The 72,089-nt window shown below is 39.4% G+C and overlaps 1 protein-coding gene across 1 annotated transcript; it reads right to left on the bottom strand.

Annotated features, from left to right (window-relative positions):
- Positions 1-16,314: 16,314 nt before the first annotated feature.
- Positions 16,315-68,236, bottom strand: LOC118821752 (neurexophilin-2). The gene is made up of 3 exons (XM_036590481.1): positions 68,181-68,236; positions 65,061-65,387; positions 16,315-19,509 (listed from the first exon to the last, which is right to left on the bottom strand). The coding sequence occupies exons 1-3, from the start codon at positions 68,234-68,236 to the stop codon at positions 18,549-18,551; spliced, it is 1,344 nt and encodes a 447-aa protein (XP_036446374.1). The 3' UTR covers positions 16,315-18,548.
- Positions 68,237-72,089: the final 3,853 nt, after the last annotated feature.

Here is a 72,089-nt window from a genome sequence, read left to right as displayed (position 1 = left end):
ACTTTGGGTGTTCTATATGTGAGGAAGAGCCAGGACTGTCAGCTCTGCTGACACTTTTTCTGGCACACTGTCCTCATAGGATAGAATTAATGGCTACAGGTGCAAATGAAATCAAACGGGACAGTTAAAATGTATGCTGCGCCCTGATTTGTGGGCTTTGATATTGGATCATATACTGTACGTGATGTGAAAAATAAGTACACAGTAAATCATGTTGAATATAACAGTGGCAAACTGTGAATATCAGAGATATGGCTTTGGGTCATAATTGTCAAAGCTAGTTGTATATTAGTACACTAAAGGTGGCTCATATAAATATATTTGACTGTTCTAGATGAAAAAGCCATTCCATGTGTTTTTTTTTTAATTTTGCAACAGTCACATACGTTTTACCTTGTGTGTTGCAGTTTTACAGTGACTCTTTCAGTAGAGAATGTTGCCACATAGCTGCTGTTGATTTCTATTAATAAAAACTAGCTAAAACACACTGGTTTGACTACTGCTCATACTCACAGTGAAGTATCGGAGACTTCCAGAAATTCCAGAATTTTTTTCTCATTAACATTAGTCTCACCCACTGTAAATCAAAACACACTTCCTATTTATGTTGAAAGTTAGCTCTGTTAAACCAAACATCTCACCGACAATCCATTCAGCATGTAGAGCAGCTTTCAGCATGCTTAGCTTTCTCTGTGCTACCATGTTCTCTATCACTATATAAAAGAAGCAACAATCTGACCTGCAAAGCCTTCAGTCCAGCTGCTGCAGGCATAACCAATGGGAGAGCTCCCTTGGCTCAATCTACCTAGATACTATGGAGGGACAAATTCTGATTGGGCAATTCTCCCTTAGGTGTTTCAAGATCTTAACCTTAACCAAAACTCAACACTAACACTGTGTATTAATCCCATAAATCCCAGGCTTATTACACACTAAGCCTTATTATTCAGTAACTACAGGGACTTCAATGCAAACTGGTTGAGCTATTCTTAGGTTACAGAAGTGTGTAATAAAACTGTGTGGGCCCTGGTCATTTAAGTGGTTAAGAATATTATTACAATACTTGCAGAGTTTAAATACAACAAACATAATGATCATCTCAAATAAAAATACACTAAATTTACAGACATTTTTAGTTCCCAGAAATTATTAGGGCTTCTCTAGATGCCCAGAAGGCTCTGTGGGACTGAAATATAATAATATTCACTTAAATGTAGTGCAGTGAAAGTAAACAGTTTTCCTGAGTTCAATAATGGAAGTACGCCTTTATTGTCTTTCTAAAATGTCTAAGAGAAGAGCAGTTTAGAAAAATGCACACTGGTTGTATATGATGTGTATGATGTATATGGTATATATGGTGGTATGTGGTTCTTCACTGATTATAATATCAGAATCCATACTGGAGTTGTGGGCCTATTGTTTGACTTGTCATATTTGAGTGTAGAGACAATACAGAGCCATGGCCCCACCAGGTTTCATAGTGGTGTCTGGAAACAGGACATACTTAAAGTAGAAGTCAGTGGAGCAGAATGTGACTACTTCCACCCAAGCTGTTGAGCAGGAGGAGACTGACAGTGATATGGCCTAATGTTTGTTCATTGATTTTGGTTCATGTCTGTGCTCTTGTGTGACATGCTAGAAGAAAATGTCAAACCAGAACTGAGAAGATCCTTCCATTTCCCCCAAAGGACAGAAACTTGGGGTGGGGGAGGGGGTGCAGGCTGAGAAGGATGACATGAGTCTGTTACCTCCTTCAGGTTCTCTCTCTATATCAGGAACTTCTCAGTCCAGAACTGGTTTGCTGTGACACTGCTTTTAGCTTTTAACTCTGTGCAAGTCTGACTTTTATTGTGCTGAAGCATGTAAATGTAATTATGTATTCAATTACATCATTTGTTATTTAGTGAATTTACTCTGTAGTTCAACAAATATCTCCTCTTCCACTCACAAACTCAAAAGAATTTGATTGAAAGTTTACAATCTGTACAATCTGTACAATCTCAGAATTTCTCTGCTACGTGAGAAATAATTTATACCAAAATACGACGTACTTTTTTATAGCTGCGTGCACACAGTAGGTGATGAAAGCTCCAAAGCAGCCAGTAGTCATTAGATTTCAATAAAACACAGTAAAGCTATGCAGCTAGCAGTGTAGCGACTGTTAATGCACGTGATCAGTGATGCAGGAGTTCTTACATCTCATAGAACATGTTCTACTGATGTTGGTTTTTGTTGAAGACTTGTTTCATTGCATTTATATGAAAATGGACAGAAAGCTGATCACAGCCACAGTGTCTGAGTTTACCCTGCGATATGGAGTCTTTTTTTATGTCCTGGGACAATGTACAGTCAGGTTCATAAATATTTGGGCATCAACAACGTCCTTGTTATTGTAGCTGTCTAGCACAGTATATTAGAACTGAAGTTAACCCCTTAAAATCCCAGGCTTATTACATACTAAGGCTCATAATTCTTTAACTACATGGACTTCAATGCAAACTAATGGAGCTTTTCTTAAGTTATAGAAGTGTGTAATAAAACTTTGGCCCCACCGGTATGGTAATGATTTAAATAATGAATATGATGTCAAAGTGCAGACTTTCAGCTTTAATTTCATTGTAGTTACATCCAAATCGATTGAACAGTGTAGGAATTACAACCATGTTCATACATAGTGCCCCATTTATAGGGGCTCAAAAGTGATTGAACAATTGGCTGTTCTTTGGCCAGATGTGTCTATTCCTTCATTATTTCACTATAAAGAAAGCATACAAAAGGTCTACAGTTGATTTCAAGTGTTGCATTTGTAATCTGCTACTGTTAACTCGCAATATGTCGAGTCAAACAGACAGTGACCTGAAGCAAACTGTCTATTTTTAAAAATCTGTAAAAATCTGGTGCACACCAGATACTGTTAGGAGAGCACCCAATACTATGAGGTGAACACCAGATGCCTTGTAGTGCGCACTAAGACTGCTGCTTGTGTACATTGGAGCTCCGGTGCTTGGCTTTAACCCACTATGCTGGCCTCACTGCCATGCCCCATGCCCCATGTCCCACCATTGGGCCTTCCTGCACCAGCTCCAGCCCTCAGACCTGCCACACCGGCATGCTTCCTCCTGCCAGCTGCCATCCGGGCGTCTTCGCTGGCAGGTTTTCACAGCTGGCTGCTGTCCTTGAGCCGGGCTCAGCTGTCGAGCCACTTGGCCCCGCCTTGACCATCATCTCTTTGCCGACCATCTTCGCTGCACTGGTCCTCCTTGCAGTTTTTGGCTAGACTAAGTGTTCTACACCATTTCGCTGTAGGTCTAGCTATTGCCCACACTTCTGACACCACTGTGGCATCAGTGTAGATTAAGATAATCTAAATTTGGGTCAATAAAGCTTTTGTTAGTCAGAATCGAATCTGTTCTGTGGTGAGCAGCACTGACAGCATGCTAGCTAAGCTAACACTAACCAGCTACTCTCTTCTAGCTGGTTACGCAGCACCGTTTAACATTTAGACATTGGTTTTAGATTGAAGTTTTGATGTTAACTGAATGATGGATTTAAAATTGTGCACTGCTTTCACTTATTTGAGCAAACTGAATTTATTTGAATGCTTTCAAGTTTGAAATAGCACAGCAGGATGCTGTGGCACAATACCGAAATAAAAATATAACCAATCAGTGATCAGCTACGTCGTTACATCATCCTACCGAACGGTTCTGTGGCCCCGAGTACGGTTAGCTAACCATGCCAAAAAAGAACGGACTGAGCCCGGTTTTTAAGCATTCCGTGTTGAACTGTGTCCATGTGGAAATGCTACTGGAATGGTTCCCCTCTGTGCTCAGGATCATAAGACCCTGTAGTGGAAAAGAGGCCATAGAGATTCAAAAGAGTGCTCTTTCACTAACACAACAGCAGGGAAACACGCCGCTCAATGCTGTCTTAATGGCTGGGATGCAGGGTAGGTCACCATATATTTCACATATAATAGTCATCCCACCAACCAGCCACTACCCAGCACACTACCACAACTACAAGACATTTACATATCTCCAAGCCCACAACAACATATTTACATGTGTTTAAGTCTCTCATTACTGCCACGGCGGTACCCGTACTGCTCCACGCTTGCCGCTCCGCATGGCCACACCTCCTGCGTATCCACGGCTGAAGAGCCAGTCGTGGGATGCTACAATACATGGTCTTTATACTGTTTTCGATTAAATATAGGGTTTAAATGATTTTGATCATTGCATTGTTTTTATTTACATTTTGCACAGTGTACCAACTTTTTTTGTTAATGGGGTTGTACGATATTCCCCCGAATTGGATGTTAATACTCTCAAAGCTGAAAGTCTGCACTTTGAGCTCATGTTCACTATTCGTTATATATTTTCAGAACTCCAATATGTGGTAGACAGCTAAAATAATTGTGCTGACCTAATATTTATGGACCTGGGGGTATATTAGAAAAAAGTGTCCTCTAATTTTTCAATGATCATAAAACTTTAAGGAAGTGGTAGCTTATTATAGCCTCGTTGTGAACTAAGCAATTGGCTAAGTGGCTCGTTTAATAACAAAGTTCATGTAGAATATGCTTTCCTAGGACAAATTAAGGCCACCCATGATCAAGTGAATGAAGTTGTTCAGCCTACAAAGCATTTCTGGTCAGTTGGAGTCAGTAGCAGTCCCTGGACTGTTGTTTTGAATGTCCATGACAAATTTGCAAACAGGGCAAATTTGAACGGCACTCCTGTAGGCCAGCCTTCAAAAAACCTTCAAGTATAACCACAGCTGAGGTGTTTGCTAAGCATTGTTTAAACAATGAAGACAAGGGGGAGCTGATTCGCTAGTTGACCAGAACACACATAAAACTCACAGCTCATAATACCAACTTGTATCTCTTGTTTTGCAAACAGGAACTTTAATAACCAACATCACCTGATTATGCCGGCAATGTCTGTCATTTGTGTCTGCAATCTTAATGAGGGGCTTAATGACTGTGTCGAGCTGGATACCCGTTTATGATTACTGTATTAGTTTAATGCTGTATGGTGTGATCAGCTGCTTTCACGCTTAAAACAAGTCGTGTTCATGAGCTTCCAGTCCTTAAATCCACATAACAGTGCTCCATACATCTATCTCCAAAACACTGACAGTATCACTGCTGTCTCACTGCTGTCTCCATTAAATCTAGAAGAAGCTTCTAGAATCAATGCTGCGAACTGTAGCTGGATGTTTGAGACTGTGTTGGTGGCTCAGGAGGGATTGACATCTAGAAAACACCTCAGTTATGCTCACTGGTTTAACTGGGATTTTGAGTTGGAAACAGAAGTTTTGTGAAGAATTTAGTGAATACGTTTTTATTTGTGTTTCAGTTTATTTACTCAAAAAAGTGAAAGTAAATTTAAGTCGTCATTCTGGGTGAAACGGTGGTGAAAATGAGAGAAATCTTACTTCCTTCCTTCAATTCCTCCTTCTTTCCTTCCTCCCTTTCTTTCTTTTTGCTCATCCTCAAATCTTCTTTCTTTCTTTTCTTTCTTCCTGCTTGTTCTCATATTTTTGTTCCCTCTTTCTTATTTTCTTCCCTTCTTTCTTTCTTTCTTTCTTTCTTTCTTATTTTCCTTCTTTCATTCTTTCTTTCGTTCTTATTTTCCTTCCTTTTTTCTGCTTGTCCTCATATTTTCTTTCTTTCTTTCTGCTTGTCCTCATTTTCTTTCTTTTCTTTCTTTCTACTTGTCCTCATTTTCTTTCTTTCTTTCTTTCTTTCTTTCTTTCTTTCTTGTCATTTAGTGTGGGACAGTGCTAATAATAGGTGGGCCTAGGCTGGATCCAGTCACAGTGCCCCACTTGTTGGAGATACTTTGGAAGAAAAAATGCTGAGTAGTTCAGTTTTATGAATTCACTCTTTTCTTTTGATTTCCTTATCCACAGTTCATATCTAGCCTCTGTCGGCTAAACCCTGGTTTATAATTGCTCCCATTCTTTTAAAAATGTAGTTTGAATGACCGCACAATCCAGCCTAACCTGCTGCTGCCTACTCCAGACTCAAAACACACACTAGCGGCCAGTCACCATGAGCGGTTTAACACCAGGTAAGAGTTAAAACCCTTGGCCAAATCATCTAACAAAATCAGCTCTTTTTTATTTTCAATATTAAAAACAAATCAGAATTTTGTATATTCCTTTGTTCTGTAGTGTTCTTGTGAAAAGTTTGAAGGTCATCACACATAAACCTTCACATCGCTTGCTTTCCTGTGTGAATCTACAATGAGACATCCAACCATGGAGAGTGTTGGGTCACTGATTTTGTTGCCATCACAAGGAAACCATTTCTACTTCTTTTATTTTTGTACACCGTATGAAAACACCAGCTGCTCTGTTCACTGTGTGAACTCTCAGAATGAACGGCAAATAGAAATTGACCAATATTACTTGAAAGAGAAACTAATTCTCCTATAAAGTTGCTGTTGGAGGACGTGAGGAGACTCAGCTCTGAACCGTGCTGCTCTTGGTCAAGAACCTTGAGCTGCGGATCAGAATCAAACAAACAAACAGAAGCACCTTACAGAAGCACAGAACTGGCTTTACTCTGGAATTATTCATTTTAGCGTTCACTGTTCGGTTCACTTCAGTGTCTAGCACTTCTTCCTGCATGCAGCAGCACTCTGAGAGTCTGAGGCTGCACAGCCATATCTGAGCACATCCAAATGGCGCACCGGTCTGCCTGCAGGTGGCCTTCACACCTCACCCTCTCACTACAGGCGTGAATGAAAGTGAGTGAAGGTCGACACTTTATAACGAGATAAGTGGAACAGCCTCATATGGCTGTGTGAATAAATTAGCTCCTCATTCAAAGCTGAATATTGAAACATACTGATAGAGTTTAAAGTCTGTCTGATCGTTTATCTCAAGGCTGAGTTGAATCTCTAGTCCAATATAAAAGACTTGACTCTTGGGCTCAGCCTCCACTCACTGTATCAATACCAGTCATTCCTTCTCTTCTCTCTCCTATTCTTACTTTCTTTTTGTTTTTCCTTTCTTTCTTTTTCTTTTTTATTCATTTGTTCTTTTCTTACTTTTTCTTGCATTCGTAGTTTCTTTTTTGTTTCTTTCATTTTTTCTTTCTTATGTTTTTCGTTCTTTCTTCTTTCTTTCTTTCTTTTCTCTTTTCTTTTAATTTTCCTTTTTTCTTTTTTAATTTATTTATCTTGACTTCCCTCTATCCTTCCTTGCTTCCTTCCTTCCTTCTTTCATTCTTTCTTTCTTTTATTTTTCTTTCTTTTTTGTCTTTTTTTCTTTATCTTGCCTTTCTTCTCTTCTGCTCTTTATCATTTCTCTCTTACTTTCTCTTGTTTTCGTTCTTTCTTTTTTCTTACATTCATACTCTCGGCCTTCCGTTATTCCTTCTTTCCTTCTATCTTTCCTCTCTTTCTTCCTTCCTTCCTTCCCTCCCTCCTTCTTTCACTCCTACCTTCCTTTCTTACTTCCTTCCTGCCATCCTTCCTCCCTTCATTCCTATCTTCTTTTTCTTTCTTTCTTTCCATTTTTCTTTCTTTTTTATTTATCTTGCCTTCCTTTTGTTCTTTAACATTTAACAATGTTCTTTTCTTTCTTACATACTTTCTTTCATTTCTCTTTATTTAATCCTTCCTTCCTTCCTTCCTTCCTTCCTTCCTTCATCCTTTCTTATTTGTTCTTTCTTTCTTTCTGCTCCTCTTTTCTGTCTCTCTGTTTATCCTCCTGCTCTCTCTCTGTTGCGGGTTGTTGTGCTCTAGAGTAGCTGTGCTGCTTTAGATTACATTATGTTGCGTTGAGTGGGAGCCGACCTCCCAAATTAGATCTGTGTTCTCTCCTGTTGACTTTTTCCCTCTCCTTTCATCATTCTCACCAAGGTTATCCTGAGGCGGGCTGCGATTTTATGGGAACAAGGAGGGTGTCAGGCGGGGAGGGGAGGGAGGAGTGGAGTGACTGATAGAAAGTGAGAGAGGAAGAGAGAGAGATGGAGGGAGAAAGGAGAAGGTGAGAATGTGTGAGTGAGTGAAGAGAGAGAGAGAGAGAGAGAGAGAGAGAGAGAGAGAGAGAGAGAGAGAGAGAGAGGGAGGGGTGTGGACAGAAATGCCGTAATCGATCTTGTTTAAAGCGATGTAGCGCTCTGACTGTTTGAACTCATCTGCTCGTTAGCAGGAGTCTGGGATTTAATTAAGATGCCAGCCAGATTTAATGTCAATTACAGCTCAAAATGAGGAAAAAAAATAGCCATTTGCAAATAAACAGTGAGAGAAAGTCGAAAAGGGAGGAAACACACATCCACTTGCCGTCAAAAGTGTGAAGACACCTAGCTTTTCAAATTGCAGTTAATGATTAAGCATGTTTTCATTGTTGATTTGCAGTAAATATGGGGAATTCCTCAATTTTTTCAAAATTTCTGCATAATTCAGTTGCTGAGATGGAAACAGTCGGAGTGGTTTGATGTAAAATACCATTCTCAAGAAAGACTCAGATTTCTTTACAGTGGTGGTGATAGAGGTCAGGATGTATACAATACAAACAAACTGTTAAACTAAACATGCTTACTAAGTTTTTTCTATGTTGATAACAGTCAAATAGTTTAAAATCCTACAGCAGGGGTTGTAAGACTTAAAGTCTTACAACCCCTGCATGAACCTCTCCACCATGAATGGATTAAAAAAATACATTTTAGTCCAAACCTTATCTCAAAACTAACATAAAACAATGTATCAGGCATCCAGCAACATGTTTAAAACCATTTCATACAATAACTTACTATGATTTTTGAGTTTTTCAGACCACCACTGTAAAAAAATGTTTCTCTACAATGAATCATTTTGCCCCAAACCACTCTGAATGACTTACATATTTTTATAAATTAACAACTGAATTATGCAGAGTTCCCCTCTGACAGGTCCCACATCCTACACTTTTCTTGGATTTGGGGCAAAACCTGCTCTTCATACAAAGGAAGTGATGAACATAAATCTGGATGTTGCAAAATACAACCAAAGTATTAGCAAATAGATTGTATCTTAAAGGAAAACTCCAGCATTTTTCAACCTTATCTCTGTCTACTGCTTGTGTTTCATTTGACTGATCACCATGGACATATTTACCCCTTTAATACATGGTGTTGCCATAAGGCAACAATAACTTCCTTTTAATTTTTTACATAACTATGATTTAAAAGTCCATTTTTCCCATGCTCCTGAAAAACTAAAGGCTTTATCTATAATATGGAATACTTTTTTTTGGATTACTTCCTGTCATAGTGTGCTTAATACACACACTACCTGCTGCAGCATCTGAAGTGCTCTCAAAGTGTGTATTTTTCAATATTTATAACAAACTTAAAACGACAGATATAACTGAAACAGTGTATGTGACGTTACAGTTTCTTTTTCATAAATAAAACTAACAAAGATGCTATAGATTTTATATAAAATGATAAAATATAATTGTTGCCATAAGGCAACAGCCTGCGACAATGGAAGTGCATTCTGCAATGCGTTGGAAAGGGGCTACATTAACACACCACTATTAGATTCTAAAAACTTTTTTATATTGTTAAATAAGTTGACAAATTTCTCTATATAAGTATTTCTGAAAAACAAAAAAAATCTATCATGCACTATTTTTCCAAGCCATGTGAATGAAGCCGGCCAGTGTCCAACGTATGGTTTGGACACGTATGGTTTGAACCAAAGTATGGTTTACTCCCATTTTGTGCATTGCTGATTGTAGTTCCACTGTTGCATATATGTACCTACCCAGAAAATGTTTTTAGATTTCTATTAATTACACTATATTTTTCATGTGTATTTCATAATTGATGTAGTCATGGGTTATAACAGAAGCCAATGGGCAGGTGCTAAAGATAGCATAGTACAGTAAAATGAGCAAAGCAAATATTCTTGAGCTGCTAGGAAGCATGTGTAGTATTGTGCCATTAATCTCTTCAATACAATTTCTCTCTCTCTCTCCCTCTCTCTCACACTCCTCTCTATGGACTATTACATGCACCTTTTTCACATCTCAGTCTTGCCGTGGGCATTCAGAGCAGTATGCAAATGCAAGGATAATAAAGACTTCCAAGTTGTTGACACATCCCCCCTTCTGTCACACATTCATCAAAACGGAAGCAAATTTCAACCCGGAGCCACTTCAGCCCTTCAAAACTCAGGGAGGAAATTCAGTACACCTGTCTAGTTTATTGATTTTTTTTTTTTTCTCCAGACGTCAGAAAAAAACCACAATAAATGCCACCATTATCATCCGTACAGTACATCAACATGACGCACGAAAAAGAAACAATGTAAAAAATAGAGAACTAAACCAACCTCAAAATGAATTAGAGAGTCTACTGTGTCCCATACATTTGATCCAGTCCCACAGTAGAGTTGGTGAGGATATATTTCTATATATATATATTTATTTATATATATATTTATATATTGTTTTTTCTGTATAGTACCTACAGTACCGTTTGCCATTAGCTGGCTGTGTGTTCAGTTTGTTGCTAGCACAGTGCGCTAACTCAGTTTCTGAGTCTGTGGATCGACCCGAGTGTCCGACGCTCTGTCCAGACTGCATACGGCCGGTGAAGGAGCCGGTCGCTATGACAACCAAAGTGTTCCACCACTTGAACTTTTATCCTTTCCTTGGCAACACCCACCAGTGCGTGACAGTGTAAGTCCACCCTGTTGCTGCAGATGTCTCATTGGGCTATTGCTGAACTACTGTCAGGACCAAGGACAGCTCACTTGAACGTCAAAATCTGCTTTGCAGAGGAGTGAATGAGCAAAGAACAGATGCTACATTATGTAAAATAGCTGCTTAAGCCAGTTTAGCTTACTTACTGGATCCTCCCCGCTCACGGCTAATCAGTAAAATGAAGGCGACTTTCCATTTAGGGCTGAGTGACTGTATTAAAAAGAACTCAAATCTCCTACTGTGTTACTGCATTATAGTGGTCTTTTACAAAACTGTGTGTGAGAATGATTTAGTGTTTAAGTTCAAGCTAGACATTTCTGTTTTATTTTCTACACCTTTTGAAAACTCTGGCCTACATTGTGTGAATATTTGATGAATGGACCAATAGAAATGTTCAAAATTTACTTGAGAGACAATCCCATTGTATGAACTGACATGCAAATGTTTTCCTTCTCCTGAAAGGTTACCATTCTAAAGGGTTTTTTTTTTTGTATGCAGAGAACTGTGGGTAACCGAAGGCCTGGAAGGATAAATCTGTTGCGTCCTCATCATCATTTAAAATGTATAGGCTGCATTTCTAGGCTGTATACGAACAGTCCTTCACTTTGGAACGGCCTTTTAAGACGTAGCAGCCGAGAAATGCAGCCTAGGCTTTGGAACACAGTTCATATTTCCCTTTGCAACAGCGACAACACTGCAAATTAGCCTTCAAATTAATCATTAAATATTTTATGAGCATCCAGGCGAGTTTCTGTTGATGACTGGATGAACCAAAGAATTTATGTTTTCCAACAAATGTAAATAATTTTGGTCAAAATAATGCACACCGGTTCGTTAAGATGGAATTACATCAATTAAAAAATAATAAATCTGCATACAAATCAATTGTAAAAATGTAAACAAAGTCATTAGGTGGTTTGATGTAAAATGTGCCATTGTAGAGAAAATTAATTAAGAAATGGTGGTGATAACAACCGGAGTTTAATGTATCTGAAAGCTACCTCACAGAAAGTTATTACATGTAATGTTTATGAATATGCTGCCTGTTGACATTTTTTTCCCGATAGTTTTGACATAATATTTTGGCTTAAAACACATTTTTAAAAGAAGGTTCATGGCGGAGGGATACATGCGGGGAATTGTAAGGCAAAATAATCCACAAAGAAAATACTTTTTTTTCAGATGTAGCACTATTTTACCCTTATCAACACTACATGAAACACATGTAGGTTCATTGGTCATTTTGGGTAGTAAATAAAATGGCAATAGTTGCGTCACAGCCCCTGGTTCCCATCACCACCACTACTAAATGTTCCCTCAAAGGTACTACAGTGGTTCTAAGGTCCAATTGTGTACCTTAAATAAGTTTTCCCAGGTGAAAAGTACGTATTTGTACTTTTTCATAACCTAATGTTTTAAAACAGAACAATAAAATAAAAAGCCTGGAGATGAGTCAGGGTGTGTGGAATCAATACAGCTTAGAAAACATAATTTCAATGGATTATGGTACAATTATGTTCCCTGACTAAACATACTGAGATGTACCCTTGAGGAGACCACCCCAGTAACAGGAGGGGTACTTTATTTATCTCTCTCTAGAGTTTCTCTACAATACATTTCATAACAAACCACTCTGAATGACATCTCAACCATTAAATCAGGCAGTATATGTATATGTATGTAAATATTGTTTAAATTCCCTTTTAACTTTGTCACATTCTTCACCGGTATGGTTGTAAGCATATCATAGTCTCAGTATGGTATTTTGTCCAGCCTTAGGGGTATAGAAGGTTTGGTAGCTACTCTAAATCATTTTGTGGCATGATGTGAGGCTCATGCATCTGCTGTTTTTCAGGGCATTAATGTAAGGTTAGGCCTGAAGGGTGAACTGTTGTATTCCAGATGTGCAGGCTGTGTGGCAGGTGTGGGTCCAGCTGCTGGGGAGGACAGGTGAAGAAGCAGGATTTGAGGGTCAGAGAGACGGGGAGAGCGAGAGAGAAAGAGATTCAATCGTGCTGGCTGAGCAGTTACAGCAAGGTTATTTTCCCAGAGGAATCTTCAGCATTTCTGCAGGGGAGCTACAGCATAACACAGTCAGGCTTTGTGAACGTGCTAGAGAGAGAGAGAACGAGAAGAACGAGAACGCCTGTGAATGTCCGTGTGCATTTTAGGGCTGTACAACATACGGTTTGTTACTGGCCTTTACGATAGTAATACATCATTTCCACTTGAAGAAATACTACAGCAACACAATGTTGTCTTTCAGTTTACTTTAAGGGTTGCACACTTTCAGATTTTTTAAAGTTGACAATTATGTGATATTAAAGGCTTTATCTGTAAAGTTGAGTCGATGTCAACTAATCGCTGATGACGTCACAAATAAAACCACAGGAGAATGCAATGCTTTGCAAGAAGCACTTTAGAAATCCATAATAAAGCCAAACTCCACATGTAGAGCGTGATGTGCCCTTTCCAGCGAGTCCTGGATTGCACTGCTTGCCTTCAGGGAACCAGAGATACAGCCCCCAGAATCTCACAGATTTGTATCTGACTTAGGTGCACCCTAGGTGGCCTTGCCAAGACACTTGCCCACTGTGTAGGTCTGGAGAGCCAGAGAACTTTAGAGCACCATAACTTGGTGAAAATAAGAGTAACAACTTCAAGACTATCCATCTGCTCTCCAGCAACACATGACTTTTACTGTAGTCTTCAGGAAACCAGAGGTAACAATGTTCAATATTTGATTAGTAGTGCATTTCCAATGAGCCCCGGATTAAATTGCTAGCCTTCAGGAAACTGGAGATACAGACCCTGAAATCACAAGGCACCCCACCTATTGTCTTCTCTGAGGTGGCCATGTTGTTAGCGGCATAATCACGTGATCAGCGACTAATCGACTTCAAGTGTCATCACCAAGATGACTAGTTCACTAGTCTGTGCAACCCTTAATTTACATAAGACAATTGTAGTGATGTAATATACAGTACTGTATATAGTCAGACACCATACTTCATTATTTAATTTCCAGTCAAACCTTAAGCACAAGGAGATATTCTGTCATTTTTAGGAGATACCTCTGAGGAGATTAGAAATAATGTAACCTACTTATGTAAAGAAAGGGAAAGTCAAAGAAAAAATATGTGAAAAAAACAAACGATGGCTAAAAGATTATTAAAAGCTATGGAGGAAATGAGAGTCCTAACAGCTGCTCAGGATCAGACCAAAAACTATCACCTTCAGATAAACTGTACTTTTTATCTTTGAGAAAATCAGTCTTCTGTCTTGTTTCAGATTTTAAAAAAAAAGTCCTTCCACTGTGAGGAGACAGCTCAGTGCTATGGATCTGAAAGGATGTGTAGCTGTCAAGAAGCTGAGAAAAGGCAACTGACAAAAAAGAAGAAGAACTTTTGCAAATCAAACAAAGAAGCTGATGGTGCTCTCAAAACAATGAACAGACCACCCCAGAGTTCAGACCTCAACATCACTAAATGTGCTTGGGATTGCTTGGAGAAGCAGCAAATGCAACTTAAAAATTGATATTTTGTTTAGTTATTGAGGCTTCTGTGTAATTTTCATATATATATATACGTACGTATGTATGTAAATATATATGTTTATGCTTTTTTCCTGCCTCTCAAAAATGAATAACTTACTTAATAGATGCTTTGACTGTAAATTAAATGAATGAAGTGGTCTCTGACTTTTGCACAGCATTGTATTTAAGTACATTCAGTGCATTACTTTTTTCAGTGTAGTAATACACCTTCAGTATGGTTTTTTGTCTATCTCATACAGCCCTAGAATGTGTGTGTGTGTGTCTGTGTGAGGGAGAGTGTGTGTGTGGGGCTCCTCTTTTGCAGTGGGTCATGTAGTTAAGCTGGAGGAGATTAGCGGGCTCAGCTTTGCCCCAGGCTCCAGGGACGGGGCACGGGGAGATGAGCGCTCCACTGCACAGTTCACCAGCAGGCCAGGACAGACCCACCGCACCCTAGCCACACACACACACCACACCATGTGTCTCTCTGCATGACATCGCTGTTGTACCAAAACCTTTAACTCACTTTTTTGTCTACCATTTGAAAACACCAACTGCCCTTCAGAGTGTGTGAACAGAAATAGCCCACAGTGACTTAGAATAAAATCTTCTTACATTAACATACATTAAAAGCGAGACTGTTTTTCTTCTCCTATAATGTGATACCAGATTTTATTATGACAGCAAAAGTATCAGTTGCTGCCATATCAAAATTTCAAAATTCTTTTAACACCATTGGAAAATGGCAACTGTTGAACATTTCATTATAAATGGATCAAATTTACATTACCTGACACTTTTTACATTAACATCCATTGACATTTTTATTTAGTTACTGTTTTCTTACGACAGTGACTATATGTGTCTGTGAATATGTTCTAGGAATTACCTGCTGGTTCTGAACTGAAGAATACAGGAGGAAACTATAATCAATGAAACATCACAGGTTTTTCTTGTCATATCATCTATCTATCTATATATATATATATATATGCCAAAAAATTACATTTTGTTGATTTTTTTTGTTCCATTTTTGTGCAAATTTAGCTAATTTTAGTGCACAATTTCTATTTATTTTGCAAAGTTTCATATATGTTACTACATAAAGCAACATATTGGAAAGGTAAAACAAAACAAAAAAAAAAACTTATTTTTCCCAATATGCCACATTCCTCAAATAAACAGTAATTGTGCATTAAAATGTGTAGAAGTGTGTTCTCTGTACAGGATGTGTTAACTTTTTTGTTAGAATGTCAACAAAACATGTCATTTGACTGGGGGCGCCCAAATTTTTGCCCAAACTTTTGCATACTTTTTTAGAATTATAGCCTTTTTTATCAGATCGCACAAAAAAACTGATTTCGCTTGTACATTTGTTCATTTGTCTAATGCACTTGCTTAGCCTGTTTTGTATGTTCTATATATCTTAATACGCTTTATGTTTGTTAAGACAAATTGTTTTGTTTTTTTTCTTGTATATTACTGTTCAAAAGTTTGGAATCACTTGTCATATTCATAATTGCTGTTATTTTATTTAATAGCTTATACAGTGTAGATTGGAATACTATAAGCTAGACACCAGAAGGTATTTCAAGATGTTTTGTTTTATGTAACATTAAAGTTTTTGGGAACCCTAAAAGGTCATTACATGATAAATATTTCACTGTAACTGTTCTCTTTTTTCAGTAATTTCTTGTTAAATGATCTGCCTCAAGATGTGATCACTACTTTTCACATGCAAGACATTCTGGATATTAAGTTCATTAAAAAGTGTCATACAGCTTTCTTATTTTAGAATCATCTACAGATCTGTTCAACCTTCTGAACACACATACCATTTCTTTTTTATAGCTTCCTACAATTAGTTGAAACCTTTGAAGTTGTAGAGAAGTAACATCATGTGAGAATCATTTTATACATTAACCTGGTTTTATTTTAAGCAAAGCAGTGATTCCAAAATTGTAAACAGTAGTGTACCTAGTGAAATAAAGCTTAATTTGATTCTTGATAAAGCAGTGAGGCAAGCTTTCCGCCAGCCTCTTACCTGTTATTGATTTGCATAATGTGCATTGCTGAAAACGGCCTTAAATCTGATTAAACGTGGAGTTATGTTCTTTCGAGCGCAACCCACTCAGACAGAGGATTTGGGAAACGTCTCCATGAGCATTTTCTAACAAGCCTACGTAGAACGCAGAAGGCTGAAGATTAGAGGGAGATAAATGGAGAGAGTAGGGGGCTTTATGACTGAGCATAAACAGTCGTATCATTCAGGATATACCTGCCTTTATAACAGCGCTAATGTGCGGGCCTGCAGGGACGGATTCACCACGCTGGCTTTAACTTCAGGCAAGGGATGTTTTTAGTTATGAGCTCATAAAAAGGCTGCTCTCTCTCTCTCTCTCTCTCTCTCTCTCTCTCTCTCTCTCTCTCTCTCTCTCTCCTGCAGTGAATCAAACAGCGAGACGCTTTGATGTTCCACATTGTGCTTTTATGTTACCGCATTTAGCATCATGAGTTTGTTTTTCATTCTTTTTTTTCCCCTTTCTCCTTCTTTCTTCACTGCTTTGCTCTGGTTCTCTTTTTCATCTGCTTGCCTGTACCTCCATCATCGTCTAATTTCTGTCCTCCGCTTTGCTTTTATGCCGTTACCTCGTCCGCCCCGTTTAACTGGCTTCTTCTTCTGTTCTCCAATCCTCAATCGTCAATCCCCGTACCTTTCTTGTCTCGCTCGTATTTTCATGTCAGTGTACCTTTATGAACCCTCCCACTATCTCTATACCTTTCCCTCATGTTGCTGTCCTTTCTTACTTCCTCATCCACTATCAAAGCTCTGGCTAGTTCGACACGGCCTTGCCCTTAAAAGCATTCTGATTAAGTCTTTATAAAAAAGACCTAAAGCTTGTAGTTTCCCATGTACTTCAATTTTAATAACTGTTTTTCCTTAACTGAACTGTAATCATCATTAAATTGCATAGTTGTGGAAGGTCAACTTGACTGCTGTTTGTCTAATGTGGTAATTTGGCCTGTAGAAACATCTCCCAGGCCAAATGAATCTCCGAATCTACCACTGGCAAATCCATTTAGCTCAGTCTTTAATTAAGTCTTAAGTGTGATTAAATTATGCATAATTATCGTAATAATATTTCTCTTTTTAATCAGAGATAACGGGGCTGACTGTAGCGGAAAAAAGGCTTGCTCAGAGAAGGACGGAGCAATCTTGCATTGAGCGGGTAATTTATCATACCGTGAAATCAAGAATCCTGACGGCAACAAAATGTAATCTTTCTTTCTCCCCTTCTTGCATGGACAGAACAATAGAGCAAGCAGTTCAATTCATACTCAACATCTCTGTCTCTCTGCTTTACCTTAATTAAAGAGCTCTCTGAACCCCCCTTACCTTTTGTCTCCTTTCTCTCACTATATCTTTCTCATTCCTCTTCACTCTTTCTCGATTTGCATTCTCCACCATCTTTATCAAGGATTTTAAGTGTTTCCTGCTTTCTTTCTCTCTTTTTTCTCTTCCTTTTTTGATAACCCTCACAATCTGGGAGATCAGGAGGTCAAAGTGGCATGTGTTTCTGTGTTGGATGCGTTGGTGAGTTTAACCAGAATTATGCACAAAGAGTTTCTTTTCTCTTCTTTTCCCTCAAGAAAAGTGAACGCAAACACCCCCAGCTTCTGCATAGTAGGTGTATGGATATCAACATGGTAATTCCTGCTTGTTTTTTTTTTTTGACCTCAAGCATGTGCATGTCACCTCGTCCTGCTGTAGGGCCAATGATACTTAAAAGCATTCTGGTGGGAGTTGCCAGTGACCACAGCCTCATGTTGGTATCTATTCTCACCTGCGTACCTGTGCTAGACAGCTCGATTTGCATATATAGATTTTTGCAGGTCACATTTGTCAGGTTTTTCAGAGAGGTTCTTCAAGACATTTATCACAGGAGCAAAATGCCTTACATTCACCTTGGTAATATTACAGATGATCAAACACAATCCATGGAAAAATGCTCAGTTTGCAAAGGGATCCTTTTCCAAAGAGGTCAGTGGTGTAAGATTCCTTGCAATGTTGGGCAGGGAACTCTTCAGTCTTTACATTCTGAGGAGAACTTTGTTACCCTTTTAGAACGTGCTCCCTTCTGATATTGTAAACAGACCAACACCTACAACATCTATAACCCCAACCCTTCCTTTCCTTCCTGATGACTTCCTGCTCCTCATCCCTCCATCCCTGGTTGTACTTTGTCCTCACAGATCCTGTCCTCTTCTTTCCCCTCTATTCCGGCCCCTTCCTCCTCTATCCAGAAGGCAGGTAGGGCATCTCATTGTGGTAGTTGTAGTCCGGGCACACTTTCTGCACCAGCCGGTAGTCCGTGCTGTAGAAGGAGATGTAGATGCAGATGACCTTGAAGGGCTTGGAGCAGATCCAGGAGACGTGGCTCTGCGTCTGCTCCTGGAAGCAGGTCTTGGACGGGTCGTAGTTGCACAGCGAGGTGCGCTTGCTGCGGTCCACCTTTTCGTAGTCCACCCGGCAGTTGAATATCTTAGAGTCCTTGGGGTAGACCACGCTCTGGCGTTCCAGGTCAAACTCCACCGCCTTGACAGGAGGCACCAGGCTGACAGAGATGTTGCCCTGGCCTGTGGAGTTGTGACGGAAGTAGACACTGAACGTCCCGTTTCCGTGGTCCACAATCTTGCCCGTGATGAGCAGGTTGAGGCGCACCGTCTTGATGTTGGAGTAGAAGTCACCCCAGCCGAACATCTTCTTGAATTTGCCTGTCTTGACGATGGGCCGGCGTTTGACCCGCGAGTTTCCCAAGGGATCGGCATCAACGTTCGGGTCTTGCTTGAGCAGGTCACTGCCCAGCATTTCCCAGAACTCCTGTTTGGAGAAGGGTACGGGTGAGCGGTAGGGTAGCTCCAGTGCCGACGCGTTGGCTGCCCGTCCCCGGCTGTGCAGCACCCAGCGACTAAGGGGTGAGAGGGACCCCTGACCACCCAGCACACCCAGAGTCTTGGGGGGATCCGCAGGGGATGAAGACTTTGCACTCAAAGAAGAGGAAGAGGAGGAGTGGGGATCTTCCTGTCCCAGAGCAAACTGCAGGCACAGATAGGATGGGAGAGAGAGGTACCATGGGATTGGATGGAAATGATGAAAGAGGAGGCAGAAAATGACAAAGAAAGACCAAGATTGGAAAGAATGGGGGAGCAGAAAATAAATGAAAAATGAAACAAGGAGACATAAATTAGATTCAAAACTACCACAGATATGACCTCAACATGACAAATATCATTCAAGTTCTGTATAAAGTATACGAAACATATCCCATGGTTTGCCTAAGCTCCCTACCCATATGAATTTATGTTAGACCGTCTCACTCTATTGCCTGATATTGCATATGAAAGCACCATTTCCCTTACTGCACAGTACAGGGAAGCATCTGTACCACCCCTATGACTAATAAGGCATGGAGGCTTTACTCCAATAGACTGTATCACCTCCAAGAGAGAATGAGAGAGATTTAATCCTTTGCTCCTGCAGTACTTGAGACAAGAAGCAATCACTTTGTAGAAGGAAGAGGAGGAGATGGAGAGGCTTGGGAATGGGCCTCAATGTGCAATTAAGACTTTTAATGTTTTAATTAAAAAAAATCACTATCGACAGGAACACAAAGCTGCCAGGTAGAGAGAGAGAATAGCAGGAGAAAAGGGTAAAAAGGGGGATAAGAAAACAGAGTCGAGAGATAGGGGGAGACAACAGGGAAAGTAAAGGGACTAGATGGAAAAACAAGTGCAGGTGTGGGTGTCTGCTTGAGAGAGAAAGTTGTCTTGGTTCATACATGGCTTAGTGAAGTGGCTGAGTGGGTGTAATGGATAATTATTACATGGTTATGATCTATTAGAACACAAACACATACACACCATCCACTATCAAGAGCGAGGCTGAAGAGTTTCTGCCCTTCGGATCATGGAGTAGGAAATGAGTGTGTGGGTGCTTATTCAGTTTGTGTGTATGGATATGTATTTAGCTCCTTGTGAGGACCAAATGTCCCCATTTTGAAGGAAAGCAACATTTTGACATTACAGAGACATTTGCCAAGTTTTAGTTTTGGTTGCTGAGGTTAACACAGAATTCCACAGATTTCAGCATAAGTTATTTACCAAGATGTAAACAAAGTCATTCAGAGTGGTGTAAAGAGACAGTTACCGAATTTATTTTCAATTGTCGTGATAGAAACCAGGAATTGCAATGTCTACAACACAAACATTGCTTTTATTTACTTTCATAAATGACCAGTGAACCTACATTGTGTCTTGTTAGTTTTTATATGTAATGTTGACAATAGAAGAAGTTTCTTTGGGGACTATTTTGCCTTACAACACTCAGAATTATTGCAAAACAATGCCTCAGGTATCAGTTACTGGTTTGCAACCATTAACATTCTCTGAGGTCTTTTGGAGCGGGGGTTCCCAATCCCAGTCCTGGAGACCCTTTGCAGAGCAAAGGGTGGTTTCTCTACTCTACACACCTGAGCCAGCCAACAAGGCTCTTAATAATTAGTTGATGAGTTGAACCAGGTGTGCTCGATGAGACAAAGCACAAAAATGTGCACAGAGTTAGGTTGACAGGACTAGAATTGGGAGTCCCTGTTTTAGAGGCTTTAAATTTTGGACGTCTTGTTCCTATCACCACCACTGTGAACAGTTCTGGGTATAGGTTTCTCTAGAATGGTGCGTTTCCCATCAAACAACTCTGGATGACTTTGGTGACACTGTAACCAAATAATTATGCAAAGATTTTGAAAAACAAATGGAATTCCCCTTTAAGGTTAAGTTAACATAGCAGCATTTAGGTAGAATGCAATAAAAAAAATACCTGAGAATGATAGGAATACAAAGCAATGTGTGTGTGTCTGCCCGTCTGTCTGTCTGACTGTCTGTTTGTGTGTGTCTGTGCGTGTGCGCCTTTTCATGTCGCTGTAGACATGGTGCTTGGGGTGCATCAGCAGTGAGTGCTATCTGTTTGATGTATTGTTCATGCTTTGTCTGCTCTTGTGCTCAGTAAGGCTTGGCTGTGGATGAGCTTTTCTAGTATTCCAGCATTGTACACAATATCCTCACTGCTCAGAGACTCCACTATAACTGACCCGACCACGCTTTACAATTAATTACTATGGAAATGTGTCTTTTCTATCAAGTGTCATATCTATGAATGCCTAAGGACTCCAAATGTGTGAGCCCATGTGCATGCATGCATTTCAGAATCAGGAATAAAGGATGAGAGAAGGCAACAAGCACAGTGGGTGGGGAAAAGTGCATGCTCTCTTAAAACCTCGCTCAGATTCAGCTTGTGTTCTGCCAGACTGGGTCTGTGTGTGAATGTGTTTTGTTATGTATTTAGCTTTTTGTGGACACCTAAGGTCCCCAGGAGGACAGAAAAACAGGACAATTTTAACCTTGTGGGGACGTTTGGGAAGAAATGGAGAAATGTACAGTAAATAAATCACCTTTTTATCGATATAAAATCATTTTGGTTGCAGACACATGCATAAAATGTTTCAAATATATTGCCAGGACTCTACACAACTATGCAGGTTTCAGATTTAAGAAGCTGTAAAAAATTAAGACATGTCCAGAATGATAAGGAGCAATTATAGATGATTATGTAATAACTGTATAGCTACATAACACTGAGAATTAGTTCATAATAAGTTATAATAAAATACATGTCCATAATGCCTTGTATAGTGGTGATCAAATCTTGACAAGAAGTCACTGTAAAAAGGTAATTATGGTATATTCTTTAGTATTAAAATATAACAAGAAATATTAATTTAAAAAAACTGAATTTTTCAAAACTGTTGCAAAAGAGTTTGGCATGTGTTCCTATATGAAGGCTAAAGCAGAGAGCTAATAGCAGGTTTTACAGTGATCTGGCTGTGTTATTATGCTGTATTTCTGGGTTGTGGGATGTTAGAGCTTTAGGTGATTTTGGAGCTGGATTGCTGGCTGATGGATGGTCACAGGTGGATGAAATCACTCTGGATGGTGAGGGCAGAGTCTGATAAGTGATCTGATTTGTGAATCATGTCACTTTTTCAACCCTTTGTTTGCAATATGAAGGCTGAAAGGAGAGCAATAATATCAGGATTTTGGGTGATTTTTCTGAGACGAATCACTCACTGATGATGACGTCACAGCTAACTAGTTTGGTCTGGGTCTGCTGATTGGTCTGATATGTGTATCATGTCTGTGGCTTAAACCGTTCTGAAGTTATGAAGGCTAGAAGTCAACTACATTTTTGCCTGCAAATTGGTGGTTAAAAGATACAGAGGTAATGAGACCCTTAACAACCATGAAAGACCTAGTAGACCACCAAAAATGTCGCCATCAGATAAACAGCACTTAAAGCTTTCATCTTTGAGAGAAAATAAAGCTCTATTCTTGCTTCAGATCTGCAAAAATCCACAGGTGTTTCTGTCCGTCCTTCCACTGTGAGAGGACAGCTCAACACTATGAGTCTGAAAGGATGTGTAGCTGTCAAGAAGCCCTTACTGAGAAAAGGAAATAGCCAAAACAGAAGAAAATTTGCAAATGAAAAAAGAAGCTGCTGGTCTTTTTAACTGTACATTCAATAAATGAAGGGTGGTCTCCGAGTTTTGCACAGCCCTGCAAAATGATCAGTAATAAAAACTAAACTAACCGAATAAAATCAAACAAAAACATTTGAAAAATATAGCTACTTAGGTTTTGGTTAGGGCTGTGTTTGGTGTAGCACAGCAGCATTTAGCTGTTATAATACAGGTCAATGGAAATGGCCCACAAAGACAGGAATACAAACTCTGTCTGTGTCAGTATACATGCATGGCCTAGCCATCAGAATATATGACTATGCATATCCAGCCAGTGTGCGGCTATGTGTTCTCTGTGCGTGCGTTTTTCTCCTGTCAGGACAGGCTTTATCCTCTGCTCTTAAGGATATGTCTCCTCCATAATGCATAGAGCTGTGCCTCGATCCTGATCCCCGCGCCCACTCTTGCACTCCACGCCTTCCTTATTCAGGCTTACGCAGGCTTATTCCAGCTTAATCAGGCTTACTCATGCCTTCCCTGCCTCATTCCACCTTTTCCTGGCTATCTCCACATCTCGGTAAGACCAACTTGAGTCTATTTTACTCAGCCAGGATTAGCGTACGGCACTTTCGCTCTAATTCAGGCTTACACAGTCTTTTTCTGCCTCTCACTCATTCTGCTCATCTGGCTCCGGCTCTAGCTCCTTTCTACTCCATTTTTGGTCCCTTTTTTCCCTGAAAAGAGAAAGGAAGGCATTGAATATCTGTGTAGCAAAACTCTTGGATTAATAGCAGTCCTTGGCATATGCATAATACCCTTGTTGCCTGAATAATCCTACATTAGATGCATTTCAAATCCACTAATCTGTTATGCAGCTTCCGAAAAGTAGCTCTCGGAACAGTGGCATACCGACTAATTAGAGTTATGAATTTTAAATTGAATTACTCTGTGTAAAAAAAGGGGAAAATACTTTGTGCAGTTCTTTTTCTTAGCAAATCTTTGTGGCACTGTGGTGGATGTGGTTTCGCACATGTGCTGGGCTATTAGCTTTCAGGTATTGGGTTTTATCCAGCTAATGAAGTCTTGCCCTTGTTCATGTGTTGACAGTCTGAGTGAGGGGGGTGTTGTGTCCAAAAGTGGTATTGATTTTGGTGCCCTCGCCGCAGTGTGGTGTGGAACTGTGTTGCAGAAGGTGTTTTCTGATGCTGCTCCTGATGCACAGTGATGTAAGAATTTAAGATTTATTAACCAATGTTAACAGTTAACCAACACGTCTTAAAACCCACTGTTTTCTGCTCACTTGGTTTTGAAAAAGTCCTTAAAATTACAAAACAACATACATAACTAGTTTTCAGTAAAGATCAAAGAACAGATGTTGGAAGCCTCAGACTCATTGCATGTTTAGTCTTACATTCAGAGCCTTTCATTCAGAGGCTCCCAACCACCAGGCCACCATGAATTCTTCAACACCAGGCTGCAACAACGTTGCAGTGAGCAGAGGGAGTTAGCAGTCTAAAAGCCATTTTTAAATTATTATTATTAATATATCATTTAGTATTACATAAAGTTTTATTAAGGGCTTAATTCTTGTCATTAAAATGTTAAACTAATTCTTATTTCATTTTAAACAAATCGGCCTACATTATGTCTTTGCATGGCCTTATTGCATGGCAATATTACCATTAGCATTATTTTAGTATTTAGTGCTGGCACTAAAATGGCTGAAGAATACATGGAGACTTGTTTAGGACTTGTAGTTCGGGAGCTTGAGACTTGCCTATACCGACTTGAATCAATACTTATGTGTCAAGAGTTGCGACTTACTTGTTAATTGCAACCAAGTGACTTGTTCCCACCTCTGGTGAATGCACTACTTGCACTAAAATTGGCTAGTACACCTCACAGGTGCTCAGTTTAAGACAGGAATAGTACCAGGCAGGTGGTCTAAGGTGTGACTGGGTAATTGGATAATTTTTGCACATCTATTTAATTCCCATTTTCCTCAACAGAATATTGTGTTAGACACCAAAGAGGATGCTGTATTGTATTTCTGACAGACAAATAGACTGAAAGCCCAGAACTATTTTGTTCTATGTGTATGTGTGTGTGTGTGTGTGTTTTGCAATTTTTCTTGTTATTTTTCTGGACTCCAGAGAAAGTTTTTTTCCCCTCACCCTATTTGTACTTGTGTCCTTCCTAACTCCCTCCAGTCAGTCTTGGCACATCCATGTACAAAAGCTCCTGTTTTGAACCAAGATGTGATTTTTATGCAGCACATCCATTGCATCATGCATCATCAAGTGTATACTGTACAGTTCCACAAATTACTATTGTTGTTTCTTTCACATTTGGGAGCATTTTCTTGGCAGCTGGATAGCTTGTAGCCTCAGATCCTACAGTTCATATAAAGCAAACAGCTTAAGATATTTCAGAGTGGCTTCAATAGTAGGCAAGGGGAGTGGATCCAAGCAAATGTATAGCTTTCCCTTTTTTTTCACATTTTTCGGTAATATACATTTCGAATGTATCATGAACACACAAGTCAAATGGTGCAGAACATCAGCAGCAGTTACTGTACTCATTTACATCATCACCAAGCAGTCATTTTGAAAGGTAAATGAGATAACATTTCAGAAATATCAAGTTCAGGATGAAATTTAAAAACCTTTTCCCCATTTTTCAGTGTGATCTTAGGCTTGAGACTACATGTCTACACAGGACTGATTTTCAGTCCCACTGCCACCCACGCCTGCAAGATTTAATCCCACGCCTGCCGACTTACACAGAAAATCTGCATCATTTGTCCCGCTCCCATCCGCAGTCCGGTATAGCTGGTTTAAAATGACTGCCATATGTCAGACTTGACTGTAGCCAGCTTTATTGTCATGTATTTGCCCTTATTAAGAGTGATTTCCACATCTGTGACCATCTGACTGTCTGAAGACTATCTGAATGCTGTTAGATGTTATGCATTTATGCTTGCAGGATTTCTCTACACATATTTATTGTCCTGCTCCTGCCCACACTGTGCTGGTTAACCACCCGCTCCTGCACATGACACTGAAAATTAGTCCTACACCGCAAGATATTGTTGAGGGTCCTGTAGGCAGACCCATGCAGACCTCTGTTTTGCACCCCACTGTACATTTGGTATAAATGCATTATCCTACTTATTCTATTGCATGAAAATAGAAACACTAAACTCACAGACCTACTGTGTTGCATACAGTCAAAATAAGCTTTACTTCACCGCTGCTTCTTAATGATTGATTAGTTTAATACTTCTATATAACAGACCAGGGCGAGAGCAGATGCCTGGACCAACCTCTAAACAGAAAAATATGTTCAATGATCCATGGCCTTCCATATATATCCAAATCCCTGCTCCAGGGCGGCATCCTGGTAACACTACTGATCCTGCAGTGTGACATAGTGAACACTGCAACTCTGCTTGTGCAGTGAGGGGCAAGCTCAGGTTTTTAGCGCTGCAGGCTCAGCTGCATGGGGGATCTATGACCCTGCATCTTTCCCTGGCAGCCTGCACTCTACACCCTCTTCCACTCAGCCAAAACGGCCTCCATTGGAGCCTGCAGGAGAAGAGCTGCCAGCAAATCTGATCTTTCTGATATCCCCCCTGAGACGCCTCTCCCAGGCTTGGATTAATAATGAATAAAAATAAGAAGCAGGGCAGACGTATTGATTTTAATCTATTCAGGCCTCTCCCTCATTTCTCTCATTTATTTTCTATCTCTTTTTAAAGAGGGGAGGATGGTGCAGACTCAGAGCCGTAGAGGTGGGCTGATGAGGACAAACTGCAGCATTCCCCCTCGTGCCTGCCTGCCACTCTAACTCCATCCATCCATTTATCTCTCTCTTCACTCACTGCATTAACCATATCTTGCCTAACATCTCTTGGCAATATATTCATAGACTTTGCCATTATCCCTCTTAACTCATCAAAATCTGAAATAACTGGGTCATTATCAGTAAAAGACACCTTAGACTTCGCCATAAACACTGTATCTCACAGTTTAGATCTTTTAAATGTTTGTGTATCTCTGAAACTGTTCTTCCCTCCACCATATAGGGGTTACTGGATGTTAAGACAGCAAGTTTCTGTGTCACTAATAATTCCAAATTGTTTTCATTTAATGGAATTAATAACAATTGCTGCACACAGATTAAGGCCTACAATTATATATTTGATCTTTTTCATCATATTGTGTTTGTAGCTGGATGTTGTCAAGCTTAACATGTCAACCTTGATGTGGTAAAATATTCAGTTGCTTAAAAAATATCAGAATATTAAAATATATTCCTGAAAAAAGTGAGGTCACCTCTAACAGCTTAGCACTTTGCTAACTGAATGTCAATCATTTCTTTATAAGATGCAAAATTAGGCAAAAATGCCCACACCGTCCTTGTCCACCCTGTCATGCATCCCTCCGATAAGGTGGACACTTTTTAGTTTAATTTTGTAATAAATACTGTATCACCACAGTGCAATGGGAATATCCTCAATCTGTTTTGCATTTGTCCATGACAGGGTGAACATATGTTGTGGCTGATAAACTGATTAACACAGGCTTATTAATATATTTAACTTAGAAAAATACATGCAAGTTTTGTGGCCCCACTGGCAACTTACACTGATAACAACTCAGCTACTCAGCATTTAAACAGTTTTTTTGCCTCAGCATTTAAACAGTTAACAGGCTCTGGACAGACGCATCCTTTTCACACTCTTTTTCAGACAGCTTTCCCAAGCCAAGTCTTAAGATATTTGTACAGTATTCTCAGATTTCAGTTTAAAAGATCAGCTTTAGCAGCACCCGGTAAAAGATAGAAATGATGCATGATATGACTTAACACCTCCAGTACAATAGGAGTCACTCTCAGCAGGGGAGCGAGCACTGCATTAGCAATTAACACAGCCTACTATGAAACTAAAAGGAGCCCACTCAAGTCAGTTGCAGCAGGGGTGATTAGAGGTGGCATTTTCTGGTAAGAAACCATAAATATGTGCATTAGAAAGTAGAGGTGGGCGATATGGCAAAAACGTAATATCACAATACTTCAAAAAAGTTTCATGATACAAGCTACGGCACAATACAATATATATATATATATATATATATATATATATATATATATATATATATATATATATATATATATATATACACATATACACACACACACACACGCATATATATATATATATATATATATATATATGAGATGCATTTTAAAAATACGATCAAACAATATGAATACAGTGATTTATATTCAGTATTTTACATACTAAGCACTGATGATGTACCCAGAAAGGCATGTTGACAAACATTGGGTTGTAATTTATCACATGTGAAATATTTAATATTAAGACAATATATTTACTATATTTTTGTGTCAGTTACATACACTGAAAGCTAGCATCAAATGTTCTGAGACGCAAAGTAACAGATTACAGCTATTCTTAGCTGCAGTACCTGAGTATGTTTTTTTCAAGTACTGTTTAGAGTAGAATCATAAAACAGTATTACATTTTAGTACATTCATTTTAAGTTTATTTCTAACATAGGAATTTACTTTACTAAAGGCCTGGCATCAAGGGATCATTTAGGGGGTCACCAACCAAACATCATGCCCCACTAAACCCACTACTTTTTAGTACGTTTCTACAGCATCAAGCCAGAGCCGGTTTGAGGAGCCTGGCCACTTCCTATTTCCCCCATCATATCAAAAACACGAGTGCAAAACAGCAGTGGGTGCCCGCGAGCAAGTCCTCAATGAATGGGTGTAAATGGAGCTCAAAGGCTAAAAAAGTTAAAATAGTTTCTAATCACTTGCGCAGAACTTTCCTTTAATTTTAGAAAGAAGAAAAATGTATTTCACTAAAAATAAAACAAAAAAAAAGTATCTGTATGTTTCCTTTTTTCTACAGCAAAGGTTTTAGGCAGCAGGACGCTAGCATTACTGCTACTGAGTGCTGATTGGTTGATGACCAGAGCAGCTCATTGGCTGTTTGTGCTCACTGACAACGCCTTTTAAACTGTTATAACTCGAGTTTAGAAGCTTTTAAAAGTCTTTAAAATTACATTTACATTTAACAGCAATGTTAAAATGTTTTATGCTGTTCTGTGTTCAAGACATGAATGCATTCTTTTACATCAAAAATATTTAAGCATTTCTAAACTTTGATTTTGCTCAAATGCTCCATATTAACCCATTCATTTAGGACTTGCTCGTCCTCTAGCGCCCTCTAGCGTTTGAGAAACCCAGAAGACATATTGTTTACACTGCTGCTGCTGGCTGCACCTGATATAAAAGACTCAGATTAACATAGGAGGGTTTGCATGCACTGCACTGAAGGCATATGGGAAGATAAATTATAGTGTCTGGACATGCTGGATAGGGGTGGTCTCTCCACCCCTGCTAACAAGCTTGTGAACACATGAGTTCTTATGTCTGCTCCATTGATTTTGATCTGTAGTTTTCTAGTTGTCCCTTGAAACAATCTACAAAACAATTTTATGCACACATTTTATGTCCATGAGTAAATTGGCTTCACACAACACTGAGCTTAGTCAAAGCCTTGACTGTGAGATTAATTAACCAAATTAACTGCATTTTCTAATGTAGGCATTCAGAGCTGCCAGGAAAATACAGCTCCACTACAGCAACTTTTCTGGAGAGGAGAAAAACTTTAGTGTTCTGAACTCTTCTGACCCAGTCTTCATAAAATGTCACAGTGTTGATTTATAACTCAGAAATCTGTATGACCAGAGGGCATAAAGGGGAATGTCACCTCTCAGTTTATGCAAAAAACAAAAATCAAAGTGTTAAAAATAGAGTTGGGAGGGTTTATTTGACAGTGATGTTATGCCAAAGGCCAAATCTCATCCTATCTACCATTCAGAGGGGAGTTAAATATAATTAGAAAACTAATATATATGCATGTTATTCTCTACATGGTGAAGGTATACAAGTACACAGTGTTTTTAAGTTATTTTACAGTCAAGTCACCTTTCCAACAAGCAACACCCATATTTATTATCATCTAGCTTAAACAGAGAGGCTGTTAATATGCAGAGCTTTACTGGCAATTCTGCTGCCAGTAAACTGCTGTCAATATTATGGTAACATTTTTTTACAGTGTACATCACTGTGCAGCAGCAGGTGGGGAAAAATAACCAATCATACCTTTCACTTCCCACCTTTTGTTGACTGAAAATGTTCAGCTAGCTCAACTGGACATACGTTATTGTACTGAATAAAAATATGATTTCTCATTTATTTTGACTTTAACACACTTAATTCAGTCTGTAAATCTGCATGTGTGTAAAGCCCACTCCCAATAATGCATATCAAGAAAAAAAATTAGCATCAAGCCAGCCTGGCCACTTCCTATTTCCCCCATTATATCAAAAACAGGAGTGCAAAACAGCAGTGGGCGCCCACGAGCGAGTCCTCAATGAATGGGTGTGAATGGAGCTCAGTGGCTAAAAACAAAAAGTTAAAATAGTTTCTAATCACTTGCCCAGAACTTTCCTGTGAGTGTGACATTATTACATGTGATGAGTTTCATTCCCAAATACTATATATCCTTTTGTATTTGTGACAAGTTTAGATATAACAAGTTTTTGGGAAAATAAATTACAGCTAACTTGTAATGGAAAACACATTTTTATTTTAATAAAGGTAATTAAGTATTAATCATAATATAATGTTGATATTCCTTGAATATGTAGACCATATGAACATATAATGTGAATGGCTTAATTCCAAAAAAGCACTTCATTTACATTTCCTAATATATCGACTGACTGGTTCTGAATTTGTCTGTATATTCAGCAAAGGCAGGCAGCCACCCAGGGCCCCCACGAGTCAAGGCCCAATTAAATTACTAATAAATATACTGCACTTGTTGATGTTCGATTATCTATTCTGAAATTTTTGTAAATAAAAAATTTCAAATATTCTGAAATAATAGTTTGTATACTATTATTATATATAAATATTATATATATATTTTTTTTTCTATAGTAGCTAAAGCTTTTAAGTAATTTCAAAACAGCGCCCCTCTGTCGTGATTATAATGGAATATTCCATGTGGTTACGAGATGACACAGCCGCGTGAAGACAGACTGGTATGAAATACTCATCTACATTTTGGAGACGAGGTCTTTCGGTGTGATGTTCTGGGTGTTGAGAGAAAAATAAAAGTTATCCAAGTGAAGCAGAAAAACACAAAAACAACAGCAAGCGAATGTAGCATCGCAAAGCCTTCAGTGTGTCGACACTGGAAACAGCGAATGCGCGCGCCAGGACACGTAAACAAACCACAGACCTATCAGAGAAGAGCTCGAGACTTCAGCTGAAACCGGTGTGTTGGGTAGCTGGCTAGCTGTGTATGCTTATCAGTCAGTGACACAAAACAAACGGTGTTCATTTACCTTGAGTGGCACTCTGGAAATTTCTCTCTAGATTGCTTCCTTTCTGTTAAAATCTTTATCATATTTACTGGAAGGGTCGTGGAGAGCTCTCCTGTTCTTCACTTCATGGAAGAGTTTCTTCGCATCCATATGGAGGTGAATGGCAGAGACAGCTTCATTATAATGTGAGCGGTTTAGTTTTGTCGTTGTCGCTCGTTTGCGCCACTCGCTGTTAGGACACAGTGAAAGAGGAAGGAAGGGAAGAAGTGTGTCGCTCTACTCCCAGTTAACTTTGTTTTTCAGTCAGAACAGAGTGATACAGGCTCAGCAGCCTGTAAATAATAGCGTTAGTGTTAGTGTAGCTGCAGTGTTGGGGTCTCAGATAACAGGAGGACAGTGGGCCACTGATGGCAGAGCTGGCGACTCACTGGCTTTTTACTCAGCGTTTTTCTGGCGGCCCACTGGTGGTAAAGCAGAGCAGTAGACGAAATGCATGCTGCTCATTTTCCGCTCGCAGTCTAATTTATTTATTTTCCCTTCATTTCATTATTTAGTTATCATTTGTGAATTTGTTTAGTAGCTAAATAACTTTAACAGCAGTATGGCTGAAGCTGGTGATACAGCTGTAACCAGTCTAGCACAGAGTCAGCAACATTTTCAGTAAAATCATTTTATAGTAGGCCCAGTCTGCCCTGTTGCGGCTGCACAGCAGAATTAGAGATTTAGGATTAACACCAATCATTTGATGACGAAAGGACTTGTTTGCATTTACAGGCACTCAGTTGGTTTGCTAAGTTTAATCTGTAACGATAAACTGCCAAATTCTAAAAAGTTGTGAAGCTGAAGACAGCTTCTTGTTAGAATTTTTCAGTTCTACCTTAAAAGGTGCAGCAGTTACAATCTGGAGCCTCAGGCACAAATTAAGGTGGAACGGGAAAATTCGAACAAGAAGCTGGTGAATGAGAAGCTGATTTCAGCCTCGTGAAAAATCAAACCATAAGAAACATTTTACAAGAAACTATTCTACTTTTTGTTTCCTGTCAGAGATGCGAGAAACGTGACAGTTGAGCTAAAACTAAAAGCAGAGCAAAACAAGTCTGCGTTTCCATTTAATACATTAGCACATACTGAGACATATTTACAGCAAAGATGGTAAAATGTTGTGGCTCCCAGGGTGGTTTGATTTTTGTTGAAAGGACAAAATGGCTCTTCTTAACATTTGGGTTGATCCCTGGCCTAGTCATTAATTTTTTTCTTTCAGTAGTTTGTAATATTGCCTTAGTTTATTTTCCTAAATAAAAGACTATGCACATTTAAAATCGGTTTGAGGAAAGCTAGTTAGACTTTGTATGCAGGACAGTTATTTGGGTGGTCCGAGGGTGGACCAGCAGTGGCAAACAGTCAGCAGGGTGCCAAACTTATAAAACCAGAGGACTGATATATGTTTACTCAAAAACTTAATCCATTTGTATTACTGATTATGTCTCTCAAATTGTACTGGGAACACATTACTTGTTACTTCCTGGAAAACAAAGAAAAAAAATACTCATTACTTTATTTCACTATATTGGCAAATAATATAGATTGTTTTAAACATATTTAGCAAAATATGCAAAATTACCTGCTAATATAGTGAGAACTTCACTTAATAAAATGAAAATGTTTATTAGTTAAATTATCTTATACTATTCTTACAACAGTCACAAAATGAAAAATATTAGATATAATCCACTAAATGAGTTCATATGCCGAGATATAACTGTTTTGCAGTGTAAACTGATATGCCTATTGGGAGCCCAGAGACTCAGCTCATTTAAACATGTGCATTCAGTGGCCCCCATTCCTGTCTTTTGCCCAGAGCCCCTTTGTCATGAAATCTCCCCCCAGGTAAATTCCAGCAGCAGTTTAGTAGTAGTGCAGCATTTGTTGATTTTTATTTATTTGGGTGCTTACACAAAAACGTAATCCATTACAAATTAGCAGTGACTTCTCTTAAACTGTAATGCTTATTATTTCTTCCAAAAATCTTAGTACTCTTTAATTTATTTCTGGCTAACTCTCTAAAACCCACACATATCTGTGCCATCCGGAAGGTACAAGAGAAAATTCAGTAGTTGTCACATTTTATTTAGGATAAAATAACCAAACACAGTAAACATTAGTAGCAGTGAACGCTACAATATACAAAGAAAACTGACTCTTGGTAGTCTTAAGAATTATACAGAGCATCAAAACTGCTCAGAGGAGGGGGCTGAGTTTTCTCAGAAGAACCAGGAGCTCTCTCTAAACGTGTCTGCACTCTAACCTCTCAACTACCCAACTGATGCTCCAGGACAGCTTAAATGCTTAAATACATTCCTTGCCATGGATCTGGGATAAACAGTCCTCAAAAATACATGTGCTCTCTATGGCAGGCTGTACAAATCACCTGATGCTCTTTAAATATGTATACCATTACTGCCCACCCTTGTAATCAATTTCTGTACTTTTTTCCACAGGTTTGTGTGTTGTACGTGTGCAATGGAGCCCACCTTCTCTAAGTGAATGAACTTGCCCTGTTTCCACAAGAGGAGGAGCTTCTGCAAGTAAGTACCTTCACCTTTGTGCACATCAGCTTGCAGATTAAAGCAAACACTATGACCGCTGAGATATGCGCATCCCTCTACATGTGCTGCATTTACACAGCCTGTGTTTTGGTCTTATTAGAGTGTTTTAAGGCTAGGCTCGGTATGTCCTTTGCGCTGACGATGCTGACTCTGGTTCATGCTAGCCAATATAAACTATTCCAATTCCAATTTAATTCCAATTTAAAGTAAACTTTAAAGAATTAAATGTAAAGCTTAAAACAGAGATATTGGGGGCCCTACGCAGGTTTTTTTGCCCCCTCCCCATCTTGGTAATTGATGCACTGTAAACTTAGAGGCTAAATAATAATAATGTCTGCTATGTTTGTTTTGGGGTTCGTTTGGGGTTCTAATAAGTTACAGTTTAATTTATAGATAACCTTCTCAGCATTCTCGATCCAGGGCTCTGTCTCACGACTCGGAATTTCTTCCTTGCTCAGCTAACTTTAAGCTTAGTTTCCTTCTCTGGTTATTGTTATTAACTCATTTATTTCTGTATATTTAGGCAGTATGACTTCTTTTTTTCTTCTTTGTCGACTCCTTCTTATGTTTCATGCAATTGGCTGTTCATCACAAACATCACAATTTCACATGGATTACTCACACTCTGAGTATCTAAACATAGATTAACAGAAAAGCTGTGAACCGCTGTTGTAAAAGCAGTTAAGTGCATTGTGTTTGTTAGGATTTGTGAAGCTGAAACTGTCAGAAAGCCTGTCTAAACTCAGTATACTTCATTAGACAGACCCCTTGTTGTTCAACCATAAGCCAAAACAAATGGCATAATGTTAACACTGCAAAAAAAACTTTTTTCCTTATCTTCTCTTCTCCTTGTTTTTTGGCTCTAGATTCATATGTTCTTTTATGAGTTGTGATTAACTGGCTGCATTTTCCACTTGAGGATTTTAGACAACATAATGCTACAGTAATAAATCAGAAGTTGTTAGGGCGCACACTGGGCTCTAAGCAGCTACTTGTGTAGCTTTTTAGATAGAGTCAGCACTATCACATGGTCAGCTGTCCCAGGTAGTATTTATGCAAATAAATGATGCACAGGGACAGGTCATCTATATAGAGGAAAATTATGTTAGAAACTTATTGCTGCTGTGTTTGAGACATTTGCATAATAAAAAATTCTTATTAGTAACTGTAATGAAATTATACCACTTAGTTGCATAAAAGACAATCACATTACTATAACACTTCATGTTTGTATCATGTTATCCCTATCTAGTGTTAGTAAGTAACTAAAGACTTAGTAAAGATATAATGCACAAACATAATGACTTATTAATCCATAACTGGTGTAGTACAAGCCAAGAGCAAAACAAATGAAGAATAATGTTGTTCCACAATATTGTTGTGCAGACATTTAGTCAAAGACTTTTTTTTGTACCTATATATATATATATATATATATATATATATATATATATATATATATATATATATATATATACAGTTAGTGTCTATTATGTTTTGAAAGTAATATAATGTTCATGTTTATTGTTACAAGGTTTATATTGCTTACATTGTTGGTCTGTGATGTATAAAATGTACAGTTTTCCCTCCACCGTTTGCTTATATTGTGTATATCGTCGCTGTCTCTCAAATAGAACGGTTTTAGGAGATGGTAAAACATTCTTTACTTTAATGTAAGTTAATGTAAAAAGATTGTATTCTAAGTAATTTTGGAGCATTTCTGTTGATCCATTCCTCATGATATTTTCACACAATATAAAGGACAGCTGCCATGCTCAAATGATATAGCAAAGTAAAAATCCTGTATTTAGATTAGACTTTTAGATTAGATTTTTTTCCAGTGCTTTGATGTTTCTGCTTTTTTCTGAACCTTTACAAATGACCTTGGCCAGTTGTAATCAATAGCTCCACTGATGTAATTAATCTAAACATCTATAGCCACAGCAGCATACAGAGAGAGAGAGAGATACATTTTTCAGCTTTCACTGTGTGTTCAAACCCAGTCCCACTAGCAGGAGCTGTATGAAGAGCTGATAAGAGAAACCTGACTAAATCCACTCACCAGTCAGAGTCCATGTCCACAAAAAGGGTAAGTAGACAGGAACATCCTTGGTGTCAGAAATTGCAGACTTTTTAGTAAATACCTTTGATGCTGCCATGCCAAAACAAATTTGCAATTATTTTAAATGCAGAGGAGAGCAGTATTTTTTAATGAAGACCAATATTTTTATGCAATGCGGAGCACCTCCAACTCACTGTCAGTATTTAAGAGATTATATAGTCAACATAACATTAAGTACATCTCACCACAACATCACCACTGGACTTCGCTTATCTTAATCCCTTGAACTCTAGACTTATGTAATGTGTGTGTGTGTTTGTATATATATATATATATATATATATATATATATATATATATATATATGTATGTATGTATGTATGTATGTATGTATGTGTGTGTGTGTGTATCTCTCCAAAACCTCTATATGGAGAGACCAGTCAGGCTGAGCGAACACTCTAAGACCTCCTAGCTGCTATCCATTGACCCAAGAACAACAATGTCTAAACTGAACAGTGTCTGGGAGAACAGACTGTGGGCTGTGAAGCAACACAATCCAAACCACCCACCCTAAAAAAGAGACAGGAATTTTGAGGCCAGAAATTGAGTAAGACAGGCTGCCATCATCCAGAAAAAGATGTTCCCAGCTCTACACTCAGTTAATACTGTAATAAATGACTAATGAATGAATGTCTTACACTTTTAGGGAACTAATCCATTTTGCATTTTGGTGATTTGTGAACAGACACAGACATTTTTTTGATGAATCAAATGGATTTGGTTTGGTTTGTTTTAAAATGACCTAATGCTATTTCCTAGCACATAGACTCACACGGACCAGATGTATCAAATCATAGCACTTATCATGACTACTGTTGTGACCATAATGACCTTAAGATGAAATCTAATTTACACAATTTCCCCTTACTCAAAAATAATGAGCCGAGACTTGTTTGGTGTCTAACATGTTTGGTATCCGAAGTTTCCTGCTTTAGTTTTGCACTGGAGCTGTTAGGCTAATGTAGCTAGCAAAGAATAGATGCTTATAACCTCTAGTTAATTGTGCAAAATGGTTGTGATACTGCATGTTTTTCATTAATCTCTAAAGATTTGTTTATGTGGTTTTTGTAACACTGTATGATCTATAACAATGGATACAAGAACGGACAGGGATCTGGGAGCTGAGGGGGCTGCAGCACTCCTAGAATTCAGGATTGTTTAACTGCAACTGCTAAAAATAATGTAAAAATAATTATCTCAGTGTAGTGAAGACTTATGTGTGCTTAATTTGGGATGGAATTTTTGTTTTATTTGTTTTTCTTCTGGGTTTTAGTTCCTCTTGTATACATTTATAACTTTTCATTAGTTCCTTTAATAATTTCTCTGGCCTATTATGTGTTATTCCCTTACTAAAGTGTAGGTTTAAGATACATTAACATTTTTGTTTATCATGATGGTGTTTTGTGTTGAAATGTACCAGTACAGCTTGAATTGCTACATTGAAAGTAAACAGGTAGTGACTTGAAGCATAACAGTTGTTGACAGAGCTTTTAGTAAGCAACCCGGTAAGGCTTTTCTGTAATGTCAAGATATCACGTGTTTGAATCCTGGCGATGCCACAGCCCAAAAAATTCTCTAGTTATTGCCACAAATATTTTTCTTGATGGCATTAAATCTGTGGTTCATCAATAATGGCTGATATTATCACTCAACCGATACCCAAGCTCTGGAGTCTTTTTCAAAACACATCTACATGCGGCTCATGTCTTAACAAATCATTCCATCAATCGATTCCTGGGTTAGTCAATTGTAAAGGTCATGTTTAGCTTATGGTCATCATCGCATGTCTCTGAGAGGAGGGCATGCATCAGCAGGATCATCTCACCAGGTGCAGTAATGCAATCTCAGGTTTGGCAGGCTGAGTAGTGAGCTCGGCGGAGGCCAGGGGAGAACATAGCCGGAGGCAGCGGGGCAGGATTGAGAGTATTGCTGCTGTCTAGACCTTGCAACACTTGTGATCCGTAAATCCATCTGTGCGTGTGTGGATTACAGCTCACACGGTGGAGAGGAGCCTTTGGTGGAGGAAGCTAGCTGGGTGTGGTGGCAAAGGAAGTGGCAGAAGTGACGATTAGTTGCTTTTTAGCTCGGTTTAGACTGTAGTTCTTTAGGGACAATAATAATTCTGTCAGTTCATTGCTGTTTTATGGAAGAGGAGGCAGGGCTCTGAACTAATCCAACATACACATGCTGAGTGGCATATTCATCATTCAGAACAGCTAATTTTAGTGCATAATTTCTGTGTATGTACTGAGCTTAACATATTGGAAAAAAATGAAGCGTAAAAAATAAAATGTAAACTTTTACACAGGCCACTTTTGATGTTTTCCCCAATATGCTTAATTCAGCAAATGAACAAGACTTTAGTATACAGCTGTATTTTGCGGCAGTTTCATTTATAGAAATTTCTTGTTACTGTATGCTGACGTTTCACAGCTTTGAGAGTGAGGACAATGCTTGTAAACACCTCTGAGGTTTGTGATAATGATGATGATCTCTAAACAGCGTTAAGTTTGATAAGCTTTTCACATCTCTGGGGTTTTTTTAGTAGTGCAAAATTGTCTTAGGACAACAATGCTATGTAATTTCCCAGGGAGGGATGTTTAATGGATGGATGAATGAATGCATGAATTGATGTACAAAAAATAGAAAGAAAGAAAGAAAATTATAGCTAGCCTGTACTACTGTCTTTCTCTCGTGTTCTTAGTAAGATTTAGGAGGAGATTTCTGTAATCCAATTTGTTAGAGATTTGACTGATCTGTATAACAGAAAGTCCTTAAATAACTACAGGTAGCCTGGATTGAAACGTCATAGCCCAGTGAAGCCCTGTGTCTAAGCTGTTTTTTGGAATTTGTCACTGTTGCACCCTGTAGTGAACAAAAATGTTCCAAAGCCAATGCGTTTCATCCTATATACTGTTTTCTGCTGAATGTCATATATGGATTTTGCTGAATGAAACACATTGAATTGACATCACAAGACTAGCTCCACTTCAAAATACCCCACACAAACTAGCAAGCGTTGTCCAGTTTGGTAGTTCACTTGCTTTGACTGGAGTAGGCTACAATTTGAATATCATGTATTATATGACACTGTTTAAGTATTGTAATAGCTTCACTTCTGTGCAATTCAGTGCACAAGAGCCACATAAACACTAGCCAGAGACAAAAATAGTAGACAGACAGAATAGCAGAGAAAAACCATAAAAAACAGGAAGAGACTAACAGGTAAAATTAGGGATCAAAAACCAGGAAAACAAATTACAGTCAAAACCAGGAGAGGTAATATCAGGAAATAAGCAGCTAGGCAGTTCTCATAAAGTAAACACTGGTAAAGGCTTGCAGTGAAAATATAAGTATATGAAGTAATCTTACAATTATTAAAGTAGTAATCTGATTTAAAATTAACTGAAAAAGTAGCAGTGGTGTTCACTTCCCACACAGGACTTGATACTACTAGGCAGCTCTGCTTAACGTGAACATTTGAAGCTAGTAACAGACAAGTGGCATATTCTTTACTTTGTATGTTGCAGTTCAGTGAAGCATAGTTGGATATTATTGAGGAGTCTGAATATTATTAAGCTGTCTGCCTATCTGGCTAAATGAAACCTTTTACTTCATATATATCCAGTTTATAACAGCAAAACATATCAATTCACTTAATAAACCTGCAATTTGTGACTACAAACTTATGTGCGTTCGTGCAGCCATGCTGGTGTGGGTTTCTTCTCCTTCAGTGACGCTCACAGAAGTGTTTTGAGTGCTAATAGCTCCCCTTGTGGAGAATCTTCAGCCTGCCAAACACAGCTTTATTATGACCAGTGTATACCCTGTTTATCGTTCAAACAAAAGACTAAGTACGGAGCCAGCTCAACAAAAAAGAGCTTTAGCATGCTTTTGTTCCTGCAGACTGTATTGCATGACAGTGGTTAAAACTGACTGAATAAATGATGCGCTTCTGGAGTCAGTTGTGTGCATCTGTCCCAGAAAGCAGGAAAAAAGGTTGTTGAAAAGCAGGAGAATGAATGGAGGATGTTAAAGTCATAGAACTTCATCAGCGCCGGCAGCGGCTGAGTGTCCGCGTGTAGAAGCAGTTTTAATGGCTGATTACCGGGGTGATAAAACAAAAGAGGACAAGAATTCGGCTTCAGGCACCAGATGGCAAATAGCTACGGAGAGGAGAGAAGGAGCAAACGAGAGAGGACTGGAGTTGAGTCACACACAGAGTGGAAGGTTGTGTAAAGGGTGGAGGGAGGGATAGAAGGAAAAAGAGAAAAGGTGGGACAGGGGAATGAAGGGATGTGTGTGAGCTTAAATGGAGTTGAGCAGAGGCGCGCGTGGTGTAATGGGGCTGTAACGGCCTTTGTAATGCCGAACAGAACGGCAGCAGGGCAGGTAATGCCTCTGCAGATTGCATTATGGAGAGCAGAATAGAAGCAGTGAAATGCCGTGTTCAATAGGCCACAGCAGCGTGAACACAGGTGAACAGGTAATGAATGACACACGGCTTTATGGAATTGGAAGGCAATGGAGCAGAACGCGAGGGCCGCTAAAGTGCAAGCCGGAGGATCTGAGATATGGCAGTTTACTGGAAAGTGTGTCCACGTGCTGTACACAAGTACTATTGTTCAGTCGGAACAATCGTTGATACGTGCAGATCTGCAAAACTAATTAACCCATAGGCTGACTTTTCACAGTGGAACTTTCACATAATGTGATAGTTACAGGTAGTCATTTAAAACTAATCAAAGCATATAACACGTTCAATTGTTTTGCATGTTAGCAAGATTAGTAGCTAACATTTCTGTTATGATTGTTATTGATGTAATTTGATATTACTTATCATTTGTAACACTGAAATGTTCTGTTGAAAATGTAGATTCTAAATTTTCTTAGTAGCAAAGTAATTTTATGATTTGAAACAATGGGAACACAGTCAAAAGTACAGACTTAAATCTGTCTATACAGAACATGAACGTTTTATTTTATAAATTTATTAAAAATTTATTAAATAACTAATTCATTATGAAATTTAGGGCTGTCAAATGATTAAAATCAGTTAATCACTTTTTTGTATAGTTAATCATGATTAATCACATTTTATTAGACAAAATCTGACCCTAAAAAGCCTTTTCCATTTAAAAAGCAGTGCATTTTGTAATAGCTATATGAGTTCATGTGCATCTTAATATGAAAATTATGTGAATGGAGTTTCCAGTTTTTATCACCAACATCAAGTAAGAGCAACAGTGGCTGCATGTTTTAACTAACAAGTGTAAATAATTACATCAACGCTGTTGCAACAAACACTTGCATCTCCATTTCTCTCCATCATTTTTCTTTATTATTATTTTGCTTTGTCTGAAAATATTAGCTGTTCCTTTCAACGTGACAGTTTAATGGTGAATGGGCCAAGAGAAATGGTCCAAATTTGTTTGGAAGTATTTTGATTGTAGCTTCTCGCTCTCATTCATATAGTTCATGGATACAGTGGAGGCTTGTTAGGTTGTTGCTTGTTGTCTGTAAGTCTCCCACAAACACTGTCCAGCATCAATCATTCTATCATAGCAACATACAGCGCAAAAGCAGCCTTCACTACTACAGATGGTAGTGAGACGAAAGATCAAACTTGGAAAATGCATTAACAGCGTTTAAAAAATCAGTGGTGTTAATTTGTTAATGTGTTATTAACACATTATTAACATGCTAACTTTGGCAGCACTAATATAATTGTGTGATTACATTCAAATAGTACATCAAAAAGCTAACTAGACTGTTGTGAGTTAACTGGCATGTGACCAGGTCTGAAAAAGGCGAAAGCGAGGACTGGACTGCATAGGAGTGTGTTTAAGGTTGGTTCATCTGTTGTGCGTCAATGTGACTAGTTGCAGAGTGGGGGCAGGGGGGTCCTTTCTCTCTGGGGGTCTGGAGGCTGTGATACTGTCGTGGTAATTGTGACTCATTGAGCGTTAGTGAGCGCCGGCTTTAGGTGCATCTCCAGGCAAGAGACGGTGAGAGAGAGAGAGTGAGCGAGAGAGAGAGAGAAACAGGAAATGACCAAGAATGAAGGAGACAAGCGGAAAACAGAGAGGGGGATATATGGGGGGAAAGAGAAAAATGAGGAGTGCTAGAGAGAGGAGGAAAGCAGAGATGACCAGCGCAGCGCTGTCAGCTTCCCAGGCAATAAACAGCCATTTAAAGAGACAGATAGACACTTTCACCCTGACTAGTTTTACAAAAAGACAGGTACAGCATTGTAAGCCCCTTAAAGGGACAGCTACTGGATTCTACTCAGGCCGTTTTAACAGATGACCACAACACTTTACTTTTACTCTCAGAAGCTGAAGCTGGTGTTTCAGTCTTACAGCAATAAAAAAAGAAACATTTTCAATTTTTCCCATTGTATGAGAGCCATTAGAGGAGCTGTTACAGTCCATAACTGGTGATGTCAGAGTAGGTTGACTAATGATCACTTCTGAGACCATGAATGCATCACACTTTAAAATAGCGCTGCTGGAACTTAGAACTCACTGTTCAAGAGGAGGCTGAGAAGTGGAAGTCCAAGCAATAAAATATGTTCTGTACTTATGAAAGAGACAGAAGTATTTGCATGTTCTTTCCAAGAGCAATTGTAACGATACTGCTGGTATCATCTTCCTTCAAAGGAAAAACGCTGAGTGGAAGCATATCGCTGCTGTCGGAAAAAAAACTCCTATCTCCAAAATGATGACTTTACAGGGGGAGGAAAGAGCATACTTTACTTTTAATGTAAGTCAATGGAGCCAGAATTTTTCCCAAGTAATTTTGGGCAGTTTCTTTTGGTCCATTCATTATGAAGTTTACACACAATGTAAAGACTAAATGGACATTTTCAAATTATGTCAAAACTGAAAAACGAAGATGGAGATACAAGGTTTTGTTTCAACAGCAGCGATATGTGAATATTGGGCTGCAAAATATTGTATTTTACACATTTGTTTGAAATCTCTTCAGGCTTGCAAACAGTACTGACCTTGCAAATTCATGCTGGTTTAAAGTTGTGGATCTTCAAATTCTGAGTTTTTGACAAATAATTTGTTAATTATGTTAGTTTTTTATTTCTTAATGTATTATATCTCATCAGACTTGTACAAACTACAGACACTGCAGATTCATGCTGAGTTAAAGTCAATATTTTTTCTAATTCATTGCTAAAAATGTTTTGGTTTTTTTTTTTCAGCTCAAATAGGCTTTTGTTTATTTGGTTACAGAAATTAGCATGTTCCACGTAGCAAACATGTAGCTGGTAGCCTGCTCCAAAGGTCTACGTTTCCTTTAACAAAGGTTCAAATCAGTTTCAGAGCTGTCTCCTTTTGTGAGTAACCTTTAAAACGTCAACTTTATTGCCTCAAAGGACAGGAAAATTCCATAATGAGTGCCTGTGTGTGTTTGGGGCTGGACCGTCTATAGCATCTCTACCCCGGCAATTTGAGAACAGACAGATACGCCTTTTTGAGATTTCATACAGACACTAGCTGTGGTGGGTACATGTTTTTTACCTCAGCTTCAGAAAGACAGGGTTATCCTGTTTTCTACAAGATTTGCTGAGGATGTTTAAAGGCTAAACTGATTTTGGGGGTAAAGGGAGTGAAGACATTTGAGTTCAGACTAATGACACTTAAAAACAAAACATCCTGAATGGCTCTTGGTTTGGACGTACATTTAATAGGGAGACCTTTAATTGGTATATAACAGGAGTGCCCAAACATTATACCTTTGGCAGACACTCTTATCCAGAGCAGCTGAAAATTTAACTGCACTACAGAGGTAGGCTAATGAGGAGTCGTTAGAGGAGTCTTGCCCAAGGACTCTTATTGGTACAGTGTGATGTTCTTGCCTGAGCTGGGAATTGAACCCCAGCCTGCTGTATGGATAGCAGCATTCTTACCCATTATCACTTTTTGTCTGCTTTGTAGCCCCCCAATGTTTGTAATGGACTGAGGGCCAAAAAGACAAAACAATTCACAGGTAGGTAGGTTTTAAATTTTTTTTTTAAATATAGGTTTATAAAAATATAATACTTATAGAAAGGTGCTTGTTCTCTCATTGTGTAAGGGGTGGGATTAGGGTAACTTTCTGGCTGGTCTCAAACCCAACTTTGTGCAGACCTGGTTTAGAACCTTTACATTATGTGGAGGTTCTTTAAACTTCTAAAATGGTTCTTTATACTCATTTACAAAATAGGTTCTTCAAAGAATAATTGAAAGCTTCTTTATGATTCCAGGAGTAGTTCTTTTATGACATTGCTCCATAGAAGCAACCATCCATTTTTAAGAGTGTACTACATTATTTGCGATTAGGCTAGAGGACGTTAAAAGTCTGGTGATATTAGAATCATAGATAGATCTTTAAAAGCACAAAGCAATCATCAACAAAGAAAAAGAAAAGAATTGCCATTCTTTGTTGAAGTAGGATAACAAATGCTATTTTTCATGGCGAGGTCAAAGAGCTGATGCAAGAAAAACACTTTAAAATTCAGAGTGTGGCTTTGATGTGTCACAGTTTCTTTATAATATCCATTTACTGTTTAGTAGCACTTGATACTGATAGACTCCTTCATTTATGTAATGAACACATTTGTGAAAAAAAAAACTAACCAATTCATCATTTTCCTCTTTTGCTCATGTTTGTTGTTATGTTTGTGTCTAGCCCAGCAGGACTCCACCATAAAAAGGTAAAGAGCAAATTGTAGTCACGGCAAAAAAAAAATGTAACTTAATTTTTCTGTTTTTGTTTGTGTATACACACTGTTTAAATTCTAGCTGTCCTTTGTTGTGTGAATACTTCATGATGGACCAATAGAAAGTCTGAAAAGCAGACCTTTTTATGGGTGTTTTTTCACACCTGCCTTGTTTAATCTGGCCGTTTAATCTGTTTGGACTTTTCAGTTAGGTCTGAACCAAATTAGCATATGTGAAAGATGCCTCGGACCATGGTCTGGAGCAAAGGACCAAAATGGTTCGGTTCGTTTGCATTGTGAAAACACTTTTTTGGATGGTTCGGACTTTAGGACCAATTGCAGGAAGTTGAGGCAGGCTATCATCGGTGATTAAACAATAGAAGGAGAAAAAGAACTGGAAGAGAAGTAAAATGAGGTGTGGTGGCACACGGGAAGAGGAAGAAACGACATATTTAATTCTAATTTGGTCTGACAAAAAAGTCAGAAGATATTTTTCTCCATTCAAACAGAAAAGGCTACCCGCTGGATTGACAACACGCCGACATCAGACACTCAGTCCTCTACTAACCAGTCATTGTTAAGTATAGGGAGACGTAGGGAATGACGAAGGGTGTGGGTGTGTCACGCAAAGTTCTTTAGTGAGCTCACTTAATTGCAATGTGAAACCAAAACTAACCGGCTCAAATGTGTACAGTGTAACAAGAACATGAACCATGGTTCGGAACATAGACTGGACTTTCAAGTGTGAAAATGCCCCAAGTGTAATTTCTTAAATTAATAGACATTAAAAACATTTTGTCCTTCTCCCGTAAAGCTACGGGTTTGAAGATATGAAGTTTTTCTGACTATTACACAAAAACTTTCAGCAATTTGTTTTTAGTTTTTGTCTAATCATGTGAAGTACATAGTTTTGAAAAATGCTGTTTGCGTGTTGACGGTGATGGATATAATGAACCCAGTTCCCTCCTGTGTAACCTAGATGAATAACATTGACAACAACAAATAACATAACAACAACCTCAGAGAATAACATTGATCAATAATACTTTTTTCTTTCTCTGTAATGCTGTATGCCTTCACCCCATACATACTGTGACAGATGCAGAAACTCTGGCCCGTACCTTCATTTCTTCTCATCTTGACTACTGTAAATCTCTCTTTACTGGCATTCCTGACAAAGCCTAACATTCTCAGTACATTCCAACCACAGTCATTAAATTCTTTCTTATTCTACAGTATCTGCTAGTAGTACCTGTATCCTTTATCAGTAATGCTGACTTTCTGCCTTACTGCATATTAAGTTTAAACATCTTCTATTAACACACAAAGCCCTACATGGCCCGACTCTGCCCAATTTAACCAAGTTTCTTAATCCCTACCACCCCCCCACCCGTGCTATCAGATCAACTGTCATTGGACTCTTAGCTGTGCCAAAATTCAGATTGGCCACTGATTTGACAGATCCTTTAGACTGGTCACTGAAGGGAGCAGATCTTTGCACTCATTCCCACAATCACTTTGACCCTGCTCTTCACTTTCTTCCCTCAAAGGCCAGCTTACAACATTTCCTTTTCTCAAGGCTTTCCCTCACATTCTTACTGCAGTTGATGCTGTTACTCTTGTTTTAAATGTTTTTTTTGTCCCTCCCTCCAAATTGTTGCTTTCATGTAATTAATGGTATAATTATTGTTGGATATATTTTGGCTTGTACAGCAACCATGTATGTGGTTCCTCAGGCTGAGGTTCAAGGGTTCTTCAGTAAAGAAATTGATTTATAGAACTATAATGACTCAAAGAACCATTTGAATGCTTATGCAGCTCACACACTCAATTTCTCCCAACCGTTGACTCCAACTGCCCCAAAATCTGTAGATTAGAGCTAACCAGCATAGACTTAGTCCAACTTAGAATCAGGGCTAATACAGGATAAAAATGGTGCAATCTAACCTTGGCATTAAATAGTTACATGGTTCACCTCCTCAATGGAGAGCATGCTGTAAATGGTTCTGTAAAATACTTTTACAATTACATATAGCATCTATTTATAGTACTGTGCAAAAGTCACACTGTGTGCCCTTCATTAAAATAGTTTACAGTCAATAAAAAAAATCAAGTACAGAGTTTTTATACTATTTTTTTTTCAGTATCAGGGCAAAAAAGCAGGCAACATATATTTACCAGAAAAGTACAAAAGTCTTAACAACAAAGTAGAACATCAAGTTTTTCAGTATTTAGTGTTTCCACCCTTTGCCTTTAGTAGAGCTTCCATTCTTTTCAGGAGGCTTGTTTTCAGTTTTTCAAAGAAATCTGCAGTGATACTTTTCCACACCTCAAAGTTCAGTTTTAGAAGTTGGTTGCATTTTCTGCTTCTCACAGTCTAAACACATTCAGTGATGGTGAGGTCTGGGTTGTGGGGTGGTCAGTCCATTGTTCTGAGAACACCAGCAGCTTCTTTGTATGATTTGCAAGTTTTCTTCTTTTTTTGTTTTTCTTCTCTCTGTAACAACAGCTGCACATCCTTTCAGACCCATAACATTGAGTTGTCTTCTCACAGTGGGCTTTTTCAGGTGTTTTTCAAGCAAGAGTGGAGCTTGATTTTCTCTCAAACATAAGCTTTGAAGGTGCAATTTGTAAGATTTTTAGATTAAAACATTCCAAAATTAACTAAAATTATCAACAGAATGAGAAGAAATAACAGTTTTGACATTATGTAAAAGACATTGTATCGTGTTGCAGAGATATCTACTGAAGTAAGCATGCTAACCAGCTAGACTCGGCCTGTCCTGTCTCATAATAACACTTGGTACCTCAAGAGGCGATAGTGAGTCACTGTAGCGTCGAGTCTGCTATCAGTCCAACATGACAGGATGAAGAAGCAGCACTGCCCTGAGGGCATATTCTAATCTCCTGTCAATGATAGTAACTTATAGACTTATTATAGAACATTTAAGGACAGGTAGCCAATAAAAGGAACTGTAAACTCAACAATGGCTGACGCTCTTGGCAAGCAATCATTATCAGCACTGCCACCCACTTTAGAAGTAAAACAAGAGTTAACATTGGTGTTGCTTTCCGACACTGGAGGCAGCTCTTGGCGAGTAAAGGGATAAAGTTTGATGCTGATTTTCAGCGTTTCTTCTAGACTGGTAAGTAAACAGGAGTTAATGCTAACATTTGGCTATTTAGTGATAGCTGCTAAAGGTAGCTAGTTGTTTAAAGTTACTATAAGTGTTAATACATTTGCTAAGTTAGAGGATGAACTGTGCATTTTCTTTTTTCCTACAAAATGCGGGTGGACACCACAACTTCCTGGTGATATGTTGCCCGTTATTTGTTTGGAGTGTGAAGCATGAATTCCACAGGTTGCGTCATCTTACATATTGCTCCTTTAAATACTGTTTATCTTAGACATTTTTGTAACATTGTTACAGACATTTTTGATCTAATCTCCTCATTATTGTTGTCTCTTTTTTTGCTAAGCATTGTTCACTCAAGTACTTATTTATTACTGTGTTCCATCAGGATGTCTTTCAATCAGCAGTTTTAATCATAATATCTTCACTATGCACACATACACACTCTAGTCCCGCTGAGACGCAGAGGTTAACTTGAGTGTCAAATTAAGTTTGAATATTAACTCAGAAAACAATACATAGGAGATTAAATTTTCATTTTCTTAATCACTCTTTATAATTGAGGGAGAAGAAGCGATGGATGCAGCATGTATATCTTTTTCTCTTTTTCCCTGTGACTTACCCTCTCTGCTCTTCCCATCTCACCCCCCCCTTTCTCTTTACCTTTTGTCTTTCTCCCTCTTTCTCTCTCTTTCTCTCTTTCTTTAATAAGAGCTCTCTGAGCATTTGTGTTTCCTCTGGCTGTTGGATTGAAATCTCCATCTCTAATATGACATCAATTTTTAATTAAAGGCCCCAGTTCCCACTCAGATTGCTAACTGTTCACTAGCTCTTTTATTTCTCTTTCTCTAATACACCCCCCCCACACACACACCACCTCTCCACCGTACAGACCTAATATGTTCACGCTGTGAGATTTCTCCTTCTGTTACATGATTAAAATCAGAGGAACGGCTGTGCCCTTATAACTAATTATTCCACGCCGTGGCCAGAGACTGAAAGGGGAGGGAGGTAATTTCACAAGAAACACTTGACTCTTAATGAATAATTCACATCAGCTTCAAGGGGGTCACTAGTGCCCAATAATCCACCTCATTCTCCTCCCTCACCACCTCTATGACAAAGACCAAGCCCTTGTGCTCCACCCCCACACACCCACTCACACTCCTAAGAATACAGGTACCTAACTGGTTCTTGGTTTGGACGTTTGGTTCTTGGAAAAGCCTTTATTCCCACAGAACCTTTGATATTACTTTATTACAAAGTTCTTCGCCCTCTAAACTCTCATTTACAAAATTGAACCACCTAATGAAAGGCTATTTAAAGAACCAAAAGTGATGCCCGTTTGGTACTCCAAGACAGATAACAAGCCCTGAATGGATAATCAGAATTCTGCATTACACATATTGAAAAGGACCCATGTTCTCCCTTGTATTTTAATTTTTCTCATGTCAATTTTTATTTGCCAGCCTCTCTTTATATGTTTCAAGTAAACATTCTGCTTTTTTCTTAGTTAAAATGGCACAAAATGCAAAAACTTTAAAAATGGGGCCAATACTTGATATTTTTTTGTTGCCATATGGCAACGGTAATGGGACTGTGATCTGTTATGCATGCACTGGGAGTAAACCAGTACACTGCCATTGGACATTTTCATCATCCAGACATGAAAAAAATGTATGCATAACATAGAAATGTGCATAAATGTTTTAAAGCAGCACTGTGTAGTATTTTTTGTTACAACTGAAAGAAGTAGCATTATTGAGTATGGAGAAAAAAGAACAGGCCACAATATGGTGTGCGTGTGCCATTTTCCGTCATGCTGTAAAGCCTGATGTAATCATTTAAAAGTCAGAGCTACCAGGACGGATTTGGTGGGAGTTTTTCGGACCTTGTCATACAACATATGTCAGTTACATATTTCCTCCAGAGAGGTCATTAAATCCCCAAATCCTACATAGTGTTGCATTCAAAATACAGAAAGGAACACGAAAACAGTTAGACTGATAAAACCAAAAAACATGTAAAATAGCACTGTCCAGTGTGTCCATTTAGCCCCATTAGAAGCCTTTAAAGTGCACTGATGTGCAAACTGTAACAGGAAGTACACTGTTACTAAGAAAGCCTTCATTTCCCAAAGGAAAAGAAAAAATTAATACTTTTATATTATAGTCAGGTGAACAATAAACGTTTGCACTTTGTTTTTAATTTTGTAATTTGCAGTTAACAAATGTTAATCTGCATTGTGTAACCTGTAAAAAATTTGACTGAAATGCATGGAACAAACTGTTGAGTTTGGACTGAAATTCTCAAGGACGTCAGATGGAATGACAATAAAAGCCTCTTGACTTGACTAAAAAAAAAACTCATTGTTGCCATAAGGCAACGGCGTGCAGTAAAGATATAAACTGTAAATAGCCTCTGTTTTGATTGGCTTCCCTGCATCGTGCAGCTTTCAAAAAAAAGTACTGACTGAAATGCATGGAACATGAAAACTTTCTGACTGAAATTCTCATATGTTTTGATATTTTGGAGAACTGCAGTAACAGTGTTTTTTCATTTTATTGACTGTCTGCAGTAACAGTACTCCTTGTCACTTCAATGTGAATGGGAGGGGCTAAACTTTCCTAGACTGAATGAGTGGTCAAATGTAATAAATATGTTTATGGTTGTGACATTACAAGCAAGTTAAATTCAAAATTGACAGTTTTTGAAGCTTAGTTTCTTCATATGGACTTGGGAGTGGATAGTACATTTTGAAACTTTATCAGTGTTTTACATACTGCATCAAACTTATTTCAGAAAAAGGCAGTTTGGTTTTTCTGTCATAAAGTGGAGAAGATAGCATGGCGACTGAATGTGGCTTCATTGAGTTCATCTATGCTGGTGCATGCTGAATCCATTCCCCAGCTCACCTAAAGTAAAGGTGTCTGTATAGGTGGGCTCTATAGCAAAAAACAAAAAATAGATTGTTGTGATACTTCAAGAAATTTTCATGATATTTATTTTTTTCAGACACCTGATCGGTTGGAACAGGGAAAAACAAACCCGTAGTGCTACATTGGAAAAAGTGAAGTATTAAAAACTGTAAACATTGATTTTTATGTACTATTTTGCATACTTTGTTGCACTAAATCCAGTTAAACAGGACAAATTTTGTTCTCTTTATAATGAAACATGCAGTTAGTCACTTTTCTACAAGTACTGACTATATGCATGTTATGTTCAGAAAAGCATATTGTTTTGTATTATGATTTAGTTTGTCATGATAACGATAAATATTGTCAAATTGCCTAGCCCCAAGTGTCTGTAAATGAAAACGTATGGCCAAAATTGAAGTTCACAGTATGAATCATGCTGACACGGACTGCTGGACAGACTCTTACACACATGGAGAACTCCACTAGCCAGTTGTACTTGTTGTTGTAGTAGAGATTGTTCATGGAAGGCAGGAGACAGACTGAGAAAGAGGGAGTGTCAGTGATCGAGGGAAGAAAAAGAAGTGAGGCATCTGGTTGAGAAACTGAATGGATTCAGACTCAATGTGAGCACGATGGTGGCATGTGCTCATTTAGCACCTTAGGGTACTGAGAGAGAGAGAGATAATGTGTGAGTAAATGTGGAGGTTGATGAGAATACAGACTGAGAGTACAAAAATAATGTATCTGTTCATTACGTCTCTAGACATCCTCTTCAGTGAGTAAATGAATGGAGAGCTTTTCTAAATGGTTGAAATTGTTGGACAGTTATTAGAGGGCGAGTTTATAGCATAAAAATTGCATATTTCATACATATCCTTAGGTAAAAAAACAAAGAGATCTCCTTAATGTCTCAGAGGTTTCTTCTAGACAGCAGTGAGATCAGATATTTCTTCTGAGCAAAAGACTCTCACATCTGCTCTTGAGTTTTAGTAGAGATTTAAATAAAGTCATGCATTGTGCTCAGATTTGCCAAGACAATAGCGCTCATGTTTATCTGCATTTGAACTAGAAACAGGAACTCAACTATTTCTGATCCAAGACTAAGAGCGTTCTCAATTTTGATGCTGTGCCAGAAGTGCCTTATGTCTTCTTTTTTGTCTAATGCTGTTTCTCCTAATGTTTTTTAGGTGAATCACCATAGACCACTGTAGTCGCGTCATCATTTTGTAGTCGGTGCCATGCTGTTATGCCCATATTAGGAACTCCGGGTCTAAGCTCCATTTCTCTATGGCCAGAATGAATAGGGTTTTCGAAAAATCGCCTCTATCGCACCGTGTGTTAAATAAAAATGTTCAGAACCTGATACGTTTTGTCCTATGAACATTCTTCTCTCGAATACCTCTGGATCACCTGAATTACAAGGTCATTAAACAGTTGAAATATGAATATTGCTACATGTAAGCTGATGCTACTGCACATTTAATTGACATCATTAGACTGGCAGCCTCCTTAAGCAGGTTTTGGCAGTGTACATTTCCATGTACAGACTGAGGGCAGGTGAAAAGAAAACTAAATAAGCAGATTTCCCTGTAGTTCTCTGTTCTTCATCTGATTCTCACTGAAACACAATTGAACTTTCCTTTTAGCTTGTTTTGAAAAGATCTTCAAAAGTACCTGCACTAAGGCTAATCCAGTACAGACTCAGCTTAATATCACTGCTGACCCCTGATAAACTGATTTAGGCTCTCAGAATATCCTAAGTATTATTTTAATGCTGGTGACATTTTTGAGGACATTTTCTCAGGACATTCACCAGCTTTTTGTTCGACTTTTCCTTTTCCCACCTTAAATGGTGCAGCAGGGGTGCCATTTAAGGTGGAACAGGAAAATTTGAACAAACAGCGGGTGAAAAAAAAGAACTGACTTCAGCTTCATGGATTGTTGAAAGGCATGATATAAGAAGGTTTCTCTATTTCCGCTTAACAGCTGAGTAACTAACTAACTAACTTATTTTTGCTATTTCACAGAACCGACAGGTCAGTATTTTGTCTCGTTTGCTAATGTGTGTGATAACTAGTCACAGCTGCTGCACCATTTAAGGTGGAACGTGAACATTCAAACAAGAAGCTGTGAAAAAAAGCTACATTCAGTCTCGTATTTTTAGCACAGGTAGTGTTTTTGATAAGGAGTTTTAGCCTATCAAAATATCCTACATAGAGGTTTTGTTTACGGGTATACCTGTAATTATGTGCTACGGTAGAACATTTCGATAAGGTAGCACAGCTCATCAGAGCACCGGCACAGCCCACCTTTATGTAGCTTAGTGACATCAAATTGATGCGCAGTAGCTTTAGCTCGCATGTAGCAATATTAGTATTATAGCTCTTTAATGACCTCGTAATTCAGAGAATCCAGTGTCATTTGAGAGAAAAATGTACACAGAACAAATCGTGTCGGGTTCTGAACATTTTTATTTAACACACGGTGTGATAGAGGCGATTTTTTGAAAGCCCTATTCATTCTGGCCATAGAGAAATGGAGCTTAGACCCGGAGTTCCTAATATGGGCATAACAAGGACTGCAGAATGACGCCTGACTACAGTGGTCTATTAAGTCTCCTGAACTATCGCAAAGCAAAATATGAGCAATACAGTTTTCAATCCTGCACTTATGTCAAGCATAAATTCATCAACAGTTGTCTGCAGTAGTGTGAACACCCCTGGTTAAATGACGTTTCATTGATTTTCTAAGTGAGCATAACGCCTACAGAGAGCACACATAAATATGGCAATTTTCTAAAAGTGTCAGTGAAGAATTTCTGTTTATGTGCTGAGTTTAACATATTGGAGGGACAAAATATAACCTAAAATATAAAATGTCATAACTTTTGAACAGGCCACATTTTATTTTTTTCCCTAATGTGTTAAATTAAGCAAATAAACAGTAATCATGCATTAAAAGTGTGTTCTCTGTAAAGGATGTGTTGACTTAATTTAACAAAACGTCATTTGACTAGGGGTGCCCAAACTTTTGCATTCAACTGTACAAACTGCCATGACAATGTAAAACTGTCAAAATTCTTCAAAAAACTAGGTAAAAAGCCAAAACAGTTAAAAAAATAAAATAAAATTCGCTCGTTTCCCCCCCAGTTTAGTTATAGCCAGTTCCCACCCACTGGCTAGGTTTCCTCCTACTACATTACATTACCAGGCTTGCAGATTGAAGGATAGCACATGCTTTCTGCCAGGTTACATGAAGTACTACCACATTCTTTCAAACTGCTGCTGCTGTCATTGGACAGCTCAACATGCTTGGAGGAGAATGCTAAATGCCAGTTTTGTTCAGCTAACAAACTCCTGTGAGAGACTGAGACCAATCATGCTGTATTGGATTACCAGCCATGGCTGAAGCTCATGCACTTTAACATACATTAATGAAATAAAAGTCTTTCCCAGATCATTTTTGACAATTTCTGTTGGTCCAATCAACATGAAATGTTCACACAGTGTAACAACAGCTGTCTCTTTTTTACAGTTAAAGAGAGAAGAAGAGGTAAAAGGTTGATTTACTCATTAATGTAAAAGAAACAGCCTCCAGCAGACCAGAGTGGTCAGTTAGAAAAACTTTCAACAAAAAAAAGGAGGACACTGCCACCCTTTTGCGCCATTTCGCATCTACAGCTGCTCATGCCAGAGTCACCAGACGCCCGTGCCCTGCCCTGATGATGTCAGCAGATGCATCGGTCACACCCCGCCGAGGTCAGCACGATGCATAAACGCGCCTGAAAGGACAATAACGTCTGTCTATCCAGGCAGATGGTGGCAGATGTCCGCTCTTCAAATAACCCAGAGCCGTGAAACGCAGCCTGTCTGAGCGCTTCGTTACAAATCTGTTTGTACTTGAGAGAACTATTTGATGTCCAAAAGCCCCTCAGACACAAACAAATCTGTCCTCTCTTCCCAGCTGCCATCGATTCGACACTTCAATGGGCTTTTGTTCAAAACTGATTGTTTCTACTCATTGACTAAAACCCATCCCTGGAGTGTTATTAGTATTTTTTTCACTAACGAGGAGGTTTCTAGCTAAGGACGTCTATGATGTCCAAAGCTTTATCACAAAGAAAAATGGCAATTAAGTGTCTGGATCATTTGATGACTTTGTCCTCTGAGGCAAATTTAGACCAGTCTTCGGAGAGGCCCTTATCTTGTTGGCTTGCGTGTAATTAGAAGTATTGTCTCTCTTTCTCTGTGGGTGGATGTGGGTGTATATAAGGGGTTGCATAGATCGATGTCCACGGAATATGGCAGTCACACAAGCAGTGGTTAGCATGTCCAGAAAGAAGTTTTTTCTGCTAAACTCTTCACCAAAATGTACTTCATTAGTCTGGAAACTCTTCACAAGTGATTGAACTGAATTCCACTGTCAAAGGCAAGATAGACAGAATCTAAGCATTTAAGATTTGTCTCACTTGTGTCTACCATCACTAGTACTCACCTAAATAAGGCTGAGGCTGCAAGCACATTGTACTTTTAATCCGAGGCACACAGGAAAGTGTTTCAAGTCGTGGGTTCTGCATATAGGTGATATATAGGGTGATTCAAAAACATTAATCTGATTTCAAAGCGCCATATTTTTACAACTGTGAGGCGCCTAGGAACCAATCACATACCAATTGAAAGAGCGGGTTGTAGAGTTTCTGACTGTCACCGGAAGATGGCTCTCTTCAGTCTGCGAGGAGATGGTGACCCCAGAAGCACAGCAGAGCAGAAGGCGTTTTGCGTTCTCCACTTCAATAAGAGTGAATCTGTCATAACTGTGCAATGTGATTTTCGTCGGCAGTGACCCACCAACAGCTCAGAGCATTTGTCGTTGGTTCCACAACACTGGATGATCTCCAAAATCGCACTGAAAGAGCCGTGAGTACAGTGACACCCAACATGCTCAATCGAGTATGGGATGAATTTGACTATGGCATTGATATTGTCCGTACAGCTGGAGTAGGGTCATATTGAGCACTAAAATTACATAATAAACTTTATGCTCACTTATACTGTTTACAGTTTGCTGTATTGTTCTGTAATGATTTACAAGTCAAATAAATTATTTTGAAATCGGATGAATCTTTTTGAATCACCCTGTGCACCATGACATTATGCACTAATACTGTGTGTCTTTTTCTTTTTTGGTTTGAAATGTTGAAAAATTTACATAAAAACAGAACATAACGTTAGATTGTGGTGTGAGGCTTTATGCAGACTTAATGTAGACGAGTGTCGAGCAGCCAGGTTGTTGATAGGTGTGGAACCCACTTTGTCATGCCCATGGTCAAGCTACATGTGCACCTCTAGCAGGAGTATCTTACAGTACTTGACAAAAATGGAGAGGAGTGACATAATTATGTTGACTGACATTTGTAAGTGTTTAAAAAGAATATTAGGCTCTGTTAGGGCACAGACATTAGCCTACACCTTCAACTTGTGTTTTAGTGACACACCGGTGAGGAAAGCAATTCACTTCGTTTTAAAAGTGCTGCTGCAGATTTTAACATATATAAATAACAAAAAAATAGAAATACGAACTTAACCCTACAAAGAGTACACGTCTATGCTCAATATATATATATATATATATATATATATATATATATATATATATATATATTAAGTTCTGTTCTTCTGTTATTTTTCCATTATGTTTTTAGCCATTGCAGTTAAACAGTTTTGTAATCTTGGGGTACCGCTGCACCCTCTCCAGTCCTACTTCCTGGATCCCTGTAGAATCCAAGGGGAAGTGGTCGTAAGGTGACGTACTCACTGGTAGAAGTGTTATGGTTGCAGTATGCACTTCACAACAGGAATTTTTTTTTCTCCTCCATAAAAAGTGCTCCAGGCAGTGCTTTTACAGAAACAGCCCAGTTTGAATACAGCCCAACTTCTCGTAACAGAGACAGACTTAAAACGGTGAAACAGCAATTTTAAGCAAGCATAAGAGAAATGACTTTAACACCTACTAAATTCTGATCGGACAATTTGGGAAAAAAAACAATGTTTGTATTATTTTGATTGGACAGTTAAAAAGCTCCCACATTCCCGCATGATTATTTGAAAACAGGTGACTGAAAAATGCACACACACTGCTCTGTAAAGATTTATACTAGATAAACACACAAGCGCCCATTCATAGAGATCCATATTCTTGGCCTAAATTTTGCAAGAGCTCACTGAAATCCAACAAAACTACATCTACAGTTGTACAGAAGACTCCAGTTGTTGTTTTCCTCTTAAACTACAGTAAATGTTGACTAGTTTATTGCATTTGACTGTTTTTGAGCAACTAGTAAAAATGGACCCACTTTATTCGAATAGTCTATAGTAGATTATCTACAGAGGCTTAAAATATTAGCACACCCTCTTCTAAAGCTCAGTAGACTATCAGTATCATTAGGGCTAGAGTGAGGAGCAGACCCAGGGTTAAATTTAGGTTTAGGTATCTGGTTTAGGTTTAATTGTGAGTGTATGTTATATTTAGGAAAGCTTAAGGTGAATTTGCTTAATTGAACATATGTTAAAAGCTACATATCCTCAATTACTCGTATTTTATTTATTTTTCTCTAAAGTCCACTTATGTTTTTATGGTTTTATGTAACAACAGTTGTAATTCATTTTTACATGACCATTTTCCAACCTTTCATAATCTTTCAGAATTAAATGAGCTGTTTTTGTTACTATGCCTTTAACTGACATACATAATTGATCTCTGTTCTGATTGTATTGTGTATTGTTGCCTAATGCAAAAAGCAGCCCATTAGCATTTTAGTTTCCATATACCAGTATAGTCTGGGTAGTGAGTGCTTAGAGATGTTAAGAATGTTTACATGATGCAACTAAATCTTTTATTTCAGAAAGTGTTTTTCAGTGATATGAGCCCTTTAAAGACAAGCCCTTTAGAGAATCTACAAAGCATCTGCAGTGCATTAGCCAAAATACAGTGTTACCATGAAAATGAATAATCCTGCAAACTCTAGCATCTGTGAACGCATCTGCTGTCTAATCTCAGCCCAGTCTTACTGTCTCACTCACACTGAGAGAGAGAAAAGTGCTGAAAACCCAGAATGTGACCAAGATGCATTGTTTTTTTCTACACATTCACGTGCAGATGTGTGTGAGCTAGCGGACGTGTTATTGCCTGGCACGGACAGCGATCTCCGAGGGGAAATCCTGCCCGCAAGTGCCTTGCCAATAGTGTCCGTCTCTGGGTGGCGAGACGGGGCGGTCCTGAGTGAGCGGCTCCAGGGGTCGACTGGGCCGTGCCAGCGCATAAATCAACACTGTTTAACCCTCCGGGCAGAAAGACTCGACGCCCGCCTAATAAAACAGCGCTCTCTCTCTCTCTCTCTCTCTCTCTCTCTCTCTCTCTCTCTTTCTACCTCTCTCTCTACCTCTCTCTCTCTCTCTACCTCTCTACCTCCCCACCTCTCTCCCTCTTTCACTTTTCCCCTTACTGTCCCCTCGTTCTCTCTTCCCCTTGCTGTCCCCTCGTTCTCTCTTCCCCTTGCTGTCTCCCCCTTTCTCTCTTCCCCCTGCTGTCTCCCTCGGTCTCTCTTCCCCTTGCTGTCTCCCTCTGTCTCTTACCACTGTTCTTTCCCTCTCTCTCTCTCTTCCCCTTGCTGTCTCCCTCTGTCTCTTACCACTGTTCTCTCCCTTTTTCTCTCTTCCCCTTGCTATCTCTCTCTCTCTTTTCCTGTTGTCCTCTCTCTCTTTCCCTCTGCTCTCCCACTCCCTTCTCTCACTTTTGCTCCATCTCTCCTTTTCTTTCTTTCTCTCTCTCTCTCATCCCTCATTGTCTCCCTCGCTCTCTCTTTGTCTCGTTCTTTCTCTGTCCATCTTGCTCCTTACTTTTCCTCTCTCCTTCTGACTTTATTCCTCTTTTTCTTGCTCTCTCCTACTTGCTCTTCACTTTCTCTCTTTCCCCCGCTTTACCTCTCTCCCTACCTTTCTCTCTCTCTCTTCCTCTCGCTCTCTATCTCCTCCTCACTTTTTCTGTCTTCTATTTCTATCTCTATCTCTCTCTTCCCTCCTGACTTTATCACTATCTCTCACTCTTTCTCTCTTTCTTGCTCTCTCGCTGGCTCTTTATCTTGCTCCCCCCCTCTCTTCGTCTCCACTCTCTTTCCCTCTCTCTCCATTTCTCTCTCTCTGTCTCGCAGTGCGTTTTCTACACTTGCATTTTCATGCTGTCTTTTTCTGCCTCTGTTCTTCTCTTTTCTCTTTCATATGACTTGAATTGTTCAGTAAGGCACTGTAAACACTTGCCTCCAGGATAAAATAAGGCTCTGTTTGAAGATGCAGTTCATAAGGCTAGAAAGACATCCTGTGTGGCCTGTGTGATTGACTGTAAGTCAACAAGGGCTAAAAACAGCCAGTGTGTATTTACTGTACAACTAGAGAGCGCTGAATATATTTATTCATGTGTGTGGGTCCATATCTATGTGTACTCAGGTGAATAAGAGTGTAGTGAGGGTTTGTTGTCATAGGTGCTTTATAAGCAGCCATGAAAGGACACTCAGGGTCTTAAAGCGAAAGTTCATTCAAAAATCAAATTTACATCATTTTCTCCTTGGTCTGAAGTGTAGTCGATCAGTCGAGATATGTTTTGTGTCCAAAGTTGGCCTCTTTAGTTTTGCTCTGGTGCTATGAGGAAGATGTAGCTAACAAGTGAAATGCCAATCTGTTTTTCACACTTTCAGTAAATTCAGCTGTAGTAGTCGAGCTTGGCGGGGTCTACGTTAAAACTACTGTTGCTTTGGCTGGATAGGCGATTTAAGGTGTCTATGAACGGGAGAGAGAATATATGACATCTTTATTATTTTAATATTAGTGATATTACTGCTCAAACACTGAAGTAATTAAGGATGGTTATATTACCTGCTTACATAGAAACACTGACTACCTGGCCATTTGCAACCCTGGAAACTGTACAAAACATTAACATTAGACAGAAGAAAATAAAAAAAAAAACGTAAAGTTAAATCACATAATACAACCAAAAGACTGACTCATAACTGACTATGTTAACTGTACTACCAACCTTGATTGTACTCTAGTACAGTGGTTTTCAACCTGTGTGCCATGTTGGTATTGCTAGAGGCCCACTGGCTGTCTTTTTTAACTGTATACAGACAATCAGCCAAATATTACTGTTGTGATAACTATTCATAAAAATAATACAATATTGGTTTGACACACTGCATAACTGATGTATATGACACAGCTAGCTAGCAAGTGCAAGTTAATGTAAATCGTTTCCCTTTTTATCAAATGTATTCATCCATCAGATATAAATGGCTACAGTTAGTTTTTATTTATTTATTTTTATTTTTTGAGGTCTATATTATGTTGTATGATTATGTTGTATTTGTTGGCACTTTAAATGATTAGGTTGGTTCAGTGTTGTAGGCTGCGTAAGCTTTTGTAGTTGGTTGTGTGGGCTGTGAGTTGCAAAGGTTGGGAACCCCTGTTCTAGTAAGCTGTAGACAGCTTATGATAGCTGACCTTATGGAGGAGGATGGCACTTTTCAGATATGTCATCAAAGACCAAAGTATGTTCTATATAATAAAATATAACCTCTTTCACTTTTATAATGATCATTCATCCATTATATTACCATTGTCTTATTACAAAGTGTATTTGAAGAAAATACACGCAAAATGTAAAAGAACCTCAGATTTTAAAGAATACTTCTCTCTGTTGTCACTTAGCTTTGAGGTCAGTCACGTCCTCAGAATTTTTTTCTAACATTTAGAAAATCAGGCATGATGTGAACACCAATCACCATAATATGAGCAACACTGCGGCAGTTCTCATTCTGGAGATGCAGCAGGCGGTTCTGCCTTTTTAGGTTATTTTTACTTTTCATTTCACTAACCATTAAGATAGTCATCGGAAACAATGAACGCTAATCTGCAGTTCCATTAACTTTAAAGTTCTCTCACTGGAAGTGGTGGATCTAGAAAATTTCATAAGGGCAGGTAGTATGTTTACAGAGGTTCTCACAGTGTAAATGAGTGACCGTGGGGAGGTGAGGTTGAGTTGGAGAGAGGTTGGCGGTTTGTTCTGGTGATAGCGAAACTTGCCCCCACCCCACAGCGAGGTGAAAGCCAGTGACATGGCAGAAATTTTGGGATAGCCAATTAGATTTTAGGGTGGACACTGGCCACTCCAGCCACCCCTTTAAAGCCAAACATGCTTACTGGTTAATGCCAGTTATTATACCTGTTTTTCTTTGTAAAGAATCAGATCTTGCTGTGTTGTCTATAGCGTGCTCTATGTCAGACAGGGCTGCATTACATTTACACTTACAAGTTTTTCTCATTTTTTTGACTTGGAGTATGGCGTCCTCTCATACCCCTCCCTTCAAATCGAGCCCTGCTTATCTCAGCTTAGTAGCAGATGATCGTTCGCCTTGCCTCAGCGCCTGCCACCCTTTTGCAGATGCCATACTAGTTAGAAAACCTCTGAGAGTCTTTATGTTTACAGAAACATGTCCTTTGACTTTGTACTTCATATAGCTCAACCTCTGTATCACAAGGTTAACCACAACTTTTGGACTCATTACTCTCTTTGCTGCCAGCGTCAGCATGTGTGTGAGTACACAAAGTACACTTACACTGCTCATCAGCAGTCGTAGCCTTTTCAGAATGAATTCATAACATATGACCATGTTTTCTTTGTCAGTATGCAGCTTAACATATTAAAGACTAACCAAGCTTTTTTTCCTCAATTACCACCACTAGTATAATGCTCATTTCTACTACTGCCCCTATGGGATTCTCTGTGATTCCTAATGTATATGTACATTTTATTCAAGCTTTTATTCCAAGCTCTAGCATCAAGACACACATTTAAAACATTAGAAACTTGTATATTTTGTGTTTGAATGTTGTAGTTTCACAGTGACTCCCACAGTGACCAAAATTAAAGCCTGTCTGTTGGCCTGTTCACCCAGTTCCCAACATTTGTTCAAAAATACTTTAATGATTGGGAAATAATAGCAGCAAAACATGAGAGGGAACATGTCACAATGAATAACTTGACTGGGATTTGATTGCCGTGAGTGCCGTAGATCACAAAGAAAATGGGGGAGGGTAAAATAATACAAAATTAATGACAATTAAGGGATTTACACAGAATACATATTGTGTACTTAAAATTACTTTTAATTTAATTTTTGCTAAATGTTTTTCCTGCTTTCAGGGGCCACATCCCACACATTTATCCCCTTATGAGCCATATGAGCACCCAAACCCTTCAGCTCTTTAAACCACCTGTGTGCCAAAAGATTTTCAACGTATGCAACCAAAGTATTAGTTTTTTCTCCAAATACAATCAAAGTCTTAGTAAAATCTTCACAGGTTCTTTTAATCAGTGTACTTAATTAAAACATCACAGTAAGAAACAAAAATTAAGACAGCAAGGCACTTTTGACAAGCAGTGTGAATGGATTCAACTTAAGATCTCATGATATTGTATGAATTTGTGAGACACCAGCTTAGTTTAAATCTCTCTCTCTCTATCTCCCTTTAACCTCTCTTTCCCTCTCCTCTCTCTTTCTTTCTTTCTTTTTTCTCTCCCTCCCTGTTCATCTTTCTTTTTTTTATGCTTTCTTTTTTCTGTCTCTCTATGTATCTGTCTCCTTCTATGCCCCTCTCTATCTCTCTCTCTGTCTTTATCTCATCCTTTCTTTCTTTTTCTTTCTTTCTCTCTGTTTATCTCCCTTTACCCCCCTCTCTTTTTTTTCTCTTCGTCTAATCTTGTCCTCCTTTCTTTTTCTTTCCTTATCTCTCTATATATCTCCTGCTACACCCTCTCTCCTCGTCTTTCTTTCTCTTTCTCTGTCTCTGTTTCTGTCTGTCTGCCTGTCTGTCTGTCTGTCTGTCTCTCACTCACTCACACATGCGCGCCCTGCATAGACTTGTCCAATTTGGATCGGGTGGTTAGTCTATTTTCCACCATTACTCTGCAGTAGGTGAGCGCCTGGCTCAGAGAACGCTGCATCTTGTAAGTGAATTAATTTAATAAGCTGGTAATGAGAGAGATGCCGCGCCAGTATCAGCACTATAAACAAATTTAATGCAGTAATTGCCTGCGATTCGCAGTCGACTGCCTACTGCCCTGTTCTGGAAAGCCTGTTTAAATCATTAAAAGGGGAAACGGAGGAGGGAGAAATGGTTCTAACTGTGTTCGAGGACAAAACATTGTCTTCCAAACAAGCTTTAACAAGCACACCACAGGGATCAGCGGAGAATATCACGGAGCAGAGGCCCTTTTTCTGGAGCAAGTATACCTTAAATAGTACATTCAGTTATGATTATTCTGTGTAACAATTTTTTTATTGATTTTATTTTTTTTGGTTTGTTTTTAATGATGTGAATCTGCCCCTTGTATTCAGATCAGTCTGATCATTGATGAATTGCCCTTTTTGCTGAAGTGCTCTCTTTTCGTATTTTTATTTTTTTTTTTGGTTAAATTGCTAATGCCATTAAAACCATGGACTGTAGCGTATATTCTGAACTCTAAGCGCTAACCAGGGATCAAACTGCTCCCAAATGTGCTTAAAGCTTTCAGAAAATCTTGCCTCGCTTAAGCCTGCAGAAAATTAAGGCCAATTATTAATGTATGCTGTATGTGTTTTAATCGCGGCTCTGTGAGATGATGAAAAAAGAAAAGATTTTATTAATTACTCTATAGTTCATCACTGTCACACACTAACAAATTACCCATGATGCCCCAGTGAGGCGCACAGGCCTCCTCCTCAGGTTTAAATGAGGTGGCAAATTAATGACCGCAAGCCGTATGATAATTAGACCAATTACAGTATCAGTGTTGTGCTGATGTAACGTGATTGTAAGCGTAGTCTGTGTCTATTAGAAAAGCAATGAGGGGGTTTGGCTTATAGGCCTGTTTCATTACATACAGATAACAGGAGAGTGGTGCATTAAATATGTGCCAAATCTTTTACTATTACATTATTTGTCTGTTTGTTTATTTGAGCTATTTAGGTAACCTATTTATAGGTTATTCATGGTTATTTTTTATTTATTTAGACTGTTAAATTACTTATTTGCTTGGGATATTTTTTAAGCTTTATGTATGTATTTTATTTATTTATTTACTATTACTTAGCTTATTTATTTAAGGTATATTTTCAAGTTTTATTATTGTTTCTTTCTTTATTTATTTATTTAGATATTCATTCATTCATTCATTCTTGGCAGATACGGCTCTTTGTTAATGACTTGTAGGCACTGTGTGATCAAAACGGAGATCCATCATCGGCTGTTCATTTTCCCTCCTTCTGTGTAGACCAGCAGTAGCCCTGGGGAAGGGGGGGAGGGCCGGGTAAAGGTGGGCAGGGGGGCAAAAGTGCAAGGGGGGGGGGTGTGCATTCTTCGCTAAATCTCCCTGCATCCCCTCATTAAGCTCCAGAAGCCTTTGTGGTGTCCTCTGTGGAAGTGTGTGTGCAGCTGGAAGGAGAGTGTTCAGCGGTCCTGCAGGAATTAAGCGGATTAAACCAGGCTGTTTTTAAGGACATATGAATTATTCCACTGCCCAGAGGAGAACTACACCAAAGGCACTGAGCTTATACAGCGACACTCATTCTGTGGTCTTATACAGTCTTTTTAAGTAGCTCAGAACAGTGTAAGGAGGGATTACAGGCCGCATACACACTCAGCTTCAATGTACATGCTGGTGCAGGTGCAGCAGAAATGCCTGTGATCTATAGTCTACAATCAGTCTACCTGTGATTAGTACCTGCATGATCAGTTAACTGCACATCAGTTAGAAATCACCCTTTTTAAAGAGATCAGGTGTCAGAACTGTCTTTTAAATGAACGTTAAATGACGAAAGTTTATGGACAGTGATGTGACTCTGTCAGCACTCTGTCAAGTTCAGTAGAATCCGACTGTTTTCATTTGACCGGTTAAAGTGACAATATACTCTCTCTCTCTCTCTCTCTTTCTCTCTCAATTTCTCTCACTCACTCACTCACTCTCTCTCTCTCTCTCTCTCTCTCTCTCTCTCTCTCTCTCTCTCTCTCTCTCTCTCTCACACACACACACACAGACACTCAGGCGCACGCGCTTACACTTCACACTAGCTCTCACGCGGGACCTCTGTGCGGCACTGCAAGTCCCTCTTTGGTCCCGTTGCGCGCGCCACCGGTACATCACTCACAGTCCAACAAACACTTACACCCTAACCGCCCCCCACCCCATAGCCCCGCCACTCCCACCCCACCCCACATTGCCCCTTCTCGCGCTCACCAGGCACGCCGTCCCGTTGAGGAGCAGCATAATGAAGCCGTGGTCCGCGCGCATTTTCGCCGGCGCGCTCTCCTCCCTCGCTCTCGCGCCGTCTCCGTTCACCGTCCGCCGCTCTCGTCGCCTCCGATCCTTTTCCGTTACTGTATCCCGTATCCCGAGCGGCCAAGTCGCGAGCCCATGGCTGGCAGGCGCGCGCGCGCAATCTCCACTCGCTTCTTCTCCAACCTTCTTGTCCGGTGTGAGTGCTGGAGGCGCGCGGCAAACTCCCGGTGTCAGCGGGGGCGCGCGGTCTCCGCGGGTGCTAGGGAAAGAGCGTGGGCGCGCAGCATGTCCGCAGCACGCGCAGGGGCCGAGAGAAAAGGAGAGAGTCCGCTCAGTGCACGTGAGTGTGGGCGGGAGAGTTAGAGGGGGAAAACGGATCCCCCATTCTCACTCTGCACGGTCAGACACGCGCGATCCGGAGCGCAAAACTCTCCTCGGAAGCGCGTGCAGACTGGCAGCAAGGTTCTCACGCGCGCACACGTTTTAATACCCCCTCACACCCCCACCCCCTACACACCCCAGCCCAGCCCGCGAGGACCCCCCTTAGACTCTCTCGTTTCTCTCTCTCTCTCTCATACACACGCGCGCGCACATATGCGCATATACTAGTTTGTATTCGTGTCTTTGTGGGGATTTAATTGCTCTCTGCGCGGCTGAGTGTAAACACTGATGCGCTGTAGCTTTTGGGCTCTTACTTTTATAAACGACTCACTGTTCATGATGACCGGTACCCGGAAACTTTTGGCCCCCAAAATGAATTAAGTACACACGCGCGCGCACACACACACTCATGAACATAGACTATCGGCTGCAGTAAACCCCTCCACTGTAATCAGGCTCCGCCCACCCCACACCTTCACGCCTGTTTATTATTGCCATTCTGATTATTATCCTCTGTGCTCTTGTGAGGAGCGCGAGCCCTGTTACCTTTATTGATGTGAAACGGCGCCGCGCAGCGCGAAACTCGTTTATTCACTGGTATAATGCCGAAATAATGGAGAGGATAAGAGCGCGCGCTGATCTAAACAAGAGTGAGTTTAGGAGCTCGTGGAGAATCTGTGAAAGTATCTCTCTGTCTGTCTGTTTGATTGTATATCTATCTATCTATGTATCTGTCTATCTATCTGTCTGTCTGTCTGTCTATCTATGGTTTATCTTTCTGTCACTGCTTGTCTGTCCGTCTGTCTATGTATCTGTCTGTCTCTCTGTCTATATATCTGTCCATCTGTCTTTATCTGTCTGTCTGGCTGCCTGTCTTACTTTACACCTTTGTCTGTCTATCTGTCTGTCTCTACATGTCTGTTTGTGTGTCTGTTTGTCTATCTGTATATGTCTGTTGGTCCATCCATCTGTCTGCCTTATTCTCTATCTATCTATCTATCTATCTATCTATCTATCTATCTAGCTAGCTAGCTAGCTATCTATCTAGCTATCTATCTAGCTATCTGTCTGTCTGTATGTATGTCTATCTATCTATCTATCTCTCTGTCTGTCTGTCTATCTGTCTGTCTGTCTATCTATGGTTTATCTGTCTGTCACTGCTTGTCTGTCTATCTGTCTTTTTGTCCATCTGTCTGTCTGTCTGTCTATCCATCTGTCTGTCTGTCTATCTATGGTTTATCTGTCTGTCACTGCTTGTCTGTCTGTCTGTCTTTCTGTCCATCTATGTCTGTCTGTCTGTCTGTCTGTCTGGCTGGCTTTATGGATTTGTCTGTCTGTCGGTCTGTCTGTGTGTCTATCTATCTGTCTTTATGACTTTGTCTGCCTTTGGCACTCTATCTATGTCTATGTCTGTCTCTACATTGCTCTGTCTGTCTGTCTGTCTCTCTCTCTTTATATTTAGCTCATTGTTGGAATGGTATGTTGATGGAAGGCTGAATGAAATCTTTAAGATTCTGATGTTGAAAGTGATTAAAAATGCCCCCTGTTACACAAGGAGTATGAAATGCTGAGTGATATGTTTGGGTTGGGCTGTGTGCAGCACAGCAGCGTTTAGCCACAGTACTACAGAAGAGCATGGAAACCCCATGCAGACAGAATCTTCGGTCTCTGTGTTTCCTCTAGAGTTTTAATCACAGTGTTTGAGCTGTGAAGCTTGTCTGTTCTGTACCCTCCCAATAAACGAACCTGAATACTGTGTTACCCTGTGTGTGTTTCATTCCCCGTTCTCTCGTCATGCTGCTCTAAAGGCTGATGAAAGCTTATTGTCTGACTCATTCTCGTTCTCCTGCTAGCTGCATAAAGCACACACATACATACAGCAGAGATTCCCTGACTCTCCTCAGCTCTCCTTCCTGATGACTGCCAGCTTATTTTAGACTCAATAAACTCCTATTTTCTTAATTGTGTTTAGCCTCCTTCAGGAGCCAGAATGAGCAAGCACGCACACACACACTGCACACGCACAGCCTATAAAGAGATTTCAGCTCCCAAATCAGCCACTACCTGCAGCATAAACTCAAATTAAGAGTGATCACACAGAGACATGCTCTTTTCAGTTACCCATTAGCCTTTACCCACCATTATATCACTACTGACGTTCTCACGTCTAGAAGGGTTTATTCTGGTATGATGTTATATTTAATTTAAAAAGGAATCAAACAAAGGACGTGTATTTGACCATGTATTTTACCTTGCATCTCTCATCTTTTCCCCACTCTGTTTTAGTGCCGATATCAGGTATTAGTGACATGGTAATGAACCAGTGATGTGATTCTGTTTTCCTGTGAAGCTATTTGGTGTTATTTCTATAAGAAACAGTAAAAAGATGTGCAAAGACTGAAGCTGCTCTGTATTTATTTGATAGATCTTTGCCTCCACCTAGTGGCACATGTTCTAACTACAGTAACCCTGCAACTAGACCCTTTGGATCAACTTTTGAAGATCTAAAATAATATCTAAATATTTTATCTGTACACTGGTTATTTACATTTTTAGTCCAAAATTTGTTCTCTTATATATTTAATCCTTCATCTTTGCATTTAAAATTATGGAAGTAATGGAGGGTTAGAAATAAAATGAAAGTGCGTTTCTTAGTCCACTTCTTCCTCACGGTTGCTGAAGTTCCTCTTCTTCCTCACGGTTCCTGAAGTTCCACTTCTCCCTCATGGTTCCTGAAGTTCCACTTCTTCTTCACGGTTCCTGAAGGTCCGCTTCTTCCTTGCAGTTCCTGACATTCCGCTTCTTCTTCGCAGTTCCTGACGTTCCGCTTCTTCTCCGCAGTTCCTGACGTTCTGCTTCTTCTTCCTCAGAGTTGAAGTTCCACTTCGTCCTCACAGTTCCTGAAGTTCCACTTCGTCCTCACGGTTCCTGAAGTTCCACTTCGTCCTCACGGTTGCTGAAGGTCCACTTCTTCCTCAACCTTCCTGAAGGTCCGCTTCTTCCTCACAGTTCCTGAAGTTCCCCTTCTTCCTCGCAGTTACTAACGTTCCACTTCTTCTTTGCAGTTCCTGACGTTCCACTTCTTCTTCCTCGCAGTTCCTGAAGTTCCACTTCTTCCTCACGGTTGCTGAAGGTCCGCTTCTTCCTCACGGTTCCTGAAGGTCCGCTTCTTCCTCACGGTTCCTGACGTTCCACTTCTTCTTCCTCACCCTTCCTGACGTCCCGCTTCTTCCTCGCAGTTCCTGACGTTCCGGTTCTTCTTCGCAGTTCCTGACATTCCACTTCTTCTTCCTCAGAGTTGAAGTTCCTCTTCTTCCTCACAGTTCCTGAAGTTCCACTTCTTAATCACAGTTGCTGAAGGTCCGCTCCTTCCTCACGGTTCCTGAAGGCCCACTTCTTTCTCACCCTTCCTGAAGGTCCGCTTCTTTCTTGCAGTTCCAGACATTCCGTTTCTTCTTCGCAGTTCCTGACGTTCCAATTCTTCCTCAGAGTTGAAGTTCCTCTTCTTCCTCGCAGTTCCTGAAGTTCCACTTCTTCCTCACGGTTGCTGAAGGTCCGCTCCTTCCTCACGGTTCCTGAAGGTCCACTTCTTCCACACCCTTCCTGACGTCCCGCTTCTTCCTCGCAGTTCCTGACATTCCGCTTCTTCTTCGCAGTTCCCGACGTTCCACTTCTTCTTCCTCAGAGTTGAAGTTCCTCTTCTTCCTTTCAGTTCCTGAAGTTCTACTTCTTCCTCACAGTTGCTGAAGGTCCGCTCCTTCCTCACGGTTCCTGAAGGTCCACTTCTTTCTCACCCTTCGTGAAGTTCCGCTTCTTCCTCGCAGTTCCTGAAGTTCCGCTTCTTCCTCGCAGTTCCTGAAGTTCCGTTTCTTCCTCGCAGTTCCTGAAGTTCCATTTCTTCCTCGCAGTTCCTTACGTTCTGCTTTTTCTTCCTCAGAGTTGCCGAAGTTCCTCTTCTTCCTCGCAGTTCCTCAAGTTCCACTTCTTCCTCGCGGTCGCTGACGTTCCACTTTTGCCTTTTTTAGTATATTATACAGACGTGAGAAAATAATGTGGAACTCAGGAACTCACTATTTTTTTTCCATTTTTCATTGTATTTCTTTCTTTGCTCTTTTTCTGTTACATTCTGGATTCTTTTATTTTCTTGCTTTACAAGCACTGTATTTTCTCCACTATTTGTGCAAGTAATTGTCTAACAGTTTTTATAACTGTTTATACACTACCCTTCAAAAGAGTGAAATCTCTTGTCAATCATTTTTGTGATATGCACTACAGTGTAGATTTAAATACAGCAAGCTAAATACCAACAGGTATTACTTAATGTTTTATTCAGTATTTCAAATTAGGAACAACTAGTTGTTTCATAAGAAATAATGTTCTGTAATTATGCATTTATTATACATTTTGTCATGTTATTGGCCTTAAGATCACCACTTGAATTACAAGGTATTCTGTATAGTCATTTATTAATTGTGATTTTATTCTTGATGCTTTACAGCTTTCTCAGTCGTTTAGAAGTTTTAGTCTTCTTTTTTGTTTCCCACTAACTGACTAGCATTAACCAGCGTAATAGAATCATTTCATACATCTATCTGCATTAGTTTTAAATAATTGAAAACAGAGGCTCTAAACTTTTGAACACTAATGTACACATGTATAGTGATTTGTGCTTAAAGTACTTTAAAATGTAATTTCATTTCCCTGTTGAATACAAAACAGAAGAAAAACCAAGTGCATTTGGTCCACTAGAGGGCGCCAGTGTCTAACAGAAAAGTTAACAGTGACTCACTGCAGCTTATATTTAGCAGGACTACATTTTACAGTTTTACAGTTTTATGTATATTTTTAGGAGCCTTTATTTTTTTAAGAGTTGGGGCTTAGATGTACGGTTCTAGGAAATGCCTGGAATCTCTATAGAACCTTTATATTAAGTGATGATTCCTTTTTAATCCTTGAAACAGGTTCTTTGCACTCTCTCATCTTATTTACAATAAAGATTCTGTATCAAATCATTCACTGGGAGATTTTAGGGAACCAAATGTGGTTCTTCTGTGGTTTCTTTTTAAAGAATTCTTTCTGGCTCCATAAGGAAAAACTGTTCTCTGTCTAATTCAGTGGTGTTTTTTCAAAGAACGGGTCTGATTTTCTGTTAGTGGCTTGTACCTCGTCAGCACGCATCAAACTCAAAGTGACACTTCATCAGTTTTTACAGCTGAACTTCTCCTCCTCGCTCCACAGAGCTGTGAGTGATCGAATTTCTCCATTTCTCTCCTCCCACACACTTCATTTCCCTAGAGAAAGAGAAAGAGATATGAACAAGCAGGATGTGAACAAGAAGAACAAACCTACCAGCGAGCCTGAAGTATAATGAGAGGTAGAAATGGTTTCTTACTGGGGGCCGATTAGGGTAAAATACACTGAAACACTGGTACAAGCGCAAGGAAGAAACAATCTCACAGGCTAAACAACAAATCCTGGTGTGAATGTTTCAGTGGTGTGTGCGAGTGTGTCAGTGGTGTGTGTGTGTGTGTGTCAATGGCATGTGCTAGTGTTTGTGGCGTGTGCGAGTGTTTCAGTGGGGTGTGTGAGTGTTTCAGTGGGGTGTGCGAGTGTTTTAGTGGGGTGTGTGAATGTTTCAGTGGCGTGTGCGAGTGTGTACAAGTGTTTCAGTGGTGTGTGCAAGTGTTTCAGTGGCGTGTGTGAGTGTGTACAAGTGTTTCAGTGGTGTGTGCAAGTAGTGTGCGCATGTCCGAGTGTTTCACCGGTGTGTGTGAGTGTGTCTGTAGCGTGTGCGAGTGTTTCAGTGGAGTGGGTGTGTGGGTGTGTGTCAGTGGTGTGTGCAAGTAGTGTGCGCATGTCCCAAGTGTTTCAATGGCATGTTTCAGTGGCGTGCGCGAGTCTTTCAAGGGTATGTGTCAGTGGCGTGCGCAAGTGTTTCAGTGGCGTGCGCGAGTCTTTCAAGGGTATGTTTCCGTGGCTTATGCGAGTGTTTCAATGGCGTGTTTCAGTGGCGTGTGCGAGTGTTTCAATGGCATGTTTCAGTGTTGTGCGCGAGTGTTTCAAGGGTATGTTTCAGTGGCGTGCGCGAGTGTGTCAGTGGTGTGTGCAAGTAGTGTGCGTGTGCAAATGTTTCAGTGTACTTTACCCTAAATGGCCCCTCATAGTTTTACACAGGACACCTCAAAACCCACTCACTGTTTTGTTTCACTTTTTCTCTCTATTGTTATCTTTCTATTTCTCTCTTACTTTCTCTTCTCTGTCACTCTCTCTTCACTCTCCTTTCTTGCCCTTCTTTTCAATTCTCTTTTACCTTCTCTTTCCCTAATTTTCTCTCTCTGCCCCATCTTTCTTTCTTTCCCTTCTCTTTCATTCTGTCTTACTCTCTTTCCTCTCTCCTTCTCCCTTTTTGTTCTTTTTCTTTCTTTCTTTCTTTCTTTCTTTCTTTCTTCACCTTCTTTTACCTCCCTCTCTCCATTTTCCTTCTTTCATTCATTCTCTCTTCTCTGTCTTACTTTTTCTTTTTCCTTCATTCCTTCCCTCCCTTTATCTCTCCCTATTTCTCTCTACTCTCTCTCTCACA

This window comes from Colossoma macropomum, unplaced genomic scaffold (assembly GCF_904425465.1).
Source record: "Colossoma macropomum unplaced genomic scaffold, Colossoma_macropomum, whole genome shotgun sequence".
NCBI lineage: Eukaryota > Metazoa > Chordata > Actinopteri > Characiformes > Serrasalmidae > Colossoma > Colossoma macropomum.
The sequence above is the reverse complement of the archived record's forward strand: the minus strand, read 5'-3'. Positions and strand labels throughout refer to the sequence as shown.

What these genes read in the sequence shown, in the direction of transcription:
- LOC118821752 (XM_036590481.1), bottom strand. Translation starts at nt 68,236, where the DNA reads ATGAGGGAGAAGTGGAACTTCAGGAACCGTGAGGAAGAAGAGGAACTT. An exon ending in GAAGAGGAACTTCAGCAACC is followed by an intron (nt 65,388 to 68,180) that starts GTGAGGAAGAAG and finishes CTCTTTCCCTAG; the next exon opens with CACCCGCGGAGACCGCGCGC. An exon ending in GCGAGAAGGGGCAATGTGGG is followed by an intron (nt 19,510 to 65,060) that starts GTGGGGTGGGAG and finishes TATCTGTGGTAG; the next exon opens with TTTTGAATCTAATTTATGTC.